Here is a 72089-nt window from a genome sequence, read left to right as displayed (position 1 = left end):
AAAAAATGATGCAGGGAACGTTCGATCCGGCCGCGGCATCGGCTAAATCTGCCGCATGCGGCAAAAACCGGACCGAACGCAAGCCCCTGCAGCACAATACGGCACTAATGTAAGTCTATGCAAAAAAAAACGCAACCGGCGTTACAAAAGCCGGTTGCGGTTTTTCTGCAGAACGCCGTATTGTGCCGCAGAGCAAAAATCCGGATGTGTGAAAGTAGCCTAAGCTGATGCAAGAGAGAGAATATGTGTTAGGGAACAATGTGCCTGATAAGTACACTTTCATTTGTAAGAAAACATTACTTATTTCTATGATATAACCACAAACTTTGCACCATCTGTGAGGCAAATCCCGGGATATGAAGATGAATTATGACTTCCAGTCATAATCGCTCATCACTCCCTGGCAGTGCCCCCCTCCCTTCTTGTCCTCAATGTCCAGCATCTGTGAAGGTGTCACATCCCATGGCCATCTCCTATGATATGGAAATTAGGTGATGTGGGAACAATGGACACAGGATGACTCCCTGCCGTGACCCTGTGGTAGGAGCTGCTATCTAATTAGCAAGCTTGGAAGTATCCAGACAGAACGACTCCAGTAAAAAATGGTTCATATCTCGCAAGCCATATTTCCGATAAATATGGCAACCATAAAAATGGTGTCTCCGCATGCGGACGATGCTGGCACACCCTTTTTATGGGAGCGGGAGCTTGGGAAATACCCCAGGCGTGATATCAGCCAATGTGGAACTAGTAGACAAGTCATGAAACCTCTCGTTCTGTAGCTAAATTCATAGCTGTCACAATGAGAGCGTCGGCGTCCGCCTACGACGCTCCCAGGCAAAGTTATGGCCATATCCATGTTGTGGATTTTGTCCATAACTCCAGCCAGGGGTGGAGCAGTGCTCCCTCTGAGGTCACGAAGGTAGGAGGGGACCTGGATTTGCCCAGGTTGATAACCCTACTTCGGCCATTTTCCAGTGTTCTTTCGCTGGGGGTCACGTGTAGGAAACATCTGTGGGAGTTCCTGGAAACCTGGTCTACAGCGCCCCCCTGTGGCCAGACGCACAAGGTAACTGATTGAATTGCATACCTGTTTGTAAACCATGCTTTGTCTGTAACTGTACTCTGACATATGTATATTCTGTAGATTCCCTATTGTATATATTGTAGTTCCTAGTGTGGCTTTAGGCTGATTAAATTATATAATTAATCTTGGGCTGTTCTGTTATCTCGATCTTGAATCCCACGTCTGTGTGTTCGGCTAATAGTTACCGTGAAGCGGTTGGTGGCAGCGAGTTGTGCCAAGGATTATTGTGGGGAGGCCAGTGAGATTCGGGGAGGTTTTATATATTCCGCCCGCGGAGGTCGGGGGAATATATACCCTACTCTCACCGGGGACCCTTCAATAATCGGCATAAGTAGTATAGCGGCCTCCTTGCTTATTGTTGGGCAATTCCATAATTGGCCTGACTATAAGAGGGGCGCTAGAGAGCGCGTCACGTGCTCTGTCTGTCGGTCGGGAGGTATAAAGGAGGGGTGACCCCCACTTGTTACCCCCCGATTGTGACGTACTGGTAGCCAGCGCGGGGGATTTCTGAGTGACCCCCCCGGTGGTTTGTGACATATTGGTGGCATAGCGGTGGGATCGAGATAATAGTGTGTGTGAGTGTGAGACCCATACTCCCAGACACTAAAGACTGCCTGCAGCAGCTGTGGCTGCTGGGGTCTTCAGACTAGCTCAACACTAGAGTGTCAGAGTGCAGATACTGTAAGGTGTGTGGAGGCATCAGGTGTCAGTTCTGTGTCAGTGACCAAAAGTCTGCAAGAATGGCTGAGAGCACCAGGAGCAAAGCCAAAGGAATGGCCGATGCTCAGGCCAGAGACGATGAGGAGGTTGTCCACGAGCCCTCCAAGAGCCCGACGCCAGAGAACAGCTCTGCAGAGGACATCGCACAACCTGGCAATTATGGACAAGATGAGGAGCAGCTCACCCAAGGGTCCTCAACGAGCCAGATGCCAGCCCTCCGCTCTGCAATGGACAGTGAATCACCAGGCTCCGCAGCGGGCCGCAGATCACCACGTGCCATTCCACCGAGCCTGGGAGGCTCGGATAGCCTTCTTCAAATGGCTATGGCCCTACTCCAGGCTGGAGACCGGGAGGGCTACCAGGAACTCATGGCAGAGCGCAGGGCAGTGTGTGAGGCTGAGGCTGCGGAGCGGCAGGCAGAGCGTGAGGCTGCGGAGCGAGAGCGGCAGGCAGAGCGGCAGGCAGCGCGTGAAGAGCGCCAGGCAGAGCGTGAGGCTGCGGAGCGACGGCAACAGGCAGACCGTGACCACCAGCTGCAGCTAGCTCAGCTCCGGCCCTCATCAGCCACACGTGACCTTCAAGACACCAAACTTCCAAAGGTCCGTGTTGAGGACTTCCCAGTGCTGGAGAAGGATGGAGACTTGGACTCTTTCTTGACTGCTTTTGAACGGACTTGCTTGCAGCACCATCTGGACAAGGACCAGTGGGCCAAATACCTGACCCCCCGTTTAAGGGGTAAGGCCCTGGAAATCCTTGGGGACTTGCCTGCTGAGGCAGATCAGGGCTAGGACACCATCAAGCGGGCCCTGATCCAACAGTACAACCTCACTCCAGAGTCCTACCGCAAGAAGTTCCGGACCCTGCAGAAGGGACCAAAGGACTCCTGGGCTGACCACCGGCGGGCACTTGCCCGAGCTGCCGACCACTGGACCCAAGGCCTGCAGCTTTCCACCGGACCAGAGATCCTGGACTTGGTCATCACGGAGCAACTCTTGTGGAACTGCCCTGAGGATCTCCGCCAGTTCATCCGAGACCAGAAGCCAAAGGGGTCCACGGCTACAGCTGCCCTGGCCGATGACTACACCAACAATCGGGCTCCTGAGGCCAGGAGAGCAGCCACCAGCAGCACCTGGAGAGGGGGTAAGATGAACTCTGCGACTGCCCCACCTGCCCCTAGACTGCAGGGGGTGTCCCCCTCAACTCCCCTCTCCAGGCCCGTGGCAGAACCAAGACGGTGCCACCAGTGCAACTTACCTGGACACTTCAAGGCCATGTGCCCTCAGCGTCCCAAGGCCCCGGCTCCGTCCCCGTCCCAAGGGCCGCCCAAGGTGTATTGTGTGGGTGGGGGTGGTGGTAGGTCCCTGGACAGCTTCCAACCTGTCACCGTCGGCCGGTCTGTGACCATAGGACTGCGAGACAGCGCCTCGGAGGTGACTCTGGTGCGGCCTGACATGGTGTCCCCCCAAGACTTGATCCCGGGAAAAACCCTCGCTGTCTCCGGGATTGGAGGCATTGACCCGGCGCTGCCTGTTGCTGACATTTATGTGGACTGGGGCGCAGGGCGAGGGGTGAGGGAGGTGGGGGTAACTGATCGGATCCCCGCAAACGTGCTACTTGGGACAGATTTGGGGCAGATAACCTCCCAGTTTGGGCCCCAACCAAGGGCTGAACCTTCAGCCAGTACTGACATGCCTCCGGACAATGTTAATGTGTTATCTATGAATGATGTAAGGGAGGGAGGAGTGAACTCTGATATTTCTGCTTGCACAGACACCATAGACACACACACAGCTGCAGCTGTGACAGGGGAGGGGGTCAGAGAAAGGTGTGACAATGCCTCTACAAGTAATCAGCCTGTGAGCTGGGATCTGTTGCCCTCTGCAGGGATAAGCAGAGAGCAGGGTGCTGCAGGGGGAGGACCAGTGTGTGGGGTGGGGGCTACCACAGCAAATGTGGGGTCCCCAGAGATTTCACAGCGGGGTTCTGTTGCTGCAGGAGGGGAACAGGCAGGTGAGATTGGGGCCGGTCCAGGAGCGGAAGTGCTCCCAGGTAAGATCTCGGTGCATGGTTCCCCCACAACCGGGGTGTCAGGAAGCCAGGTCGGTCTGCCTGAACCGGCGACTTGGTCAGGAACGGAGGAGGAGCAGGCACGACCCACGGTCGCAGCGGCTGTGGCCGCTGTCACCCGCAGTGGGAGTGCTGGAAGCCAAGGGGCCTCCCGGAGGTCCGATAGCTCTTCCCCTTCTGACCAAGTGGCAGCCGAGTCAGGTGGAGGCCAGGACACAGGTCCCGGGGTACTGACTGAAGATGTGACAGTCTCGTCGATTCTGGCCACATCTAGTCAGGGGTTTCAGGCAGCGTTAGAAGCTGACGACAGCCTGAAAGCTCTTAAGGAGCAGGCGGCACAGCCTCCCTCGGACTCGGACCCGGAGCGAGTGGTCTGGGACCAAGGACGGCTGTACCGGGCCACGGTCCAGCAGGGTTCACCGGAGGCGTGGCCCAGGGACCGACAGTTGGTGGTACCCTATTCGTTCCGGACGGAGTTGTTGCGGATCGCACATGAGATTCCGATGGCCGGACACCTAGGGATCGCTAAGACCAAGGCCAGGTTAAACCAGCATTTCTACTGGCCAAAAATGGGGGCCGATGTGGCTGCCTACTGCCGTTCGTGTGAAACCTGTCAGAGAGTGGGGAAGGCGGGGCCACACCCCAAAGCCCCACTGGTATCTCTGCCAATCATCGATGAGCCTTTCAGGAGGGTGGCTGTGGATCTGGTCGGCCCGCTGGCCATCCCCAGCAGCTCCGGGAAACGCTTCATACTGACGGTAGTGGACTATGCCACCCGGTACCCGGAAGCAGTGGCCTTGTCGTCCATTCGGGCTGACAAGGTGGCCACCGCATTGCTGGAGATTTTCTCCCGAGTGGGTTTTCCCCAGGAAATGCTCACTGACCGGGGGACCCAATTCATGTCCCAGCTGATGGAGGCCCTCTGTAAGCAAGTCCAGGTGCGACATCTGGTGGCCAGCCCGTACCATCCACAGACTAATGGCCTGTGCGAGCGGTTCAATGGCACCTTAAAGCAGATGCTTAAGATGTTGGTCGACTCCCATGGGCGTGACTGGGAGCGGTATCTCCCACACCTGTTATTTGCTTACCGGGAGGTTCCACAGGCCTCAACAGGATTCTCACCGTTTGAGCTCCTGTACGGGCGACGTGTGCGGGGCCCCCTGGCTCTGGTGAAAGAGGCTTGGGAAGGGGATTTGGCCACCCCTGGAGTGTCGGTTATCGAGTATGTCATGCGCTTCCGGGACAAAATGCAGGCCTTGACGCAACTGGTACACGACAATATGGCTCAAGCCCAGGCCGATCAGAAGCGTTGGTACGACCAGAACGCTTGTGAGAGGACCTACCAAGTGGGTCAAAAGGTGTGGGTACTGGTCCCCGTACCACAGGACAAGCTTCAGGCAGCCTGGGAAGGCCCATACCTCGTGTACCAGCAGCTCAACCCTGTGACGTACCTGGTCACCCTGGACCCTGCCCGTGGAAGGCGGAAGCCCTTCCATGTGAACATGATGAAGGCACATCATGAGCGGGAGGCATGTGCGCTCCCCGTGTGCAACCTGCCCGAGGAGGGAGAAGCGGAAACCCTCTTGGATATGCTAGCCCAGGTTAGGGCAGGCGGATCCATTGAGGATGTGGAGGTTGGCCACCAGCTCTTGGAGGACCAACGGTCCCAGCTGTGGGCCACCCTCCTCCCCTTCCGGGGGTTGTTTACCAACCAGCCCGGAAGGACTGACTTGGCTGTCCATCACGTGGACACTGGGGATCATCCCCCGATCCGGCGTTCAGCATATCGGGTCTCCCTGGAGGTGCAGCAACACATGCGCCAGGAGATTGACGAGATGCTGAAGCTGGGGGTGATCCAGGCATCCAACAGCGCTTGGGCCTCGCCTGTAGTCCTCGTCCCTAAGAAGGACCGAACCACTCGGTTCTGCGTGGACTACAGGGGGCTCAATGCTGTCACGGTCGCCGATGCGTACCCAATGCCACGCATCGATGACCTGCTCGATCAGTTGGCCGGGGCTCAGTACCTGACCATCATGGACCTGAGCCGGGGATATTGGCAGATCCCCCTGACTCGCAAGGCCAGGGAACGCTCTGCCTTTATTACCCCATTTGGACTGTACGAGTCCACGGTGATGCCATTCGGGATGAGGAATGCCCCTGCCACCTTCCAGCGGATGGTCAACACCCTGCTCAAGGGACTTGAAGGGTACGCGGCCGCGTACCTGGATGACATTGCCGTCTTCAGTCCCACCTGGGAGGACCACCTAGAGCATCTAGCACAGGTGCTCAGGCGGATCCACCGGGCAGGTTTGACCATCAAGCCGGGAAAGTGTCAGCTGGCCATGAGCGAGGTCCAGTACCTCGGTCACCGGGTAGGTGGGAGAACACTGAAGCCAGAGCCTGAGAAAGTGGAGGCCATCGCATCCTGGCCCACCCCCAGGACCAAGAAGCAGGTGATGTCCTTCTTGGGGACCGCTGGGTACTATAGGAGGTTTGTTCCATGCTATAGTAGCCTGGCAAAGCCCTTGACGGACCTCACCAAGGAGAAGCTGCCCTCTGCAGTCGATTGGACAGTGGACTGCGAGACAGCCTTCCGGGCCCTAAAGGACGCCCTGTCCAGCCCGCCCGTGCTACAGGCAGCCGACTTCACGCGGCCGTTTGTAGTACAGACCGACGCCAGTGACTTCGGCCTCGGTGCGGTGCTCAGCCAGGTGGACTCTGCGAGCCAAGAGCACCCAGTCTTGTACCTGAGCAGGAAGCTGTTACCAAGGGAAGTGGCCTATTCCACGATGGAGAAGGAGTGCCTGGCCATAGTGTGGGCCCTGCAGCGTCTGCAACCCTATCTATACGGGCGCCACTTCATCGTGGAGACGGACCACAATCCCCTCAGCTGGTTGCACACCGTCTCTGGGACGAATGGGCGATTGTTGCGATGGAGCCTTGCGCTCCAGCAATACAACTTCACCATTCGCCACAAAAGGGGCCGTGACCACGGTAACGCAGACGGGCTGTCCCGACAAGGAGAGGTCGCGGACGGGCGCACGGGGGAACACCGGAGTGTGCTGCCCCCTAGCGCCCTCAAAAGGGGGGAGGTGTGAGGCAAATCCCGGGATATGAAGATGAATTATGACTTCCAGTCATAATCGCTCATCACTCCCTGGCAGTGCCCCCCTCCCTTCTTGTCCTCAATGTCCAGCATCTGTGAAGGTGTCACATCCCATGGCCATCTCCTATGATATGGAAATTAGGTGATGTGGGAACAATGGACACAGGATGACTCCCTGCCGTGACCCTGTGGTAGGAGCTGCTATCTAATTAGCAAGCTTGGAAGTATCCAGACAGAACGACTCCAGTAAAAAATGGTTCATATCTCGCAAGCCATATTTCCGATAAATATGGCAACCATAAAAATGGTGTCTCCGCATGCGGACGATGCTGGCACACCCTTTTTATGGGAGCGGGAGCTTGGGAAATACCCCAGGCGTGATATCAGCCAATGTGGAACTAGTAGACAAGTCATGAAACCTCTCGTTCTGTAGCTAAATTCATAGCTGTCACAATGAGAGCGTCGGCGTCCGCCTACGACGCTCCCAGGCAAAGTTATGGCCATATCCATGTTGTGGATTTTGTCCATAACTCCAGCCAGGGGTGGAGCAGTGCTCCCTCTGAGGTCACGAAGGTAGGAGGGGACCTGGATTTGCCCAGGTTGATAACCCTACTTCGGCCATTTTCCAGTGTTCTTTCGCTGGGGGTCACGTGTAGGAAACATCTGTGGGAGTTCCTGGAAACCTGGTCTACAGCGCCCCCCTGTGGCCAGACGCACAAGGTAACTGATTGAATTGCATACCTGTTTGTAAACCATGCTTTGTCTGTAACTGTACTCTGACATATGTATATTCTGTAGATTCCCTATTGTATATATTGTAGTTCCTAGTGTGGCTTTAGGCTGATTAAATTATATAATTAATCTTGGGCTGTTCTGTTATCTCGATCTTGAATCCCACGTCTGTGTGTTCGGCTAATAGTTACCGTGAAGCGGTTGGTGGCAGCGAGTTGTGCCAAGGATTATTGTGGGGAGGCCAGTGAGATTCGGGGAGGTTTTATATATTCCGCCCGCGGAGGTCGGGGGAATATATACCCTACTCTCACCGGGGACCCTTCAATAATCGGTATAAGTAGTATAGCGGCCTCCTTGCTTATTGTTGGGCAATTCCATAATTGGCCTGACTATAAGAGGGGCGCTAGAGAGCGCGTCACGTGCTCTGTCTGTCGGTCGGGAGGTATAAAGGAGGGGTGACCCCCACTTGTTACCCCCCGATTGTGACGTACTGGTAGCCAGCGCGGGGGATTTCTGAGTGACCCCCCCGGTGGTTTGTGACACCATCCATTTATAAAACAAGCTAAATTAACAATTGTGATGACTAAAAACATAAAATTCCAAGTTTATATTGTGTGACTTGTTCGGGAATAATGTGCCTTAGAAGCCAGCACAGGTATATCTACTCTCCTGAGTTTCTGCAGAACAACTGTGATATCAGGTTTCACAAAGCATCAAGACAGGAAGGTATTGGGCGGTGGATGATTTCTTGACAATCTGATGAGGAGGGAGAAATGAAACTAGCATTGCTCTGATCAGCAGAAATGCAGCGTTCATGTGAGTGTCGGTGCTCTATCGGCTCCCACAGGTAGCTACCATGACAAACCATCAGTGCCCCGTGATCACGTCACGGGGCTGCTGATGGCGGCAGAGAACAGCACATTCCCGCCACGGCCATTTAAATCATGTGGTCAGTATTTGACAGCACAATCTAAAGGGTTAACAGGTGTGGGTGGATATCTGATCCACTTGTTAGCTACACAAGCCTGTTGATCAGATCAGCAGAGATATGCAGGGATTACTGTGAGCTCGCTGCCGGAGCCCACAGTAAAGGCCCTGTCACACACAACGAGATCGCTAACGAGATCGTTGCGGCGTCACCGTTTCTTTGATGCAGCAACAATCTCGTTCTGTGTGACACCTACCAGCGATCAGGCCCCTGCTGAAAGAACGCTAGTCATTGCTGCATGGTTGGGACCATTTTCTTCAAAGGCGATGTCCTGTTGGGCAGGACACATCACTGTGTTTGACGCCTACCAACGACCTCCTAACACAGTCCCAACGCCCGACGAGGTCGTTATACAGGTCGCTGATCGTTACTGCGTCGTTGGTAAGATCTGACTGTGTGACATCTCACCAGCGACCTCCCAGCGACTTACCAGCGATCCTGATCAGGTCACATCGTTTTTGGGATTGCTGGTAAGTCGCTAAATGTGACGGGGGCTTAACCTGGAGGAAGCGACCAAGGACGTACAGGTATGTCCTTAGTTGTAAAGGGGTTAAAGTGGGATTTTGTTTAGGTACTTTCTGATATGGTCACTCAAAGGCTCTTGAAAAGTGAAGTGGTCTCTAAAAATACAGTTTTCGTAAATGTGTAATAAATAACAAATTGCTGCTAATCTTTTAAGCTTTCTAATATCCTAAAAAAAAAGAAAAACATGACAATTCAATGATTATGTTAATGTAAAGTAGACAGCATAAAAAAATATTTGTTAACATTAACTATTTTGGGTGGTATGATTTGTTTTAGGCTACATTCCCATGATGAGGTTTTGGAGAGTTTTTGATGTTATAGATGTTTTGGAGCATTTGTGCACCTATTATGTAATATATATACTTGTGTTTTTTAAAACTTTTTTTTCTCAAACTGACTGTGTTTTTGACTTTTGTTGGTATGTCAGATTTGAAACAAAGCTGCTTTGTTTTTTATACTTACTGGTATTTAGCTTGGACAAAACTTTATTGATATACTTATGTAAGGATTACATGTGTTTTTGATGTATTTATGCAATGGAAATGCAAGTGTGTTTTTTAAATGCATTTTTTCTACATCTAATATACGGTAAGTCTATAGGGAAAATCTGCAAGTTAAACTCAGCCCAGCAACAAGAGAAATTATTATGTTGAGGATTTTATACACACTGCAGACCCTGATGAAGATACACAGAAGCGATACGTGTAGGGTGAGTATTAGGCTGGAATCACACTTGCGAGTGTAAAATCGGACCGAGTCTCATGCTAGAAAGTAGCATGAGCTCTGTCCGAGTGTTCATCAGTGTGCAATGCAACAGCAATGCGATTCTGTGATTTTTCTCATGACTGTAGTCCATGTGCAATCCATGTGTGATCCGTATGGGATCCGTTTTTATTCTCAGCAGCTATGTCATCTGCCATTCAGCCCTGCTACATGGCCGCTGACAGCAGACACAGACAGAGCTGCGGGATCAGAATGAAGTCGGATAAACTTCACCCGACTTCATTGTCATCCCGCGGCTCTGTCTGTGTGTCATGGCCTGATTTTTGTTCACCGGTGAAGGTCTTACCGGTGACCGCAAATCCCCTGAGTGACTTAAGTGATCTGCGCTATCAGCGCTGCCGTCACTCAGGTTACCCACACAGCAGAAGTTCTCCCGCTGAGATCTGTGGCCGCGGGTAACCTGAGTGACGTCATCGTTGATCACGCGGCTCACTTCAGTCGCTGCGGGGAGATCACAGAGAGCGGTCGTGGTCTGTGACCACTCTCTGTCAGCTTCTGATGTAGCAGAGCTGAAAGCGTCATGGGACCTCTGTGGATTACGTCTGACCTGGAGGGGTATTTGGGGGTTTAATAAAGTGGTGAAAGAGGGTTTTTTTTGTCATTTATTTCAAATAAAGGATTTTTTTGATGTATGCCTTTATTTTTTTTATCTTACAGGTTAATCATGGAAGGTATCTCGGGGAGATGCCTGCCATGATTAACCTAGGACTTAGTGGCAGCTATGGGCTACTGCCATTAACTCCTTATTACCTCGATTGCCACCGCACCAGGGCAATTCGGGTAGAGCCGGGTAGAGACTGTCGCATCTTATGGATGCGGCAAATCCGGGTGGCTGCTGGCTGATATTGTTAGGGTGGGGGGCTCCCCATAATGTGGTGCTCCACATCCTGACAATACCAACAATACCAGCCTCCTGCCGTATGGCTTTACCCTGGCTGGTATGAAATTTGGGGAGAACTGCACGCCGTTTTTTTTTTATTATTTATTTATTTAATTTACTGCATGATATAGACCCGCCCACCGGCAGCTGTGATTGGTCACACACACACGGCTGGATCAGCAGACCTCCTGGAGCTATCGTCTACTCTGGGGTCCAGTACCCCGTCCTGCATAGTACCTGGGATCTGTCTACCCTCAGGCTACTATCTCCTAGTTGCCCTTTGGGGTCTCCTCACAATCCTTACACCCCTCTCACTCACTGACTCCTTTCAACTGTCACTCCTTCAACCATAATTTTTTCTCTCTCTAGTCTGCCTAGCAACCCCTGTCACTTCCCACTAGCCACGCCCCTTCCCCAAGCTAACAGCTAAGGGATTGGTTCTCACATCTGACCACTGCTAACCCTCTACATGCTGCGCCCAGTTCTCAGGGAATGTGCCCCTACCTGTGTGTGAGGTGTGGGTTGTCAGCAGAGGGTGTTCCAGAAAGCTTTAGGATCCTGCAGACCACTGGGGTAGCATATGCCAGTATGCTGCATCGTCTTACAGGAGGGGTCGGCAGTGGTGGTGGAGTAGAGTCACAAGAGGCAGGCGGTGCTGGTGGGGTCTGTTTTGGCAGCTGTGGAGTCTTTCCTGGCAGCAGTGGGGTCTGTCCTTGCAGCGGTGAGTCTGTACTGCCAACGGAAGTTGTGCTGGCAGCGGAAGCAGCAGTGGCTGTGTGGGGCAGGCCTGTGCAGCAGGTGTCCCAGAAATGGCACCCGGAGCAGTGCGTGCGCAGATGGAGCTTTCAGCAGAGAGCTCTATCTGCACATGTGGTGACTCCGGATGCCATCATTTGAACCCAGCATCTGGGACACCTGCCGCACCAGACTACTCCATACAGCCGCCTGCCTGCACAAAGAGGTAGCCAGCCGCCTGCCCGCACAAACAGCCATCCACACAGACAGCCGTCCGAACAGCCGCCCGCACAGACAGCCGCCCGCACAGACAGCCTCCTGCGCCAATTCTCCACCTCCTATGTAGGTGAAGAAAAAGTCAGCTGTTTTTTGTTCTTCGAAAACTACTGTAGAGTAATGAGAAAAAAATTACGAAAGCATACTTTTTTTATTCTAATACCTCCCTGGGAGTCTCAAACAGTTTAGCAAAAGCCCCCCGCTGTTGAGCCACAGAAGGATCAGGGAGTCGAAACTTGAGAATACCCCTATAACACATAGCACATCACTAAGTGTGAAAATCAAAGTACCCGATTAAGTTTATCATGTAAAGTCAATTAGCACATCTACCCAAATATTCTGTATTCCCTTCTTTAGCACTTGATCTGTGGCAAAAGAGTATCAGCTTAAGGCAGGGGTGGGGAACCTTTTTTCTGCCGGGGGCCATTTGGAAATTTCTACCAACCTTCGGGGGCCGCACAAAATTATCAACTTGAAAATTACCCTAATATATTTGGTCAAACAATTAACAATTAATTATTCACTGTGGCGGCTGAAGCTTCTACTTTTTGGTGCAGCTGTAATATGAGGCGATGTTGATCTTGTTGCTTTTCACAACTGCTTTTCCAGGTTTGAATTGTCTGGGACTGCTGTATATACATCAGAGGAGGGTATGGGGGCATATACACCACAGGGGAGGGTTGGGAGAAATATAGAACACTGGGGAGGCTGGGGGCATAGACATCACTGGGGGGTAAATACATCATTGATGGGGAGCACAGACATAGCTGGGGGGCATAAACATTGCTGAGGAGGGCTGGGAGGAATATACATCACTAGGGAAGCAGCAGGGCATAGACATCACTGGGGGTACATACATCACTGGGGGTATATACACATCACTGGGTTGCACAGACAAGACTGGGGGGCATAAATATTGCTGGGGTTATATACATAGCCGGGGGCAGACAGCCCTGGGGGATGCTGGAGGGACACAGACAGCCCTGGGGGCACAGAGAATGATGGGAGAGGCTGGAGGCACAGACAAATCTGGGGGACGCTGGGGGCACAGATGGCACAGAGACGGATGGGAGAGGCTGAAGGCACAGACAGACCTGGGAGAGGCTCGGGGCACAGAGATCACTGGGGAGACTGGGGGGGCACAGAGATCACTGGGGAGACTGGGGGGGCACAGATCACTGGGAAGACAAAGGGGGGCACAGATCACTGGGGAGACAAAGGGGGGCACAGATCACTGGGGAGACAAAGGGGGGCACAGATTACTGGGGAGACAAAGGGGGGCACAGATCACTGGGGAGACAAAGGGGGGCACAGAGATCACTGGGGAGACAAAGGGGGGCACAGAGATCACTGGAGAGACAGCACAGATCACTGGGGAGACTGGGGGGGCACAGATCACTGGGGAGACTGGGGGGCACAGAGATCACTGGGGAGACTAAGGGGGCACGGAGATCACTGGGGAGACAGCACAGATCACTGGGAAGACTGGGGAGACGGCACAGATCACTGGGGAGAAAGAAGGGGCACAGAGGGCTGGGGGCACAGGCAGACCCGGGGGAGCTGGGAGGCAGTTAGAGAACTGGGGGAGGCCTGGATCACTGAGTGCTGGAGGTGGCTGCGGGCACGGAGAGCACTGCCAGCGCGCACAGAGAGGAGCAGCTTCCGCCGGCCACAAGGAGCCACCACCGGGTACAGGGAGCTGCCAGTGACGCTGCCGGGTACAAGGAGCCGCCGCCGGGAACAGGGAGCCGCCACCGCCGCCGCCGGGAACAGGGAGCTGCCACGGCCGCCGCCGGGAACAGGGAGCCGCCACCGCCGGGAACAGGGAGCCGCCGCCGCCGGGTACAGGGAGCCGCCGCCGGGTACAGGCAGCAGCCACCGTCAGGTACAGGGAGCCGCCGCCGCCGGGTACAGGGAGCTGCCACCGCCGCTGGGTACAGGGAGCCGCTGCCACCGCCGCCGGGAACAGACCTGGGGGATGATTGGCAGTTAATCCTCTCCTGTTTGATTTTAGCGCTCTTCACGCTGACCCCACCTACAAAGTACGTCCTCACGTAGGTGGGGACGTAGTCTTTCAGTTATAGGAAATGCAGCGTTCAGCATTGAACGCGCTGTGTGGGGTTTTAAAGGGCCAGCAGCCAGCAAGATGCAGCTGCCGCTGTAGCACTGCAATCCCCGGGAATCAGCTTGGGGGCCGCAGGAAAAGTCGTCGCGGGCCGCATACGGCCCGCTGGCCGGAGGTTCCCCACCCCTGCCTTAAGGTAATTGCATTCTAGTCAGTTGTTTATAGGATTTGTCATTTTGATTTTAGATCTTTTAGGTTGAAGAATATCGTATTTGTTATTTGGATAAAAAATACAGTGCAAAATACAAATGTAAATTGAGCTAATGTGAAACTATATTTAAGTGTCTTACTCTTTATTTCTTTTATACAACCCTTGTTCTTTTTTTTTTCGCTAGGGTGCCAAAAATCCATAATTCATTTTTTTCGATCTGACATCTAGAATTGTTTAGGCAAAATAATTATTAACTACTTGCCCATAAAACATGTACTGTATGCTATTAACAGTTACTAACACATTAATTATCACTTCTTTTCTAGCCCTTGCATTGCATGGTACTCTGTACATTTTCAGCATCCTTCTCTTTGATTTAAATCACTTTGAAATAAACTTGCATTAGGGGACTTGTTAGCTAGAGGGAAATATGTAACATCTCCTTGACTGATGCTTACAGTGTGCTCTGATCTGCTGGGATAGCTGCAGACAGACAGTGATGACTCATAGTGCTGCAAGGTAAGCATATTATCTGACCGTGACAATCAGATGACTTTAACCTAAATTTATAATGTAGCAATCTTATTTCTATACTACATTACATCCTGCTGGGAACTTCCATCTGAGATGCAGATTGTGCATGTTTGCAGTTTGATTCATTCCATCTGCTAGAATAAGCAGCTTTTCCTTCTTGTAGCCGTCACAAATTAATATATTAACAGGAGTATAGAAAATGGAAAACTGTAAGTTTGAACATTACACCGGTAAAGGATTGAGCTGCTAGAGTTTAAAAACATGTAATTTAAGGCATCAAAAAATGTTATCAAGTGTTTTTGTAGATTATCATTCATAACCATTAGAGCTTCAGACAAAGCCAAAGAAATAAATTAGTATTTTAACGACATTTGGGTAAGGTTTTACATGCCGCTGGACCCGTTTTTTTGTCATCGACTTGTATTAGCGACGGACTGTGACAGATGGCCTCACGTTTCATCTGTCGTTCCACGGATCCGTGGGAAAATGTTTGTCCGTTGGACAGAGACAATGGTCACAGTAACGTTTTTTGTGTATGTCAAAAAAACGGAAAGCGACTGATCCGTCACTGTCCGTTTGGTTAAATGGAAGTCTATAGGCGCAGGATCCGTAATAATCCGTTAAATGACGGAATCCCGAGACGGATTCCGTTTTTTTTAACTGAGCATGCTCCAATTTATTATTTAGCCCCCAGCTAGTCGGATCTGTCAAAAAACAAATCCATCACATCAGTTTAGCCACAATCTGTGAGAAAACGGATTGTGAATGATGGCAAAAAACTGATGTGTGAAAGGGGCCTAAGACTGCCTCCTGTCTTTATTTTACAGGATTCCTCTTCGCTTGTCTTCCGAGTCCCTGTGACGTCAGGTGCACTGCTGGAAATCCCGCTCCTGTGCATTCTGCCTGCTGTCACTCCACTGCACAGTGGCTCCTCAATGCAGGCACACATCAAAATTGAAGACGACACGGAAAGGCACACTCTTCAACTTTGATGTACGTAGGTTTTGGGGAGTCAGTGCAGCTGCAGTGCAAGGAGGGACAGCAGGCAGAATATGCAGCCGAATGATTTACGGCCGCTCACCTGATATCACAGGGACACCAGGCAAGAGAAGGAGAGAAGGTATCCTGTATAATGAAGATGGAAGGCAGGCTTATCTTCTGAGCAGCACACACCAAATAGCCCGGAAAATAGAAGATATAAAAGATGATTTTTGCCACACAGGTATGGCTAATTTGATCTTTATCCCACCTGTATGTGTCGCGGGTGGAGGAGGGGACGCCGCACTCTCCCACTGCTCGGGTCCGGCTGCTGCTGGTGCTGCTGCTTGGTGGTGGCTCGAGCGGTGGGCCGGATCCCGGGGACTCGAGCGGCGTTCCTCGCCCGTGAGTGAAAGGGGGTTTGATTGGATGGTGGGGATTGGGTTATTGTCCGTGACGCCACCCACGGTTGTGGTGATATTGGTGACACCACCGCTGCTCTAGATGGGGATCCCGGGAGCGATGACAGGGAGCAGCTTGGATGTTGGTTCTCCCCTCCGTGGGTAGGGGGTTGGTTGTCCCGGGGCCCGGTGATGGGGTAGGTAGGAATGGATGACAGGCGGGTTACGGGGCCTGGTGAGGTGCAGGGTCGCGGGGGCAGCGCTGTGCCGCATGGCACGGTGGTACTCACTCAGCCAATGATGAGGACACAGTTCTCGGTAAAACACACGGCTGGATGGGCAGGTCCCACAGACGGCTGCGGTAGTTTTTCCCCTGACCCTGGTTGGTAGTGTAAGTCCTTTCTTTCGCCTCCGTTCACACTCCTCCTGCGCTCCAGTTTCCAGCTGGCTCACCGGTTCGGTACCGGTGGGCCACCGCCCAGCCCCGGCTACCTACGGTTCCACCAACTGTCTTCCCGGCTCCCACAGACGGCCACTACCGTCTGCCTCACTCTCTACCCGAGGGTCCTAGGCTCCAACCTAGGCCCCTGTCTGCTTCTGTCTCCCTGCAGACCTCCTCTCTCTTCCTCTGCCTGGACTTGTCTGGACCTGCTTCCTGCCTCAGGCCAGCTAAACTCCTCATTGGGCATGCCGATCTCCTTAACTCTGCCCACCTGGTGTGTCTGTCTGAACCCGAGGTAAGAAATCAGGTTTCAATGGGGATGTCTGCTGTGAACTGCTGGAGGTGCGTAGGTGTTGTTCTCTGTGGCCCCTGGCTTGTCCAGTGCACCACATTCCCCCTTAGTTAAATGCAGACCGTCCGCGGGCTGCCCGTCCATCACCGGTTTTATTTTCCTCTTTTTTTAACTGCAAAAGAATAAAACATTTAACAGGCATTATCAATCTTCCCACAACGGGATGCACATTACTTTAACGTTGCAACAACAATCAAACACTTTTAATAATAACAGTGGAACGGGTCCTTCAGTCACCCACCCAAACAACCTGGCCCTGATGCTGCCCCTAAGAAGTGGGCAGCACATCTTGACCCCAGTCCAGAACCAGGCTGCCCAGATAGTTAACGGGATGCTCGGGTCCAGCTGCTGCTGGTGCTGCTACTCAGTGGTGGCTCGAGCGGTGGGCCGGATCCCGGGGACTCGAGCGGCGTTCCTCGCCCGTGAGTGAAAGGGGGTTTGATTGGATGGTGGAGATTGGGTTATTGTCCGTGACGCCGCCCACGGTTGTGGTGATATTGGTGACACCACCGCTGCTCTAGACGGGGATCCCGGGAGCGATGACAGGGAGCAGCTTGGATGTTGGTTCTCCCCTCCGTGGGTAGGGGGTTGGTTGACCCTGGTTGGTAGTGTAAGTCCTTTCTTTCGCCTCCGTGCACGCTCCTCCTGCGCTCCGGTTTCCAGCTGGCTCCCCGGTTCGGTACCGATGGGCCACCGCCCAGCCCCGGCTGCCTACGGTTCCACCAACTGTCTTCCCGGCTCCTACAGACGGCCACTACCGTCTGCCTCACTCTCTACCCGAGGGTTCTAGGCTCCAACCTAGGCCCCTGTCTGCCCACCTGGTGTGTCTGTCTGAACTCGAGGTAAGAAATCAGGTCTCAATGGGGATGTCTGCTGTGAACTGCTGGGGGTGTGTAGGTGTTGTTCTCTGTGGCCCCTGGCTTGTCCAGGGCGCCACATATGCCCATATTAATGACTAAAAAAATGCAAAAGGGTGACAGATTCCCTTTAACCTCTTCACGACATTGGCTGTATATATCCTAGGTCTTGTCCCCCTAGTAACCTTGGGCTCCTGCGTTGAGCCCGCAGTAATCTCTGCACATGTCTGCTTATCCTGTCAGCAGATATGTGCAGCTAACAGGCGCGGGTGGATCAGAGATCCACCCACACCTGCTAATCACTTAGATTGCGTTATCAGAATTTGACACTGCAATTTAAAAGATGATGGGAATAGAGCTATTCCCACCATCTTTTAAATTGCAGTGTCAAATTCTGATAACGCAACCACTGGCGGCCCATGAATCGATCACGGGGTGCCAACGTGTTGCCATGGTAGCGCAGGGTCAGCTGATGAACGCTGATGCTAAAAGATCACTGGCTCTCACAGGAATGGTGCATTTCTGCTGATCACAGTGATGCTGCACAAGCAATCAGACAGTACAATCATAAGTCCCCTAGGGGGACTAGTAAAATCAATTAAAAAGAGTTTAAAAAAAGTTTCAAAAAATATGAAAAATTAAAAAAAACAAAGTTCAAATCACCCACCTTTCACCCAATTAAAATTAAAACAGTAAAAAAAATACACATATTTGGTATCGCCAGTTAATCTCATAGGTACACAGCGTGGCAATAAAAAAATTCCAAAGTACAAGATTAAGTTGTTTGGTCACTGCAACATAGCATTAAAATGCAATAACATGCGATCAAAATGTTGCATCTACACAAAAATGGTATAGTTAAAAATGCCAGCTCAAGACACAAAAAAAGGTCATAACTGAGCCCCAGATTCCGAAAAATTAGAACACTACAGGTCTTGGAAAATGACGACAAAACCCCTATTTTTTGGGGGACAAATTCAGAATTTTTTTCACCCCTTAAATAAAAGTAAGAGTATACATGTTTGGTATCCACAAACTCGTACTGACATGATGCATCAAAATAACATGTCAGGTTTACCATATAGTGGACAGAGTGAATAAAAGTCCAAAAAAACAATCATGCAATTGTTGCAGTCAGTGACTAGAAGCAGGTGTGAGGAGCAGCAAATCAATACTTGTTTAATGTAAACAGCGGATACACGTGGGTGCTCCAGCCACCGGCTTCCTGCAGAGGCTGGGGAGACTGTAAGTCCGCTGTTTAGGAGGCAGGAGCAGGGTGCCGCTGCAGTCATGTCTGGCCTGGAGGAAGTGCACATCACTGCAGTGCCCGGGCCAGAGGACGGCATTCCTTCACAGCCCAGCCGCAGTCTCTGTGCTGAGTGCTCACATTGATTTCACTTTGCTCCTGCCTCTGCACTAGAAACAAAGTCTCCCGTAACAGCAGGACCTGCAGTGATGTAATGAAGAGGGGAGGTCCAGAACAGCGCAGAACAGCACAGTGCCCCGCCTCTTCATTACATCACTGCAGGTCCTCTTCAGATATGGGAGACTTTGCTTCTAGTACCAGGACCAAACTGAAGCATGGTGAGCATCACATCTGTAAAAGTAAGGCAATAAATAATATAGTATATAAAGGCCTTACTGTACACCTGGAAGGGGTTGGATCATATATATATTTATTTGTACACACACACACACACACACAGTATATAACTCTATATATACACACACACACACAACATATAACTCTATATACACACACACACACACACACACACACTATATAACTCTATATATACACACACACACAATATATCACTCTATAAACACACACACACAGTATATAACTCTAGATATACACACACACACACACACACACAAATAAACAGTCTATATCTCTATATACACACACACACAATATATAACTCTAGATACACACACACACAGTATATAACTCTATATACACACACACACACACAATATATAACTATATATACACACAATCAGTATATAACTGTATATATATATACACACACACACACACACACAGTATATAAATCTATATATATACACACACACACACACACACACACACACACAGTATATAACTCTATATATACACACACACACACACACACCAGATTGGAGGATCACACTTATAATGATGGGGAACATACATATTCCACGATGGGGGCCATATATACCTGAAAGGTACCCAGAATGGGGGATATGAGTACAGAATTTGGGAATATTATTACTTCCATAACACTGTCAGCAGTAAAATAACAATGTGTCATGACCACATTTTTTTACTTTAATTTTTTTTCTATTTTTTCCTCCTCTAAAACAAGGGTGCGTCTTATAGTCCGGTGCGTTTTATAGTCCGAAAAATACAGTACTGCGCAAATTGGTGACATGATCAATACTTATATTAGCTTTTATATATATATATATATATACATATATACACACACACACACTATATATAAATATATATATATATATATATACAGTTAGGTCCAGAAATATTTGGACAGTGACACAATTTTCGCGAGTTGGGCTCTGCATGCCACCACATTGGATTTGAAATGAAACCTCTACAACAGAATTCAAGTGCAGATTGTAACGTTTAATTTGAAGGTTTGAACAAAAATATCTGATAGAAATTGTAGGAATTGTACACATTTCTTTACAAACACTCCACATTTTAGGAGGTCAAAAGTAATTGGACAAATAAACCAAACCCAAACAAAATATTTTTATTTTCAATATTTTGTTGCGAATCCTTTGGAGGCAATCACTGCCTTAAGTCTGGAACCCATGGACATCACCAAACGCTGGGTTTCCTCCTTCTTAATGCTTTGCCAGGCCTTTACAGCCGCAGCCTTCAGGTCTTGCTTGTTTGTGGGTCTTTCTGTCTTAAGTCTGGATTTGAGCAAGTGAAATGCATGCTCAATTGGGTTAAGATCTGGTGATTGACTTGGCCATTGCAGAATGTTCCACTTTTTTGCACTCATGAACTCCTGGGTAGCTTTGGCTGTATGCTTGGGGTCATTGTCCATCTGTACTATGAAGCGCCGTCCGATCAACTTTGCGGCATTTGGCTGAATCTGGGCTGAAATTATATCCCGGTACACTTCAGAATTCATCCGGCTACTCTTGTCTGCTGTTATGTCATCAATAAACACAAGTGACCCAGTGCCATTGAAAGCCATGCATGCCCATGCCATCACGTTGCCTCCACCATGTTTTACAGAGGATGTGGTGTGCCTTGGATCATGTGCCATTCCCTTTCTTCTCCAAACTTTTTTCTTCCCATCATTCTGGTACAGGTTGATCTTTGTCTCATCTGTCCATAGAATACTTTTCCAGAACTGAGCTGGCTTCATGAGGTGTTTTTCAGCAAATGTAACTCTGGCCTGTCTATTTTTGGAATTGATGAATGGTTTGCATCTAGATGTGAACCCTTTGTATTTACTTTCATGGAGTCTTCTCTTTACTGTTGACTTAGAGACAGATACACCTACTTCACTGAGAGTGTTCTGGACTTCAGTTGATGTTGTGAACGGGTTCTTCTTCACCAAAGAAAGTATGCGGCGATCATCCACCACTGTTGTCATCCGTGGACGCCCAGGCCTTTTTGAGTTCCCAAGCTCACCAGTCAATTCCTTTTTTCTCAGAATGTACCCGACTGTTGATTTTGCTACTCCAAGCATGTCTGCTATCTCTCTGATGGATTTTTTCTTTTTTTTCAGCCTCAGGATGTTCTGCTTCACCTCAATTGAGAGTTCCTTAGACCGCATGTTGTCTGGTCACAGCAACAGTTTCCAAATGCAAAACCACACACCTGTAATCAACCTCAGACCTTTTAACTACTTCATTGATTACAGGTTAACGAGGGAGACGCCTTCAGAGTTAATTGCAGCCCTTAGAGTCCCTTGTCCAATTACTTTTGGTCCCTTGAAAAAGAGGAGGCTATGCATTACAGAGCTATGATTCCTAAACCCTTTCTCCGATTTGGATGTGAAAACTCTCATATTGCAGCTGGGAGTGTGCACTTTCAGCCCATATTATATATATAATTGTATTTCTGAACATGTTTTTGTAAACAGCTAAAATAACAAAACTTGTGTCACTGTCCAAATATTTCTGGACCTAACTGTATATATATATACACATATATATATATATATATATATATATATATATATAAAATGGGTATATATATGTAAATATAACACTGAATATTATATATATATATATATATATATATATATATATAAACAGTATTTGTCACGTAGAATTATTTTTAGCAATAACATTATTCTTGATGTATTTATAAAATAATTATTAGTACTAAGTTATTACAAATGTGACCATTGAAATAATTGCTAAAGCAAGGAAAGAATGCATTAAAAGGAGAATGAATATATGACATTTAGGTGAATAATGAGGCTAGAAGTAGAACAACCTCTTCTAGGCTTCCCTTTTGTAGCCTTATTTTAGGTCATCTGTCATGTGCTGTTATGTGCTAGAGAAATCCACGAACCATTTTCCAGCTTCTTTACTAGTTCATCACATACAATGAATCATGAAATATAATGACTCGTCCATATTAAATGATTTGTAATTATAAATTAAACACTTCTATGCCAAAAGCAGAAGCTAATTTAATTGTAGTTTTTAAATAATTTATATTTGATAAATTATTAAGCAATTATCCTAATATTACCAGGGTCATAAGGCCTAGGCTACTCTGAATATCTGTGGAACACATGTTTCTGTGGTGTCTAGATTTCAATTACATTGCACATGATTTGATGAGTGAAAAAAGGATAAAAGCCGTGTTTCAGAGATCCTTTTATCAAAATCAAGAAGAAAAAATTGTTTCCAATACTGCAGCCATTCCTCCAAGAGAGAAAAGGGTAGGATAATCTGGGGGCTCGCGGGGTCTGGCTTATAAAACACATTTTTAAATATCAGTGATTTCTGAATTAATGGGGGGTGGGGGGCAGTCTGTTAAGTAATCTCACAATCTGGATGGTGAGTAATTTCCATGAATTACAAGGATCCTACTAAAAAAAAAATGAGACTGTATGATGTTTATTCTCCCAATGGTGGAGTTGCAAGATAAATTATTGCCATATTCACACTTATGGACATCTGAATGAAACCTGAATATTTAGCTCCCTAAAAGTTTCCATATGATCTCTGGGGGCAAAGAAGCAGACCATGTAAACCGGTTACTTTTCTTAGTTTAGTAATTCCCTAAAGTGGACAACACCTCAACACCTTGAACTATTTTTTGGTCACATTCCATGAAGAACTTAGCCCTGAAGGGTATATCTTGTACTTTACAAAAAAAATGTCCCTAAGCAGTAATAGGCAGGTAGTTGGCCCCTAATTTGCGTGTTTTTCCAGAAATAAGACACTGTCTTACACTTTTTTTGCCCCCCAAAAAAGCACTAAGGCTTATTTTTGGAATAGGACTTAGGGGTACTCTACACGCTGCGACATCACTAGCAATCGCTAGATAACACCCGCCCCCGTCGTACATGCGATATCTTGTGCTTGCTGCCGTAGCGAACATTATCGCTACGGCAGCTTCACACGCACATACCTGGTCCGCAACGTCGCTGTGACCGCCGAACAATCCCTCCTTTAAGGGGGAGGTGCGTTTGGCGTCAACGCAACGTCACCGCGATGTCACTAAGCGGCCAGCCAATAGAAGCGGAGGGGCGGAGATGAGCGGGACATAACATCCCGCCCACCTCCTTCCTTCCTCATTGCCGCTGGACGCAGGTAAGGAGATGTTTGTTGTTCCTGCGGCTTCACACACAGTGATGTGTGGTGCTGCAGGAATGACAAACAACATCATATCAGCAGCAGGAGCGACATTATGGAAATGAATGACGTGACACAGATCAGCGATTTTTGTCACTTTTGCGCTCGTTCATCGTCGCAGATAGGATTTACACGATGCGATGTCGCTACCGGCGCCGGATGTGCATAACTAACAAGGTAACAACGTGACCCCGACGATATACCAGCCGCGATGTCGCAACATGTAAAGCTCGCCTTATTCTTGGAGAAACATGGTTGGGGGTACTTTTACCCCCCTTCAAAAAAAAAAACAGAAACCCCCACCTCCTTCCCAGGAGACTCATGCTTACCAGACCCCTAACGTTTGCGTGGCTCCCAGGTCCCCCTGTGATTTCCATCAGGTCGTCCCAGCAGGCATTCTGCATGCTGTCCTCCCCTGCTTCTGGCAGATAACAGAGAGCAAGAGAGAGGGGTGTTTGATACTGCGCCAAAAGATCACTGGAACAGATGTTTAGATTAATGTATCTTTATTTCATCCAGGTCTACGCGTTTCAGGAGCCACTGCCCCCTTCCTCAGGACCGTCAGGAAAGACAAACATCAAATCCCATTCTGCATGCTGTCCTCCCCTGCTTCTGGCAAACACACTCACATACAGTACATCAAATCGTGCACTCACATTCATACACACACACAATTACCGATCAGATCACACACACACACTCATTAGTCAGTTACCACATCCGGCGATACAGAATGCCTCTGGCCACAGGGAAATATCGGAGGAAGTGATGCATCGCAGGTCCTGTAAGCATTCCATCTGAAGTTGCAGGCACTTGCGTTCCACTGCACTGCATCTTAGGATTTTGCCAGCCAGAAGAATCGATATCGCTGGATGTGGTGAGTGTGTGTGTGTGTGTGTGTGTGATCTCATGGATGATTGCTTGTGTGATCTGATGTGTGCAAGTGTGAGATCTCATGTGTGTGTGTTTGCGATCTGATGTGTGTGGGTGTGTGATCCAATGCAAAGCCTCCTGCTCGGCATCTGGTGAGTATGATTACGGTATGACCGCTGTCTACAATGAAGTTTGCTGCAGTATTTTTAACTTTTTTAGCTGTATGGACACTTCATTATTAAACCGAAGCTAGGGCTTATTTTCAGGGAAAGGCTTATAGTTAAGCATTGCTATGAAAATATTGAAAATCCCTGGAGGAGGTCTTATTTTTGGAAAAACACAGTACCTGATGTGCCTGGCACCATTCTTTGTCAACATGGAGTGATGACAGACACTCTTGCCAGCCATTTTGCAGCTTCCACTGGCGTCATGACAACAGAATGTGACTTCTCATCTGGTCTACTCTGTTGATGGGGCAAGACAGCCGACATCACACTGATTGACAGCCGGCTCCCCAAGTTAGGCATCAGGGAGCCAGCTGCCAATAAGCCTAATGTGAGCTGTCCTACTTGGTCTACGAGCAGAGTGGAACAGAAGCCTCCACTCTGTTGACAAGAAGCCACTGTATTGCAGGCAGGAGTGGTCTGTGACCTATGTGCTGGTAGTGAATGACGCCAAGCAAAACAGGCAGGTAGGTAGCAACTACCTGCCTGTTAGTGCTTAGGCACTTTTTATGTACCAGATATACTTTTTAAAGGAAATCTTTCAGTAAGATGAGTAGGATATAAGAAAAACTTGTATATCTCTGGAATACACTGTGTGCAAAATTATTAGGCAAATGAGTATTTTGATCACATGATAATTTTTATACATGTTGTCCTACTCCAAGCTGTATGGGCTTGAGAGCCAACTACCATTAAAGTAAATCAGGTGATGTGCATCTCTGTAATGAGGAGGGGTATGGTGTAATGACATCAGCACCCTACATAAGGTGTGCTTAATTATTAGGCAACTTCCTTTCCTTTAGCAAAATGGGTCAGAAGATAGATTTGACGGGCTCTTAAAAGTCCAAAACTGTGATATTTTTTGCAGAGGGACGCAGCAGTCTCGAAATTGCCAACCTTTTGAAGCATGATCACCGAACAATCAGGCATTTCATGGCAAATTGCCAACAGGGTCGCAAGAAGCGTGTTGGGCAAAAAAGGCGCAAAATAACTGCCCATGAATAGAGGAAAATCAAGGGTGAAACTGACAATTTGCCACTTGCCACAAGTTTGGCCATATTTCAGAGCTACAACATTACTGAAGTATTAAAAAGCACAAGGTGTGCCATACTCAGGGACATGGCCAAGGTAAGGAAGGCTGAAAAACGACAACCTTTGAACAAGATAAAACATTAAGACTGCGCCAAGAAATATCTTAAGACTGATTTTTTAAAGGTTTTATGGACTGATGAAATGAGAGTGAACCTTGATTGGCCAGATGGATGGTCCAGAGGCAGAGAGCTCCACTCCGACTCAGACGCCAGCAAGGTGGAGGTGGTGTACTGGTATGGGCTGGTATTATCAAAGATGAACTTGTGGGACCTTTTCAGGTTGAGGATGGAGTGAAGCTCAACTCCCAGACCTGCTGCCAGTTTCTGGAAGACAACTTCTTCAAGCAGTGGTACAGGAAGAAGTCGGTATCGTTCAAGAAAAACATGATTTTCATGCAGGACAATGCTCCATCACATGCATCTAACTACTCCATAGTGTGGCTGGCCAGTAAAGGTCTAAAAGATAAAAAAATAGTGACATGGTCCCCCTGTTCACCTGATCTGAACCCCATAAAGAACCTGTGGTCCCTCATAAAATGTAAGATCTACAGGAAAGGAAAACAGTACATCTCTCAGAACAGTGTCTGGGAGGCTGTGGTAGCCGCTGCATGTAATGTTGATCATAAAAAGATCAAGCAACTGACAGAATCTATGGATGATAGGCTGCTGAGTGTCATCATAAAGAAAGGTGGCTATATTGGTCACTAATTTTTTTTAAATTTTGTGCAGTTATATTGGTTTACCTGGTGAAAATAAACAAGTGAGATGGAAATATAGTTCGATGATCAATAATAAAAAAAATCCTCTAAAATACAACTTGCCTAATAATTCTGCACGCGGTGTATAACATCTGATCGCAGATATCAAGGCATCATTTTAATCAACTTTGTATGACTTACATGCCCATAGGCATAGGAAGGTTCATCCTGACAGATTCCCTTTAATAAACGAAACTCCAACTTTAACGTAAGCCATCTTCACAGCTTATGTCTTATTTAGCAATTTTCCATACTGTCTTCATTACTATTTTTTTTATTTTGGTGAAATCAACCAAAATAGATTATCTGCTCTTGTTAAATGTTGTGATTTTTCTTATGTGTCTCAATCAAGTACTTTGAGGATATTCCTTAATTTGTTTTCTATTTTTAACCCATTCACGACATCCGCCGTACATGTGCAGAACTGCGATCCTGCAAACCACCATATGTGTAAAGCGCTATGATGCTTGTGAGCCGGCAAAATCATCAGAGACTGTCAGCTATGGTATGTGTCAAAGCTGACACACTGCACTAATGCCCACAATCAGTCCTAGCCCTGATTATGGTCTGTCATTAATTTTACCACATGGTGAATGGCATGACAAAAACAAAAAAAACAATTCCTGTATTGTTGTCTTTTGTTCATTCTGATTTCTAAAAGCTGGAACAGAAAGCGATTAAAAAATGTTACATTCCAGGAAATGGAACCAATAGAAATGTCAACTCCTGCAAAAATCAAACCATCATGTGACTGTCGGCAGAAATGATAGCTCTCACAATATGGCAATGCAAAAGCTTGTTTTGTTAAAAAAAACATAATAAAACATTTTTTAGTGTTTTATAGTAGCCCAAAAAAATTAGTTTGGTATCTCTGTAATTGCTGAATATAGCCATCTAATCAATTACTGTATTTTTCGGACCATAAGACACACTTTTTTCCCCCCAAATGTTGGGGGAAAGTAGGGGGTGCGTCTTATGGTCTGACTATAGGGCTGCGGCCGGGAATGAGGGTGCTGCGATGGAGCGGGCCATCAGGGGCACGAGCAGGCTGTGGCAGCGCCTTCCGTGACCACGTGAGCCCGCTCATTACATATGCACGCCCATCCTCCCGACTATCATCTCTCAGCACTGAAGCCAGCCACTGACAGGTGGGCGGGATGATGGGCGGGGGGGTGTGTGCATATTAAACAACCGGCCGTGATCACCCCTGGCAACTACAGCCTGGAGTGATCATGTGCGGCTGTATTCACTGCCCCCCGCGCATCATCATCAGCGCGGGTTGCAGTGAATCAGTATACATACTCACCGTTCCCCTGCAGCTTTGCAATGTCCTCCCATCTGCCGGTCAGCTGATCTGTGTACAGAGCGGTGAGCACAGCGATGATGTCATCGCTGTGCGTGCCGCTAGTCACGCAGGTTAGCTGACCGGCAGACGGGAGGACATTGCAATGCTGCAGGAAAGTGACCGGTGACGGCTCCACACTCCAGCGGTGCTGCTGCCGCCTCCACAGACAGGGGGAGGAGCAATGCTGCATGGAGCGAGAAAAGGTGAATATAAACAGTTTTGGGGGGTTTTTTGTGTGTGATACAGAATACATGCCATATACCAGGATGGGGTTATTTATCAGGATGGGTGTATATAGCAGGATGGGTGTTTATAGCAGGATGGGTGTAAATAGCTGGATGGGGCCATATAGCAGGATGGATGGGGTATATAGCAGGATGGAAGGATCGGGGTATATAGCAGGATGGATGGCGGTATATAGCAGGATGAGAATATATAGCAGGATGGGAATATATACCAGGATGGCAGTATATAGCAGGATGGCAGTGTATAGCAGGGATAAGGGCATATACCAGGATGGGGTACATATACAAGGCAAGAGGATCATTACCAGGATGGGGTACCTTAGCAGAGAATTTGGGGACATTACCCCCATAACAGTGTCAGCAGCAGATCCTTGCCCCATAACAGTGTGTCATGACCACATTTTTGCTTAAAATTTTATTTTCCTATTTTTCTCCTCTAAAACCAGGGTGCGTCTTATAGTCCGAAAAATACGGTATACCGCATGGTGAACGACATAAAAAAATAAATAAAACAAATTCTTGACCTTGTTGATTTGTTTATTCTTCTTCCCAAAGATCACAGTAGGGGTGCGTGCCCATGATCAGTGTTTGCAGCGTTTTGGATGCAGCATGCCTCAGCTGCGTCCAAAACGCAGCTTTGTCCAGTACAAGCATAGTGGATGAGATTTCTGGAAATCCTGTGCCCACTGTGCTTGTTTTTTACACAGTAAACATTGACCTGCGATGCGGCTTTCCAGACCGCAGCATGTCAATTGTTTGCTGCGGAATCACATGCATCCTTCTTAGGGAGAACACAAGCAAAAGACCACAGTGCACTGAACCCTGATCGTGGGTACGAGCAACTGTGATCTCCTGTGGAGGAGATTCCTGGCCCCGCAGGTCAGGAACGGCTGTGTCCAGGATGCAGTGAGACCTGATCGTGGGCACATACCCTAAGGCTTGCCTCACATTTAACCTGCGCTATGCTGAGCACTTACACCAGGGTTTAAGTGTATATAAGAATAATGAAGTATGGTTCCAGCTCCTGAATAAAATTTTTCATTATTAGTTGATAGTGATGAGCGAGTACCAAAAAGCTCGGGTGCTCGAGGCTCGGGCCGAGCATCCCAAGATACTCGTGCACTCAGCCCGAGCACCGAGCCCAATGTTATCCTATGGGAGACCCGAGAATTTTTCTGAAATGACCCCCGGCAGCATGTAGAAACCCTAAAAATGTCACAAAAGTCTCAGAAGAGTGCTCAAATGACATGGCAACAGCATGGGGAAGACCCCTTGAAGCATTTATCACTCAAAAGTAACAGCTGTGAAAAATTTTGTCCAAGTTTTACTCCATTTTTACGGACTCACCAGAAAACCTTCCAAAATGACACCAAAATGAATTTTCATGGCGGAAATGTTAAGGGCACATACCCAATAGTGAGATAGAGCTGGTGTATGTTACTTTTTGAGATTAATACATGAAAGATTTTACGTAAAAACATTGTGTGGCACTCCGATGTCCAAAACGCACGTTTTGTGCTTTTTACTAGCGATGTCGGTCATTTTTTTTTTCATTCTATCCCGTCTGTCGGTCTCGCTCTGTCTTGTCTGTCCCCCTCTCACAGTCTGTCGGTCAGTCTCCCCCCTCTCTCTTACTTACCGTTAGAGATGAGCGAACCGGTCGTGGTTCGGCTCGAGGGCGGCTCGCCGAACGGAGCTCCCGTTCGAGTTTGGTTCGTCGAACGTTAGCGGTGTATTCTGCAGCTCCTGTCACCTGCATGCAGCAGAGCTGGACGCGACGCTGGAGGTCCGTGGATTACGCCGGACATGGAGGGCTTTGTCGGGGTTAATAAATTGGTGATGAGGGACTTTGTTATTGTTTTTTATTTCTAATAAAGGATTTTTCGGGTGTGTGTGTGTTTTTTAACTGTAATTTACAGATTAATCATGGAAGGTATCTCGGGGAGACGCCTGACATGATTAATCTAGGATTTAGTGGCAGCTATGGGCTGCCATTAACTCCTTATTACCCCGATTTGCCAATGCACTAGGGTAAATCAGGAAGAGCCGGGTACAGTCCCAGAACTGTCGCATCTAATGTATGCGGCAATTCTGGGCGGCTGCTGACTGATATTGTTAAGCTGGGGGGCTCCCCATAACGTGGGGCTCCCCATCCTGAGAATACCAGCCTTCAGCTGTATGGCTTTATCTGGCTGGTATTAAAATTGGTGGGTCCGCACGCCGTTTTTTTTAATTATTTATTTAATAATTTTACTGCACAGTATAGACACGCCCACCGGCTGCTGTGATTGGGTGCAGTGAGACACCTGTCACTCAGCGTGGGGGCGTGTCTCACTGCAACCAATCATAGGCGCCTGTGGGCGGGGAAAGCAGGGAATATGAGATGGCTGTGTGCATAGCACAGCGCGCCCGCCGGTATAAAGGCTCGGTCACGCTGTGCGGGCCGGCCAATCACTGCAATTCCACAACTAACAGGGCTGTGGCATTGCAGTGGTCTGCCAGCCAATCCCTGCATGAGGGCTGGCTCTCAAAAGAGCGCCAACATGCAGGGATGAAGACCACGAGTACAGCACGAGTATCGCGAAATTACTCGGTACCCGCCGAGTAGCCCGAGTACAGTGATACTCGTGCGAGTACCGAGTAGTAACAAGCATACTCGCTCATCACTATTAGTTGAGATTAAAAATCATTCCAAATATGCATGGTGTAAAAATAGAACAATGCTACATGCTTCAACTTCTTTATCAAAGGATGATGGGAAGATTTCATAGAAGTCCTAAATACCTCAGCAGACCAATAATATCAAACATTCATGATGACACACTTAAATAATTAAAACACAAATGTGAAAATGAACAAATAAGGAATGAAAAATAGCAGAAACAAATCCATAAGCAAATATATTACAAATTCCTCAATAATGTCACCAAACTCGCGTGGCAAATGCGTTCTGACCAGCCGAGGTCTGACGCACAACGAAAAACACACCTAGAAACACTACAGACAAGGGGGGAACACCGGGGACACAATAATAATGGTGCTTCCTGAGACTAGTGAGAGGGTAGATGGACACCTCCTAACCTCACCTCGCCTGTCCCTACTCTCCTAGCCAGTCCTTATACAATTTCTGCAACTGTTGCCAAGCAGCACCCTTTGTCCCTGAGAAACCCTATTGAGGTCCTGACTAGTGAGAGGCAGGTGAGGTCCACTAGACCCACCGCTGCACTAAAGAGACAAGAGGGTAGGAGAGACAAATGTGGCACCCTGGACTAGCCAGGTCATCACAGGTACTACAACATACACCCCCACCCTGAGACAGGCACATCAGCCAGACAAAAAATCCTTGTTGCCTCCCTCGAGGGGCTGATGTCCACACTAGGTGGAGTGGAGCCAGGCGGTTGGCCCCACCCACTGAGGAGTTCACAGTCCTGGAGGCGGGAAAATGAAGTCAGATGAGTGAGGGAGAAGGAGAGATCAGTGAGGAGGGAAGGAGAAGTGAGGAGTAAACTGACTGTGTCCGGGTGTGTGGCCCGGGCACCAAGAGCAAGGTTGGCAGATGGTGGTGGCTGTCTACAGGAGAGGCAGATCAACGCAGAACCGTAGGACCGGGGATGGGCGGTGGCCCGCCGGTACCGAACCGGGGAGCGAAGTGAAGCTAGCACACACAGGCAGGGCCTGCGGACCCCGACCAGGCTTGGAGCCGCCATTAGAGGTCAAATCCGTCAGTGACCGGAACCCCAGGGGTTTCCTAACAGCCAAGACCCGATTGAAGGCAACCGTCCAACCAACAGAAGGAAATACAGCTACCGCCACAGCTAGAGTTCCAAGGGCCAGAGCCTGCAGGCAAAAGGGCTCCTCCGGCACATATATACACTGGGGAGCGAGTTACCGGTGGGAATCCATCGGGACCGAACATACACAAAGGTGCAGGGAAAGGCAGCCACCACTAACCGTCCGGGAGAAGCCACAGCAGCCGGCTGCGGGACCCGTCCATCCAGCCGTTTGGTTTACCAGAGACTTTGCGTACATTTGTGGCTGAGTGAGTACAACCGTGCCGTCCGGCACCGCTCTGCGCAGTCCAGGCGACCCTGCCCCTGCAACCCTGCACCCATCCAACCCTGCCTCCCCGTCATCTCACCGGGCCCCGGGACCACCAACCCCTACCCACGGAGGGGGTAAACAACATCCCAGCTGCTCCCCACCATCGCTCCCGGGATCCCCGTCACCAGCAGCGGTGGTACCCATCTTCACCACAACCCGTGGGTGGTGTCACGGACCAAATCCCCAAACCAAACTACCCCCTTTCACTCACGGGCGAGGAGCGCCGCTCGAGCCCCCGGATCCGGCCCACCGCTCGAGCCACCGAGCAGCCATCGCAGCAGCGCCGGACCCGAGCGTTAGCGAGCGCAGCGTAGCGGTGTCCTTCCCCGCCCGCGACACAAACAGGGGCTAAAAAAACAAAAATGATTAGGATACGACTTCTGGAAAATCTACAGCAGCTTCCTTCCACCAAGGCGGCTATAATACAAAAGGCTTTGTATAGTCAGCAAAGCTTGCTCAGAGATCTGGCTATTTAAGCAAAGGAGGTGTGTCTACAGAGCGGGTGCAGCTGACCTTAATTGCAGCAGAGCTGCTGGCAGGAAAACTGACATTTAACTACTTCAGGACCAAAGGAAATAAAACACCATTTAAATGCCCATATGGAGATAGGAGGCTCCAGACATCAAGCTGCCCCTAGTCTCTAAAACAAGGAGACGACCATGACAATTGATAAATAATCTCTCTGTTTAAATTAAGACCATCAGGATATCTATAGCCAAGATTAAAAATCCAAAATATATCTCTGATTAAAATCTTTTCAAATTCCCTCCTTGTATCAGCTTGTTAACCCTTCCAATGCCATAAACTTGAAACGAATATTCCTATCATTGGTAATTTAAAATGAAATGAATAGCATCAGACGAAATATTATGGTTTTGAGATCCGGTACTTATTGCGTGAAGTGCATCAAATACCTTAAACTACATTTTGCTAATTATAATTAATAAATTGTTTGCTGTTATAAGAATGGGAATTATCACCAGAAAACTGAGTACATTGTAAAGCATGATTACAAGTTTTGCATTTTATTGTTCCACATTTATAAAATCTTAAAACCTAAGACACATTTTATTTTTTTCACTCAGAAAAAAAGGTGGGGAATACAATGTTACTTAATGAGGGGGCTTTTTGGCAATTGACATCCATTAATGAAGTCAGAATTCCTTCATCAAATAACACATCAAATATTTATTAATACCTGTTTAATGGACTTGAATTGTGAACTATATTGTAAGGACAGAGCTGGTTTTGAAACTATTTTCCTTTCATTATTTAAAATATGTGATTTAAATAATATGGGAATGTTTTTTTATCTGTGCAATATGCTTTCCCCTATTCAAAATCCAATGAGGATAACCACAATGTGTAAACCTTTATAAGATGCTTCTACTTCGTGTGCTACAACAGAAGGGTTACTGCAATTTCTCACGATTCTGGTGAACTTCCCACAGGTATAGTCTGTGTAACATGTTTGTGATGACTGCTATTATAATGCATTATTGTAATCCCACCAAAGGTTTGCAATACATTGAAGTGGAATTAATTTCTAGAACCCCAAATAACCATAAATCTAAGGGGTACTTTGCACTCTGCGACATCGCTAGCCAACTGTAGCGATGCCGAGCGCGATAGTCCCCGCCCCCATCGCAGATGCGATCTCTTGTGATAGCTACCGTAGCGAACATTATCGCTACGGCAGCTTCACACGCACTTACCTGCCCTGCAACGTCGCTCTGGCCGGTGACCCGCCTCCTTCCTAAGGGAGCGGGTCGTGCGGCGTCACAGCGATGTCACACGACAGGCGGTCAATAGAAGCAGAGGGGCGGAGATGAGCGGGATGTAAATATCCCGCCCACCTCCTTCCTTCCTCATTGCAGGTGGGACGCAGGTAAGGAGATGTTCCTCGCTCTTGCGGCTTCATACACAGCGATGTGTGCTGCCACAGGAACGAGGAACAACATCGTACCTGTCGCTGCAGCAAAATTATGGAAATGACCGACACTACACAAATCACCGATTTTTGATGGTTTTGCGATCGTTTATCGGTGCTTCTAGGCTTTACACATTGAGATGCCGTTATCGGCGCCGGATGTGCGTCACTTTCGATTTGACCCCGACGATATCGCAGTAGCGATGTCACAACGTGCAACATACCCCTGAAAATTAAATGAAATGCGGATTGTAATGTTGACATCCTTACACTGCCCAGCTTCCTCTCCTGACAAGGATGCCAATGTGTTTTTTCTGTGCCGGCTCCTGACGCAGCTTACAGGTCCCAGGGCCTGTGCATGTCACTCAAATCTCCTGGCAATGTGCTTTCGACGTGCGCCCGCCTTGCTTCTTAAAGGGGCAGCATGCACTCTGTAAGTGTCCCCAGCCTACGGCTGGGAGGCACTGGCTACTTAACAGACTCTCCCCTGAAGGGAGGTGCCTGAGCAACTTTAGTTCCTAGTTAGTTTCTGTCCCTTATAATAACGTTGTCTGGCCCCTGTGTATCTGAACCTGTACTCCTGTGAATCCAAACCTGTACTGCTGTGTACCTGAATCCATAGTGCTGTGTAACTGAACCTGTACTCCTGAGATCCTGAACCTTAACATGTCCTGTGATCCGGAACCATTCTATGACCCAGAACCCATCCTATGACCACTACCTGTCCTGCCAACCTGTCTCTAGTACCTGTAACCTACCTGGCTGTCCGTGTTCTTGAATCCATCCTGCCTTTCTGTGTACCCAAACCCAACCTGCCTGTCTCCAGTACCTGCCCGTCAATCCTGTCTCCTGTACATATTCCATCCTGCTTGGGCTAGGCTATTAGACACCAGGTACCACTTCAGGGCAGTCACTGGTACTGCAGCAGTTGAGCCAAAGGTCAGGGCCAAAGAAACAAGATGACTTGTGTGATATATTATTGTACAGTGGTGAAATGCTTCAATGGCAATATATAAAGGTATAGATTTATAAAGGGAGGTGACATTGCAATTGATCCATGAATAATCTTTTATATTTTTATTTTTCTGAGACATTTTTTCCAATACAAACCTGAAATCCCTGATGTTACCAGGAGTTCTTTAAACTAAAGGCTGAAAGAGGGAGCCCAGCCACTCCCCTTGATATTCATCATTGGTCCCTATGCCTGTAATTATAGGACTCGTGTGGAATAATGCCTTTGTGTACTTTACAGTAAAATTGGAATGATAGGATTGGAAATAATCAACCTGTTGATTTTGTTGTTTTTTTTTTTTTTTTTAAATTGCCAAACTAAAACCTTCCTTTATGAATTCCTAGAAAAAGCATTACAGGGATTACATGTAAGAAGAATGTAAGTGGTGGAATCTTTCAGTAAATCCATAATGATTTATGCATATCAACATTCATGATTACCGCCATTAATCCTTTATCTGAAATTTTGACAATAATGTCAGACATTTGGCTCAGTTGTTGTAAAACATTTTTCATAGAAGGAGTTAAATTTGTACTGAAGGAAATTTCACCTTCACAATCATGTCGTTATTTAAAATTTCTCTCAACTAAATCTTGGAAAAGGTCTATACATTGAACCCGCAATTGTAAGGGGTAAAAAAATAGAATTTTTGGTTTTGAAATGTATAGCTTGATGAACTTCTTTGGGACCATGTTTAGTATCAAGTTCATCAATAGATAAAACAGAACACTGTTCAAAAAAATCCAAATTTCAATAAGTATTCTGGGAATGAGGTGTAAATTAAATAGTTTCCTTATCAGTTTCAGTCCTAAAATGTTTCTTTATTGTCAGATTGCATATAAAAATCCGCAATCTTAAAAAAAAGAGTTGAAGTTTTTTTCAGCTTTAAAATTGAGACCGCAACCATGAGAAAGTTGCCTAATTTGGTCAGTAGTAAAGGTTTGAGATGATAGTTAAGCATGTTATTTTTCTCCTTTAAGATTGTGTTTTCTTACTCCAAGATGTCATGCTTAAGGTTTTTACTGTGCTTTCTTAAACCACGTATATTGCATTTTTTGGTCAACTTGAAACTTTGAAACCATTTATTTGATTCAAATGAATGAAAACCATTAACATCAGAATCTGAATCATTTGTAGGAATGTCTAATAAGTCCATGATAATGACACTTTGCTAAATCACATATTTTAAAGAATGAAAGAAACAGCGTTTCAAAAACTAGTTTTGTCCTTGGAATATCATTCACAATTGAAATTCTTTAAACCGATAATTAATAAATATTTGCCAGTGAACAATTCCCATTCCTATAACATCAAGTAATTTATGAATTGTAATTCACAAAATAAAGGTTCCACTATCAGATTTATGTGATAAATTCTATATTTGTTGTACTATTTGTAAAGTGAAATTTTGCATTAATGAACAACTCAATGATATATTCAGTACAGGATCTTCAAACCATAATATTTCTGCTGTTAAACATTTCATTTTAACTCACCAATGAAAGATATCTTCATTTCAAGTTTACGGTATCGAAAAAGTTAAGAAGCCAATAAAAGGAGATGATTTGAGAAGACGTCTGTTAACCAGAAACGCCGTTTGAATTTTTAAACTTGACCCTAGATTTCCTCATAGTCTTAATTTGCAGAGAGATAATTTATCATTATTGATGCCTTTTCATATAGTTTTTCTTGTGGAGTTCCCTCTATTATCTTTATTTCTTATTTGTTCATATTCATATGTGTGTTTAAATTAAGTAATTAGTCGTGTCATCGTAAATGTTTGGTTTTATTGGTCTGCTGAGGTATTTAGAACTTCTAAGAAATCTTCCCATCATGCGTTGATAAAGAATGCTGGATAGCAGGAGTTTTAGGAACTCACCACGCCGTGGACTTGATATGAAAGCCGGGAGATCTCTGAAGCTGGCCCAACGTTGGTGCAGCGCAGCATACACTAGCAGGAAAAGGGAGGAGGAGTGCACCACTATGGATAAGGGCATTATGTCGCCAGAAACACTTAACATTTAACTCACTGTGGATATGATCACTTTGAAATAAACTTGGATTTTATACTTACCGGATGGCTGTGCTGCACTACTCCCTTTTTCCTGCTAATGCTGAATGGCGTTCAAAACATGTAATTTTTGTTCTATTTTTCCACCATGCATATTTGGAATGAATTTCAATTTCAACTTATAAAGAAGAATTTTAACCAGGAGTTGGAGCCACCCTTTATTATTCATATTGAACTCATGTCTTGACTGACTGCGGTTACATTCACATTGTACTCTGACATTCTGATATCCTAGGCTATGAGCTAGCAATTTGCATTTTTTGTCTCATTTTCACAATGTGACTCTGCCGGGCTCTTTCCCCTGTTATTTTAAGGACTTTAATTTGATTATTGGAAATCTATGAACAAGTTAAAAAGTAGAAAAGAAAGAGCTGCATGTGTGTTTGACGAAATAAAATAATCCTCTGTTATTTATGCTTCAATATTGGAAAATGCGCAGGGATTAGTAAAACTTATGATTAACAAAACCATGCTTTTGGTGGGATTTTACAACTGTGCAAAAATATATCAAGTATATGATCTCTTATGGTTTTAAATTAAAAAAGATTCCAGCTAAAAGTTTATAATGGAACTTTCATGGGGGAATGGAATTAAATTTGGAGCAATTATTCTCTCAATTTAATGAGACTTATTATCAAATATGGAGAAACTAATCTTCAGGATATACAGACTGAACTAGATCTGACTTCAAAAGTCCTTAATTGTATGTCATGGTACTGAATTTGAAAAATCATTTTGCAAGATACAAAAATCCATTTCCAAATTGGATGAGAATATTCTGAATGTTAAAAAGCCTAAGTTTCATTGGGATTTGTTGGATTATTCCTTACATCATATATATGATTGGAGTAGAGATAATAAAATTATGCATACTATAAGATCTATTATCAAAAGAACAGATTACAATAGTTTATCACGTATCATACATGTCAGTTTTAGTTCATCTGTTTTAAATGTTTTGGATATTTCTACAAATGATTCCGGTTCTGATGTGAATGGTTTTCATTCATTTGAATCAAATAAACGGTTTGATAGTTCCAAGTTGACAAAAAAACCCCACAAACGTTGTGGTGGTAGAAAACAAAGAACGTAACCCCAAACATGACAACTCAGCGCAAGAAAAAACTTAGAGGAGTAAAATAATGTACTCAGTTTCTCATATCAAACCTTTATTACTGTCCAAATCAGACAACTTTCTCATGACTTGAGATGAGCAAACCTTCCAAGGTCCAAGGTTCAATTCGGTTCGAATTCACCTATGTTCACCAAACAGTTCAACAGACAGTTCAGCAAACATATCCGAAACTCATTGAATTCAAAGGGAGGCAAAAACAAAGGCATAGACAACAACATTAGGGGGGTTGAAAAGCTGCCAAAACAGCACAAATCATTTTACAGCACACTGTTATGGCACTGCCATTAGCTTCCTAGACTATTAACATAAGGAATATTTAGGTGGATGAGTGACTGATGTAGGCCTAGTGCTCTGAGATCCCTACCACTACAGACAACACACAACCTGGAGACCCACCTTGGAGTCTCCACATTTCCACAAATTAGGGGCAGGCACTGGGAAACGTAGCATCAATTTCCTCAGAGTGCAAATAGTATATTGGTGCAGCATGGATGCCTGGGACTGGCCTAGCATTTCTAGCTTAAACATTGCTCAGTAACAGGTGGATGAGTGACAGGAGTAGGCCTGGTGCTCTGAGACCCCTGCCACTACAGGCAACACACAACTTGGAAAACAAACTTGGAGTTTCCACATTTCCAAAAATGTGGGGCAGAAACCAGGACAGTGGCATCATTGTCCCAGAGTACTCATAGGGTCTTTGCGCAGCTGTCAGGCATGGACCATGCACAAGGCAGGGTCTGACCAAGAGTTTACAGCCTTCATATTAAAGTAAAATGAAGAGGTAGGTGGGTGAGTGACTGGTGTAGGCCTGCTGTACTGGGAGTCCTAATGCCTCATGCAACAGCTAAAACTGCTTTTCTGCTCAGCCACAGTTAGGTAGCAGTAATATTAGATTCATAGACTGTTATTGCTAGACACATTTAAGGATAGTACGAGAAGTAGATGAGTGAAAGGTAGCTTCATGCCTGGCAGTCTGGGAACCATACTGCTACATGCAACACACAACAAGGAGACCCAATCAGCATTAGTCTGTGAATCTTACTGTGCTAAAATGAAGGAGGAGCCGGAGCTCTGCAGCAGAAGACACTACACAGAACAACAAGAACCAGGAAGTAGATACACAGTGTGTGCTCGTACACTGCATCACAGCACAGCTGGGGAGCAGAGCTGCGGGGCGTGTGAGGAATGGTCAAGCAGGCTAAGTCAAACACAGTACGAGCAGAAGGAGGACCGGAGGAAAGAGCAGAAGCGGAGTCGAGGTCAGGCCGAGGTCAGTACCAGAGGAAGCAACCGAGTGGGGAGGTAGGAGAGGGGACAGAGGAATGGAGGAATGACTAGGGGACAGAACACTGACAGGGCACGGGGGCACAGGCACATATGGATCAGGATAACACTTACAGGACCAGCAATCACAGGCAAAGCAGCGCTAAGCATATAGCCGGCGCTGGTTCACTGGAGATGTCAGTTTTTAAAGCATCCAAGCTCCGGAAGTGAGGCTCGGGAGAAGGCTCCACCCCCTAGCCATGTGGACAGGGAGGCGGAACCGTGACAGTATATCTAACATGAGTGGTAAATTCAGAGGTCATGATAGAAGGGGGAATAGGCATGGTGTTGTAATGTTATATTGATGTTGCAGACATTCCTGTGGATTAAACAGATGGGTTATCAGAACTAGTGGTGACATTCAAGGGTGGTTATCATGGAATAAAATTTCTGGAATATTTCTGCTGAACACTTAAGGAGTCACACTTCTGGAGACAAGCACGGACCTCAGAAAATCAATCATGAGTGGAAAATACTGAAGTCTTGGTGCAAGGGGGAATAGGTGTGGTGTTCAAGTTGTAAGTGGGGTAGGTGCTAATGTTAAGGTGGTGTCACACATAGCGACGCAGCAGCGATCACGACCATCAATCTGACCTTATCAGGATCGCTGCTGCGTCGTTACATGGTCGCCGGTGAGCTGTCAAACAGGCAGATCTCACCAGCGACCAGACCCCAGCCAGCAGCGACGCGTGGAAGCGTAACTAAGGTAAATATCGGGTAACCAAGGAAAGCACTTCTCTTGGTTACCCGATATTTACCTTAGTTACTAGCATCCGCCGCTCTCACGCTGCCAGTGCCGACTCCCTGTTCCTTGCACTCCTAGCCAGAGTACACATCGGGTTAATTACCTGATGTGTACTCCAGCTATGTGTGCAGGGAGCAGGGAGCCGGCACTGGCAGCGTGAGAGCACACCACTTAGCGCTGGCTCCCTGCACTCCTAGCCAGAGTACACATCGGGTCAATTACCCGATGTGTACTCCAGCTAAGTGTGCAGGGAGCAGGGAGCCGGCACTGGCAGCGTGAGAGCGGCGGATGCTAGTAACTAAGGTAAATATCGGGTAACCAAGGAAAGGGCTTCTTGGTTACCCGATGTTTACCGTGGTTACAGCTTACCGCAGGTTGCCAGATGCCGGCTCCCTGCTCCCTGCTCGCTTCAGTTCGTCACTCTCTCGCTGTCACACACAGCGATGTGTGCTTCACAGCGGGAGAGCAATGTCCAAAAAATGAAGCAGAACATTCAGCAACGACCGGCGACCTCACAGCAAGGGCCAGATCGTTGCTGGATGTCACACACAGCGACGGGACGTCGCTGCTACGTCACAGAAAATGGTGACTTAGCAGCGACGTCGTTGTCATCGTCGCTATGTGTGACACCACCTTTACTGAAAGCTCTACTGAACAAATACTGGCTCATTCTATTCAAAAACAACTAATAACTTCTGTTACTGGACAGCCTACTCCACTCTATTTCTTTGGCAGCTGCACATCACTTCAACTTGTAGATGAAGCCCAGATAGTGCATGTGCTACAGTGGATTGCAAGCACTGTATCAAGTGGCCTTTCCTCCTCTTTCCCCTCTACATCAAACACAGTACAAATCCTCAGAGGTGGCACCCCAATTATTCTTGTATATCCCCTCGCCACAACTGTCCAACCGCCCAATTGACTGTGGAGAACCATAGATGGGTGAGTCTTCAGAGCTGTTCACACATTCTATTGAATTGGCATCTCTAAGGATTCACAGACTCAAGAGGAGAAAAGCATCTGCACAAATGGTACAAATCTTTGTCAGTTGGATCCAGGGCCAGATGAAGTAGGGTCTGAGCAGAATCCAGAACCTTGTCACCAGACGTTAACCCACAGAGGTAGAGGTGATCATGATGAGACTCAGATACCTGAAGTGCACGCGTACTGTACTGTGCTGTCAGGTCAAAAAAAGTAGAAGGGTGACTCTCAGAGGAAGAAGAAAATTCTTTCAGCCAGATGAAGTCAGCCCTAACAGGTGAAGAAATTCTGGCATACCCGACTACAACCTCCCTTTCATTCTGTATACTGATGCAAGCAACACGGGACTAGGAGCTGTTTTATCCCAAGTGCAAAATGGCAAGGAAAAGGTGATTGCATATGCCAGTAGGAAGCTACGCCTCACAAAAAGAAACCCTGAGAACTACAGTTCCTTCAAACTGGAGTTCTTGGCACTCGTCTGGGCCGTAACCAAGAGATTCAAGCACTACTTGGCCTCTGCAAAATTTACCGTGTACACGGACAACAATTCCTTGACCCACCTGGACACGGTAAAGCTGGGAGTGCTGGAACAACGTTGGGTTGCACGACTGGCAAATTATGATTTCACCATAAAGTACAGGGCTGGCCACAAGAACACCAATGCGGATGCACTATCCAGAATTCCCCACTTACCCGATGATGGAAAGGATTAAGATGACCTGGAGGAGATTGAATTGCCTGCCTTCCATTGCCCTGCTAGCATGGAACCGTCCCGGTCCTACAGCAGTCAACAGGAGACGACCTTCAATCCTTTACCCCATCACGGTTGGCAAGAAGCACAGAATGGTGATCCTGCAATCAGACTAATCAAGGCATTGATATCTCAAGCTGGCTCCCACCTTGACCCAGGCGCTCCAGAGGAAGCTAAGAAGTTGTGTAAGGACAGGAGTCGACTGTATCTCCACCGGGGCAAGTTGTGCAGAAGTCTCACCAATCCCAAGACGCATGAGAGAATATGCCAGAAAGGGATACCCAAAACGTACTTTCCGGTGGTCTTGGAAGTGTACTATGATCGAGCTTGGCACTTTGGATGGAAAAAGTTGGAGATGTTGCTGAGAAGTCGCTTCTATTGGATTGGAATGAGAGACACCATAGAAGCATGGTGCAGAAACTGCGGTCCTTAAACCAGAGTAGGGAGAAGCAAGAAAGGAACTTCAACAAGCAGGCAAGAGCTACTCCTTTCTCATCAGGCGAGATGGTACTAAAAAGAAAGCGAAAATTACACAAATTCGATGACCAATGGGAGAAGGAACCCTACGTGGTGCAGCCCTCTAATTTTGACAATCAGAAGACTTGCCTTATCAGTAAGGATCAAGGAAGAATCACGTCTGCCATCTCCAAAGACAACCTGAAGAAGTGCCCAGAACCCTTAAGAGTTCCAGATGAAGGAAGGAAAAAGAAAACCATCCATACCATCCTAGGTGATTTCCCAGAAGATTGGCCTATGCAAATGGAGCAGTGATAGTTCCTGTGTTAACATTCCCACAACCCGTGGAGGAACCAGAACAGGAAAGGCCTACTGACAATGCACTCCCATCAGCACCTAGAGTAGTACCCGTACCCTTACCACGAACACGTAGAGTCCTACCAGCCACACCTGTCACTGATAGTGAGGAACCCTCAGTAGGCATTGCTATATCATAAGGGGAAGCAGAGGGTCCAGAGTTGAGAAGGTCGACCCGTGTTAACTTTCGCCAGCCCCCACTGAGATATAGAGTGTAGTGGTAGCGGTACCTGGCTATCTAGTTCTAATGTTATGTTTTTATTATTCTGAGTTTGTTATTTTCTTAAAAATGATAAGAATAATGTTGCAAAAATGCTGATTTATATGTTTTCTAATTGACCTGAATACCTCACCTGATTCTAGAAGTTTATACTGTTTGCACCAGGTGTATGGGCCTTGTTTTATTCTAGTGCTAATTAAAAAAACGGACCATGGCTGCGGGACTTTCAGCATCCAGCATGAACGTCTGCTATTGTAAATAGTTGCGCCTTGTGCGCCCACCAGAGTCGTCTTTTATACCTCCAGGACTTCAACCCCATCACGGATCCCAAGTAGGAAGCGGCGGGTTACAGGTTGTTTGGGTGGCGGGTTGAATGGAGAGGGACAATGGGAATTGACTGTTGCAGGAAGGGGCTGCATCAGAGTAGGCTGAAACACCGGTTACCACCATAACCGGTAGCGTTCTCATGGTTCTTTTAGTAAAAATGACCTCTAAAAGCTTTCAGTTATGCAACATTTAAGTAATGTGCCTCCCCTGTTCGGGAAGAGAAATTGTTAATAAAAATTGTTATTCTTTTTTCTTTTTCAGTTAAACAAAAATAAACCTCTGGATGTCCTGTAGCCAAGGGACGAGCTACGTTTAACTAAGGGGGAATGTGATGCCCCTGGACTAGTCAGGTCATCACAGGGTACTGCATGCTCTTTACATCTTAGTGCAGGACTCAACCCCCCCATGGTTCTGGGTTCCCAACCTATAGTACTGCCTCCATCAGCATCCAAAATCCCAATCACACCTTTCACCACACCCTTCCAGTCACACCAGTGGGCTGCTGAGCTCGAATAGGGCCAACCACCTAAGGGTCAGGCAGACTGGTGGAAGGGAAGTAAGTCAGTTGAGTGTTAGCCCTCGATGAGTGAGAAGCTAGGGGGAGTGTGTGGCTCCCGGGGAGTAAAAGGTTGGGTTGCAGATGGTGGTCTGGATCCAGAGGAGTTGGAGACCCGGTCGCGGGATATTAAGACTGGGTGCCTGGACCTAGTCTCGGAGGATGGTCAGCAGTTCGAGTCCAATAGCCGGTCCGGGACCGAAAGCAAAGCGGGGTATTGGACCCCAAGTTGGGGAGTAGCTTCAGGCAACCTGGCAATTAACCTGCGGAGGATAGTGACTTTATGGACTGTCCCCAAGAATCTCATAGATCAGGGGCACTAGCACAACAAGGGGGATAGGGAATTCCAACATAAGCAGCCCATAGAAATCCCAAGCGTGAGCCCTTAAGAGCAAAGCTCCACTACAAACAGTAGGGAGCGGGTCCCGGACATCTTTATGCCAACGGGCCAACAGAACACTTCAAATTTGTGCATGGAGGTAGGCTCCAGACCATCAGGCAGTACTGTAAGGGACATATACCTGAACGGGCTCCCCTAAGAGGGCAGCGGCACCCAGAGACTTGGTTTACCTTGTTGTCAGAGTCTAGTTTTCATCATCGACTTTCATCATGCACTTCCCTGCACCCCTTAATCCAGAGTACCGGGGCCTCCCCCACCCATGGAGGGAACGTCATCTGGCTGCCCCACTCCATCTCCCCCGGGTACTCCCATCGGCAGCGGCGGTACTACCCTTATCGCAAACCACGGGTGGCGTCACGAACTATTATCCCTTGTAAATACCTCCCTTTTCATTTGAAGTGGCCGTAAGCACCCGGGTCCGTAGACCCTCGAGCCACAGTAATCCCGGATCCTAACGTTTTTTTTTTAACACAGCGTTTTCAAAGTCAAAAATTTGACAATTACTGCGTTGAAAAATGCAGCATGTCACTTCTTTCGTGCGCTTTGGATGCAGCTCCCACTCTGTCTATGGGAGAGGCAGCATCCCGAGCGCATGAATTCAGCGTCTATTCTGCAAACACACTGCCTCCATTATGTAGTGTTTCTGCAGCAATTTGAAGCGCACATGCACTGCCAAATCGCTGCAGCATTTGCAGCATGGACACGACACAACATGCACACATAGCCTTACTCTGTATTATTTTGTATATATTGCAAAAGAGGTATGAATTTATCAATGGGTGTGGATTGTGGATTTATCAAGGGAGCGGCCTTATTAAGAGGTGTGGCATATGTAGGTTAAAAATTTGGACCGTTTGTGAATTTTGGTCCACTTGTCCAGGAAAAATTGAATAGTAGGTTACTAACCCTAATAACAGGTATATCTTATCTGTAATTTGTTTTAAAATCTTTTTTTTTAATTTTGGCTAACATTGCTAAATTGTTAGTTTTGAAGACAGTAAACATACGGTATGTTCGTAAAGTATTTAAAAAGAAAAAAAAAACACCTGAAAAAGCGTTGCAAATCTGTTGAAATAAATATAGTTGATAGCAATGTAAAAATGGAATTGCTGTGCATAATTCATCTTTTACTATTTCTTTTAACTACCTCAAGTTTCAGAACACACAAAGTGGTGAATAGAAGAAGCCATTAAACATTGTAGAGTATAGAGAAAGATATTGATGGTAGAGTCAACATCGAAGAAACTGTAAAGCCACCAGTAAAGTCACTTCAGGAAAATAACCACCAATGTTTTCCTTTAAGACTTGCTTTAACCCCTTCAGCCCCCGGGCACTTTCCGTTTTTGCGTTTTTGTTTTTTGCTCCCCTTCTTCCGAGAGTCGTAACTTTTTTATTTTTCCATCAATCTTGCCATATGAGGGATTGTTTTTTGCGGGACGAGTTGTACTTTTAAATGAAACCATAAGTTTTACCATATAGTGTACTGGAAAACAGCAAAAAAATTCCAAGTGCGGAAAAATTTCAAAAAAAGTGTGATCGTACAATAGTTTTTGGGATATTTTATTCACTGTGTTCACTATATTGTAAAACTGAGGTATCTATGTGATGCCTCAGGTCAGTGCGAGTTTGTAGACACCAAACATGTATAGGTTTACTTGTATATAAGGGGTTAAAAAAATTCACAAGCTTGTCCAAAAAAAGTGGCGCACGTTTTGCGCCATATTCCAAAACCCGTAGCGTTCTCATTTTTCGGGATCTGAGGCTCAGTGATAGCTTATTTTTTGCGTCTTGACCTGACGTTTTTAACGGTACCATTTTTGCGCAGATGCTACGTTTTGATCGCGTGTTATTGCATTTTGCGCAAAATTTGCGGCGACCAAAAAACGTAATTTTGGTGTTTGGAATTTTTTTGCTGCTACACCGTTTACTGATCAGATTCATTGATTTTATATTTTGATAGATCGGGCATTTCTGAACGTGGCGATACCAAATGTGTGTGTATTTTTTATTTTTTTAACCCTTTAATTTTCAATGCTACAGAGCTGAGAACTGTAGATTTGCTGCTTTACTTTCAATGCCAGCTGTATTCCGGCATTGAGAGGAAGTGAGTCATGTTAGCTACAGGCGTCATCACATGACCCTGTGCTACCATGGCAACCACCGAAAGTCACATGGTCATGTCACGTGACTTCCGGTGGGGGCGGGGTAAGTGACTGTCATGGCGGCGCCCATATACATATCGCTGCCAGATTTTGGCAGCGAAATGTAAGGGGTTAATGGCCGCGGGTGGAAGCGATTCCACCCGCGGCTAGCAGGCACACATGTCAGCTGTTGATAACAGCTGATATGTGCGCGGATCGCCGCCGCCTGCTGGCGGCAGGGGGCAGGGCTTACCGGCACACGATCCATGATGTACCCAGTGCGTCATGGGTCGTTACGGGGTTAAAAAACACTATAGCTGTGTGCACATGCCTTAACACTGTTTTCAATAGGAAATATTTCCACTGCATATTTGAAAACTTAATTAAAGCGAAATCTGTCAGCAGATTTTGCTACCTCATCTGAGAGCAGCATAACATTGGCAAAGAGACCCTGAATCCAATGATGTATCACTTAATTTACTGGGTGCAGTGGTTCTGAGTTTTTAGATTTAGATGTAGCAGAGCTCAGAAAGCTAACCCCACCCATGCCAGGTTCTTTATGTACAATATCTATTTACATTGGTTTATCAAAGGAGGGGGGTGTTAGACTACAAGGCAAACATTATTGTAGTCCAAGCAATAAGAATCCTATGGTGCTAAAACAAATATTACAAGCAAACAACAGAAGCCAGTCTGATAGACCCATCACTGAAACCTGTGTTTTAACCCCTATATCATGCTATCTTCCAATTACGCAGCAAAAACCTGCTGACTGATTCCCTTTAAGTGTATTTACATGCATTTTGCCCAGAGACCTTAATGGGTAGCCACATGCAGATTAATCCGTTGAAAGGATCCTTTCCTTCATATGAAAAATCCAAAGGTGATTCTATCATTATAGTCTCAGATGACAAGTTACTATATTTTTTAGTATGGTGCCACAAGAGTAACTAAACTATTTTTTATTTTAATTTTTTTAAATAATCCTTGATCAGCAATTGCAATGTTAGGAATTTTTGTAGTAAACTTCCCTAACTTATTTTGTCTTCTTGTAGCCCAGTGTTCCCCAACTCCAGTCCTCAGAAGCCACAAACGGTGCATGTTTTTAGGATTTCCTTAGTATTGCACAGGTGATGATTCCAACACCTATACATTGTTTAGAAAATCCTGAAAACATGCACTGTTGGTTATGCTTGAGGAATGGAGTTAGGGAACATTGTTGTAGCCCATACCCAATGCTGCAGTGCTGTTTCATCTGCACAGTTCAAGCCCCTTTAGAAGCTTCTTTCACCTGTTGCTCAGCAATATCTGTATACTACATTTAAAATAGCTGAGTATGGGACTTTCCTTAGTCTATCTGCTCCCCTTCTACATACTGTAAAAGAAAGTCCCATAAAAAAAAAGATAGTCTGAATGCACATATATTGATTGGCAGCAGTTAAAAAGAACTTCTCAATGAGCTGTAGGAAAGAATTTCTGAGGGAAGGAGGAAAAATAATATAATGAATGTTGCTATTCTTGAAATTTTAAAATTTTATTTAATTACAAAATGTAATACTTTTTATTTGGAGTATTTTTTTAAATATGTATCTGTGTTTAGATATTGCTGATACATAAAAAAAATCATTATTTTACGTGTAAGTCAAATTTTGTAGAAAAAGCAATTATAGTGTGGGTGTGCTCATAATAATCATTTTTCTAAATCACTTGCATTGCTAAATCTGCTTTTACATAGCAGCTTTGAAAAATGAGGATATGGTTCTGCTTTTAACCTTATCTAGGAGGCCGCATGGCACATGAAATACGTAATATAGGCTAGGACCCCCCTATTGAGATTTGCCGTGACGTTGGCAGGGGTGGCTCAAAGAATTGATCAATTATTTGCTAAAAATCTCATTTTTTTTTTTTATTATAGTACAGTTGGAATAAATCTGTGAATTTGCACTTTTTATATGATGCATGCCAATTTCAGATCCTGCTGGCTCCTTTTTCTCTGTTATGACTGTAGTTATGCTACAAATTCTGGTGGCCGGTCACCACCATGCCATGCACGCCTGATTTTGGTTTGCAATGTATTCCTCTTGTTGGCAGCTGTTCAGATTCAGTTGCCTCACCCCTTTCCACAGGCAATGCAATTAAGCACCATTCTTGAATCTGGTCCGCCTTTATCAATGGTTGCTGTCTGGCACCGGGAGGGTCAGTTCTGAAATAGTACTGGTATGTGTAGAGCTTGCTCGACATGCTGGGACCTGGGCTGGTCTCTATCCACAATTTGCCTTTTTTGCAACATGGAAGCGGCTATATACAGGTTACAGGTATGTGTGCTCCATTATGGTTCTGCTTTTAACTTTATCTAGGAGGCCGCATGGCACATGAAATACGTAATATAGGTTAGGACCCCCCTATTGAGATTTGCCGTGATGTTGGCAGGGGTTGCTCAAAGAATTGATCAATTATTTGCTAAAAATATCATTTTTTTTTTTTATTATAGTACAGTTGGAATAAATCTGTGAATTTTCACTTTTTATATGATGCATGCCAATTTCAGATCGTGCTGGCTCCTTTTTCTTCATTATAGTCTCAGATGACAAGTTACTATATTTTTTAGTATGGTGCCACAAGAGTAACTAAACTATTTTTTATTTTATTTTTTTTAAAATAATCCTCGATCAGCAATTGCAAAGTTAGGAATTTTTGTAGTAAACTTCCTTAACTTATTTTGTCTTCTTAGCCCAGTGTTCCCCAACTCCAGTCCTCAGAAGCCACAAACGGTGCATGTTTTTAGGATTTCCTTAGTATTGCACAGGTGATGATTCCAACACCTATACATTGTTTAGAAAATCCTGAAAACATGCACTGTTGGTTATGCTTGAGGAATGGAGTTAGGGAACATTGTTGTAGCCCATACCCAATGCTGCAGTGCTGTTTCATCTGCACAGTTCAAGCCCCTTTAGAAGCTTCTTTCACCTGTTGCTCAGCAATATCTGTATACTACATTTAAAATAGCTGAGCATGGGACTTTCCTTAGTCTATCTGCTCCCCTTCCACATACTGTAAAAGAAAGTCCCATAAAAAGATAGTCTGAATGCACATATATTGATTGGCACTTGGCAGCAGTTAAAAAGAACTTCTCAATGAGCTGTAGGAAAGAATTTCTGAGGGAAGGAGGAAAAATAATATAATGAATTCTTGAAATTTTAAAATTTTATTTAATTACAAAATGTAATACTTTTTATTTGGAGTATTTTTTTAAATATGTATCTGTGTTTAGATATTGCTGATACATAAAAAAAAAATCATTATTTTACGTGTAAGTCAAATTTTGTAGAAAAAGCAATTATAGTGTGGGTGTGCTCATAATAATCATTTTTCTAAATCACTTGCATTGCTAAATCTGCTTTTACATAGCAGCTTTGAAAAATGAGGAACCGGTGTACTGGTAATAGGAAGAACAAATTATATAAAAGATATTTAATAAAAAATAATTATTTAGATATCGTGAACTGTGCATAGCTTTATGTAAGAAATAGAACATAAACAGTGTAGTTAAATACATAAATAAATAATAAAAATAAACAATTTTAAATCTATAGCAAATCAGGAGGATAATGAAGTAACACTAAAAAGCTAAAAATAAAAATGAAATAGTAGTTCACTAGATGCATGCACAGAATAATTGGGGCTGAGGTATTCGATATAGTGCTTCATCATTTGGCTATTAGTGCTGAGAGTGAAATACACTCATTCTATGCAAGTTGAACTCCAAATTATTAAGATTTGGTTTACAAGCGCTCAGAAAATCATAACAGCACACAAGCATTGTGGTGTATTGAAGACTTCTGCTTTATTTTTACCAATTTTAGCAGTAGGGGTGTGTATAGAAATGTGAAATTTCCTCGCCCATGAGTGCCACCCAATCACCATTACATTATACAGTTTTAAGACAAGATGGATACTATAAGAACTTAGGTACAGACTGTCTGAGGTTGGAGCTACTGTTGAAGTGTTGAGAACAAAGAACGATGAAAGAATGTGAAGAAATTACATATTGTATAGATGTTTTAACAATGGACTATTATAATGGGCATGTGCAGTATGTATTGTACAGAATCTATGATGGAAATTATTGTTTAGAATGTGGAGTGTTCAAACCTAAGCTCAGTTTACAAAATGCTCTATGTTTCTTCTAACACAAGTCTAGCTGGAGCAGGCACCACTGTATCCACATCTGTACACTTGTAAGGTGGGGACTGGGCAGCTCCACAAGACGGGAAAAAATACTTAAAAATGACTGAGTGTTAAATGAACAAGTAATTATGCTGGGTTTACAATGTTGAAGCAGGTTTTTTTTGCTACTCCCAAGATATCTGGGCTTCTTTCAGCTTGGTTAGACTAAAGGCCCCGTCACACACAACAACTTACCAGCGATCCCGACAACGATTCCACCTGATAAGAATCGCTGGTAAGTCACTGGGAGGTCACTGGTGACATGTCAAACAGTCAGACCTTACCAATGATGCAGTAATGATACAGGTCGCAGTAGCGACCTGTATAACGATCTCGGCAGTCATTCGGAACCTGTCACACAGTGTCAAACACAGCGATGCGTCCTGCCCAGCAGGACATCGCCTTTGAAGAATATGGTCCGGACTATTCGGCAACGACTAGCGATCTCACAGCAGGGGCCTAATCGCTGGTAGGTGTCACACATAACGAGAATGCTAACTGGATCGTTACTGCGTCACCGAAACTGTGACTCAGCAACGATCTCGTTAGCGATCTCGTTGTGTGTGACGGGGCCTTAAAGGAAGTCAATAAATTTAAAATCTCTCTGTAATCTCAAATGCCTGAAAGATGAACCTTTTTGTTGTATGCTGCATGTGAATCATGCTTACATGTAGATGCTTCTAAAATATTATATAACTGCAAATTAAATACAACTACTCCAAGCACCCACCCATCCATCGGCCAAAAAAGCATGGTTTACAGCAGAGACTTGTGGCTTATCATTCAGCTAAACTGTACCCCATCACTTGGAGTGAATCTCTTGTATCAGAGTCACTTCTGTGACTCAAGCTAGGGTTGAAAAGGTCACAAAAATAGTTCCTGATTACAAAGATACAATTAACATGAAATTTATAGTTTTCTCCATTAGGTACAATATAGATAATGTGCCTTTCTTCTGCCATAAATGTGGAACTCAAGTAACACACAATTTTGAATTCAGCTATGCTATGGATAATGGATTCAAAAAGGTGGAGAAAGATATCACCTATTATATTCTCCAACAGCAAAGGATGTAGCAGACATACTAAAACTAGCCCTTCCCCCACAACTGTAATATGTCCTGGATCAGTAACAAATATGTCTGGTCTGCTACGTAAATGATAAAGTAAAAAATAGAAAAATCTTGTCCTATATGTTATTTACTTTGTTCCTTCAACCATGTCAAGTACAGACAACCACTTACTGTATTATACTCAGAGCTAAAGTCATAGATTGATCTAAAACAGATTGTTAGTTTTTTTCATAGATTGAACAAGATGCTAAGATGTTGATCAATTCTACACTGGATATGCTACAGTTTACATAACCTGAGGTAATGAAGAGCTGAACCACGTTCTCCTCTCCTGTCAGCAGAGGAGGCAGAGATGAAGATACTTGATCACTGTTGCATGTAGAGTGGCAAAAAGGTAAGATGGTCAAATGTGTATGTAAGCAACAGATCTTTCCTAATGTCACATGAAATACTTGCACAGATGCAGCTAACAAGAAAGCAGCAAACAGGCCTAGAGTTGAGAGTCTTTTACCAGTGCAGACCAAGACCTTAGTGGCACCTACCACATCAGTGGCACCCGTCACCCCTATTGTTCTTAAATCGCTACAAGAACAAGTGGTTCAACAGGGAATGGAGTATGAGATGCTGGGAGTACAGCTGACTGAGTAAGGTCTGTGGCTAAAGGGTGACAAATTTCTCTGTCACAAGCTCTCTACTCAATGCTGGCTCAGGTAACCCATGGACTAACACACCAGAGATTTCAGATTGATTATATACATCTACCACGAGTAGGTTTATATGCATTTGGGCTTGTTGTGTAAATTCTTTACTACGTTAGCTAAAAGTTAAAGTTAGCTAAAACTACGTTACTCCTGAAAAACTCATGATAGAGGTGGTACGTAAAAATGAGGTTCCTGAAGTGGTAAAGGTACATATTTTATAGGAGAGGTCATTAGGGAGATCTTATAGTAACTGGAAATTAGCATGCTTTCCACACTACTTACTATTCACAGAGCATTGGGAAGGTGGAATGGCTAAATGGAACAGTCAAGTTAAAAATCCAGAAGGTAAAGGTGTTATGGTCAGGAGACTGCAAAAAATCTTGCAAAAATCCCATAAAAAAGGTTGATGATAATACACAAGAGTAGTTGGAAAGTTAGCTGGCTGTAATCCACTCACTACACAAACACAACTAAAAGTAACGGTGGAGCGTTCCTAAAAAACCTAGACGTTTCGTCACCGCCGGAGAACTAACCTACCTCAAAGATGGAATGAGGAATCTTGACTTGCCTCAGAGCAGCCCCAAAGGTAAGTCAAAGCCCCCAACATATAATAACGGTGATGTAAGAAAAAACAACACACAGATGGAAGATATAGAATTAAGGTAAGTGAGGCCCTGCTAGCTAGATACAAAAGTATAGGATAGATTGCTGGTTGCATCCAGTTAAAACCCTGAATAATACCAACAGCCGATAATCAAAAATTCCCTTAAAGATTACACGATCTTTCCTCCCACTATATCAGGAACTCTTGTGCAAATACACTTAAATGGAAAATGCAAATATAATAGAAAAGATATTAACTACAGAAACACATGAGAGGAAAAAATACAAAACTCCTGATCAAACAGGGAGTAAAAACTCCCTTTCTTGCTGGGAACAAATCGTCCTCCAAAAATAATGCAGGAAGAGCACTTTTTCACTTGCAAGAAACAAAAAGGGAATATTTTCAAACACTGATTTAGAAAAAGACATAGATTAAGCAGAAGTGCCCTTCGGTGCAAATTCAGCCTTTAACCACGCCCATACTCAGAAAACAAAATATCTGGCATAGCTGCAGACTCAGGATGGCATGGAGAAAAAAAACAGATGCAAAGTAGCAAAAAAACGCTGTAGAAATCATTCCTGGAGAATCCAAAAAGGCGCAAGAAGGCAAAACAAAAACCTAAAGGGAAAGGCAGAAGCCTAAAGGCTGGAGGACAAAATTCAGGACATCTTCACACGGAGCATAAACAATTAACACCAGCAAACGTTAGACAGAGACTGCCTTCCTATATTCCCCCCAGGCTGGACTCCATAGGCTTCCTGAAACAGCAATCATCTCCAACACCTGTCTGAGTGACAAATGCAGTATCAGACTCACTACCAGCACTAGCCACCAGAGGGAGTTCAGAAACACTCCCGGGAACAGCACCATCTCTGATGATATTCACAACAGTGGAGACTGGCAAATCATAGACCTAGTGCTTCCTTTTCTTTTCTTAATAAATAGGTCTCCATATAGGATATTTTTTAGCTTAGCACCTGTGACATAATTGGTCACCAAAGGGGTATGATATACAGTTATTAGACAAGATGGATACTATAATAACAAAATGAATTATTTTCTCTCACAATGGTTTTTCTATACCTAAACTCATTTGAAATACCCAATAGGGCTTGTGCCCATGACCACTAATTGATCATTCTGATAGACTTTGATCAAAGTTTGATCAGAATGACTTCAGTTTTTCACGGACATGGAGATATGAAAAATGTATTTCCATCTTCTGCAATCTGTCAGTCCGTGAATATAGGGCCACTCTTGCATGTCACCTCAATGCGATCTGAATTTTTTCACTGGCTCATAGACTTGCATTGCCAATTTTGATCCAATACACAAAATTGGACATGTACACAGTCCCAATTTATTATCAAATGTCTGAATTGTTTCCTTGAAAACCATAGACAGCAGTCAGGTGAGCTCTTTAGATGTTGTATGCAGATAGAGGAAACTGAAAAATTGTTGATGGAGGGAACATTGAGGGAAAAAAGTATTTCTCAAGCACGAACACATATATTTGTTTTTGGGTTTTTTTATTCACTCAGAATAATATAAAAAAATATGAAACATTAAAATTCAACCCTTCCCCTTCCCTAAACTGCAGTTATTCTTCTTTTCTAATGTAGCAGTTGTCCAAGTAAAATAAAGAATGAGGTGATGCTGTATTTTATGGCAAATACATCAAATAAATGATCATTTATAAATACAGGAAGAAGAACTGTGTGCAAAATGTCCTATGATAGCATTCATATTGTGTAAATGGAATAATGCATTTTCTTTTGATTGATGTCTGATACAATGTCTTTTGTGTGGTACACAAAAGAATTTGTACTAGCTCAGTTAAAATACAGCCATCGCTAATGTCTATGACAAATGAGTGGCATGAAAATTACATAGATTTTTTTGTTATTATTCTTTTTCTTTGAGTGGAAAAAGTTCACAATTTCTGTCCATGCTGTGAAGGTCTTTTCCAATATGTAAAATTACAGACTAGCAGTTAAAAAGATGTCCTGTGAAGTGTAAAGTCATATTTTCTTATGCATGGAATTTATGGATATGCTGGGTATAAATCTGGCACGCTCTTGAGGGTCAGAAAGTGACTAACAAGCAGCCAGGGCCAGATTAAGGTTCGTGGGGGCCCCTGGGCAGAAAATCTGGTGGGGGCCCCATAACATTAACATTTTTAGCCATAACAGTAGAGCACGAACTGTAGCATTTAGATATAAATCCAATGAACAGTTATCTTATCCTGTTCTGCCACATTCAGATTTACAGCACTACAATACAGACACAGTCCAGGAGAACTCACAGCCGTCACCTATACACAGAAAGTAGAGTTAAGGCTGCTTTACACGTTTCAATTACATATGCGATCTCGTATGCGATCGCACACGCCCCCATCGTATGTGTGGGACAAGCAATTTGTTGCCCGTGTCGCACAAATGATTTACCCCCGTCACACGTACTTACCTTCCAAACGACCTTGCTGTGGGCAGCGAACATCCACTTCCTGAAGTGGGAGGGACGTTTGGTGTCACAGCGACGTCACACAGCGGCCGGCCAATAGGAGTGAAGGGGTGGAGATGAGCGGGACGTAAACATCCCGCCCACCTCCTTCCTTCCGCATTGCCGACGGGACACAGGTAAGCTGTGTTCATCGTTCCCGGGGTGTCACATGGTGCGACGTGTGCTGCCTCAAGAACGATGAACAACCAGACGTTCAATTTTTAGAAAATGAACGACGTGTATGCGATCAACGTTTTAACGCACAATAAGGGTCACTCGTAGCAGTCACACACTACAATATCAATAACGATGCCGGATGTGCGTCACTTACGACGTGACCCCGCCGACACTTCGTTAGATATATTGTAGCGTGTAAAGCCCGCTTTAGTCACATATTTTTTATTGATCCCAATGTTAAGGCAGCCAGGGCCGGTTCCAGGTTTTTGTGGCCTCTGGGTGAAAGAGTCTCAGTGGACCCCATCCACACACAGACACGCACATACACATACAGGCATACGTACATATACATATTTGAAGACAAATTCAGAAAAATACATATAAACAGACAAATATATGCACGGTCATATACACTGACATACATGCAGACACAGACGCTGGGCAGGGCTCGTGCGCACGTTGCGTAATTCCATGCATTTACGCAGCGTGTAAGACTGCAGTGTAAATGCATGCGTCCTGTGTCCCCTGTACAATCTATGTAGATTGTGCATGATACGTGCACACGTTGCTTTTATGAATGCAGCGATGTGGGTGCTAAAATGTTGACCCAAATCCGTGCGTTCATAAAATGAGCATGTCAATTATTCCGTGCGCTATGGATGCAGCTCCCGCTCTGTCTATGGTGGGGGAAGCAGCCATAGCGCATGAAAACGGCTTTTTTTGTACAGAAAAACTGCATCCATTACGCAGTGTTTCTGCAGCGATTTGACGCGCACATGTGCTGTCAAATCGCTGCAGAATATTCAGCAGTTACGTGCGCATGAGCCCTTACAGGTATTAATATGGGGAAGTAGCCAGCAGCCTCACTCACCTCTCCCGCTTGTTTCCGTCCAGCTCCTTCAGGACATGTGGCTGTGTTTCACGATGGCTGTCACTAACAGATGTGACTGCACACTAACAGCACTGCTGTATATACATCACAGGAGGGGCTGGGGGCTACAATATATACATTACAGGAGGGGCAGGGGGCATAGACGTTACTGGAGTGGCAAACAGCTCTGGTGGTGTACTCATTACTGGGATGGGTGATATAGCGCTCTGGGGAACCCATATAGTTCTGGGGGGGCGCACAGACTGCTCTAATTCATATATACACACACAGTACTGCTTCTTACACACACAGCTCTGACACACACACAATGCACCCCCCATCACCCCCTACACACACACACAATGCACCCCACATCACCTCCTACACACACACACACACAATGCACCCCACATCACCTCCTACACACACACACAATACGATGCACCCCCATTACCCCTCCTACACACACACACACACAATACAATGCACCCACCATTACCCCTCCCCTCACACACAATAGAATGCACTCCCCATTACCCCTCCCCCCACACACAATGCAATGCACCCCCCCATTACCCCTCCCCCACACACAATACAACCCTCATAACCCCCTACACACACAAATTACACTGCCCCATCCCTACACACTCCTGCCTCCCTCGGAATACAGTGCTCCTCCTCTGCCTGTCACAGAGCTGTGTACCTTCACAAATGTTCCCCGTTATGTGTCCTCAGCCCCTCCTCACTCATCCCCATTAATTAAACCTGTCTCTTTAACTCCTTCATGGAGCGCCCCCTTCCTCATGTCCCCTGTGTGGTGCCCGCAGCACTGTGATGACGTCAGCATCAGCAAGGTGCTGATCTCATCACGTTGCTGCATGTCGGGTGCGGGGCCCAGTCCCGGCGCGCTGTTCAAATGTATTTACGTCTGAAAGACGCAAATACATTTGAATAGGAATGGAAAGAGGAAGCTGCGGTCATCGGCTCTGCTGCGCTTCTCTGCACTGGGTGCATGCCGAGCACAGCACACAGCAGAGCCGTCACAGCGCGCTGCCTCCTGCAAGTGTGCCTGGCATGTACACAGTGTAGAGGAGAGCAGCGGGGACAGCAGATACAGCGGCCCACCACACCGTGCCCCCGGCCGCAGCACATAGCGGGGAGCATTTGCACACCTCTGACCCCGGAAGTGCAAGCGGCCGCTGGTACTTCCGGGGTCAATCAGCGTCCTGTGCCCTGCAGTTTGTTTTTGCGTCTTAAAGACGCAGATGCAAATAAATAGCGGTGCTCCAACACCCCGCCCCCCCCTTCCCGCTGGAAACACAGCTGATTTATTAGACTGTCTTTACGGAGGGGGAGAGGGTGTGAAGAAAGAAAAAAAATTCTGACAGGTGCCTAGTGCCAAGTATGGCGGGGGCCCCCTTAGAAGCTCTTTTGGTGAGGGCCCCTGGGCTGGAGCCCCACCTGCCCCGCCTATAATCCGGCCCTGCAAGCAGCCCAGGTACAGAAACCTCACAGCCCACAAATAATATTGTTATCTCCAACACCAACCCTTCCATACATACTGGAAAAATTGCAGCATGAAGTGCTCGCTTGAACAAATTTTGCTTTCCATGGCCATGATCCTTTCCATCCAGGACCAAGAAAGTAAAATAAAAGCAGGAAATGGAAACATCTAACTAGATATTCAGGTAAAAAACACTTACATTGTTGGTCAGGAGCCAAATGTACTCCCTACTTCCTAACTTTGCAAGTACAAAAAGAGGGACAAATTATGTGGCACATGTAGTGCTCCATAGCAAATTTTGACAACAAACCTAGCTTTCCCCCAAGACTCACCGATTTAACATTTCTTTCTACCCTGGCAGGAGGAGATGTCAGAGGAGCGGTGGCAGTGAGGGAAATTCAGCAAACACCAAAGACTGCAGGGTGTAGATCCAAATCCAAATCCAAATCCAGTATAACTATGCATTATATCCAGGATGGTTGGGGCTAGAAAAGAGCAGATCAATTTACGGGACTAGTGCAGGGGTGGGCAATTAATTTTCCCATGGGGCCGCATGAGAAATTGGGATGGTTTTAGAGGGCCGGACTAATGTAATTAGCTCAGTTCTACCCAATATTGTATATAGTATATATACAATCCCTTCATAAACAAACAGTAAAGCGGGCTTTACATGCTGCGATCTCATTAGCGAGATCGCAAGCGATCGTACCCGCCCCCGTCGGTTGTGCGACACGGGCAAATCGCTGCCCATGCCGCACAACCTCGCTTAACCCCGTCTCATGCACTTACCTGCCCTGCGACGTCGCTCTGGCCGGCAAACCGCCTCCTTTCTAAGGGAGCCGTCCAATAGAAGCGGAGGGGCGGAGATGAGCGGGACGTGACATCCCGCCCACCTCCTTCCTTCCACATTGCCGGTGGATGCAGGTAAGGTGAGGTTACTCGTTCTTGTGGTGTCACACATAGCGATGTGTGCTGCCGCAGGAACGACGAACAACATCGCTAATAAGCAGAGAACGATTTTTTGTTTCAGGACGACCTCTCCGCGGCAAACGATTTTGACCGCTTTTGCGATCGTTTAAGGTCGCTCATAAGTGTCACACACTGCGATATCGCTAATGACACCGGATGTGCGTCACGAACACCGTGACCCCGACGATAATTCATTAAGGATATTGTAGCGTGTAACGCCCACTTAAGTTAAACAATAAAAAGATTCAATGAAAATGTGGGGGGCATACACATTACTGGGATCAGTGGAGGGCATAGACATTACTTGGTCAGTGGGGGGCATAGATATTACTGGGGTCAGTGGGGGGCCATACACATTACTGGGATCAGTGAGAGGGCATACACATTACTGGGATCAGTGGGGGGCATACACATTACTGGGATTGGTGGAAGGCATAGACATTACTGGGATCGGTGGGGGGGGAATAGACATTACTGGGGTCAGTAAGGGGGCATACACATTACTGGGGTCAGTAAGTGGCAGACATTACTGTGGTCAGTGGGGGACATACACATTACTGGGGTCAGTAAGTGGCATAGACATTACTTGGGTCAGTAGGGGGCATACACATTATTGGGGCCTGTGAAGCATACATACTGGCCCTGGTGGTCAGTGGAGCATACATACTGGCCCTGGTGGCCAGTGGAGTATACATACTGGCCCTGGTGGCCAGTGGAGCATACATACTGGCCCTGGTGGCAGGTGGAGCAGACATACTGACCGTGGTGGCCAGTGGAGCATACATACTGACAGTGGTGGCCAGTGGAGCATAGATACTGACAGTGGTGGCCAGTGGAGCATACATACTGACAGTTGTGGCTAGTGGGGCATGCATGCTGACATTGGTGGCCAGTGGGGCATAAATACTGGCAGTAGTGGCCAGTGGGGCATGCATACGGACAGTGGTGGCCAGTGGGGCATGCATACTGACAGTGGTGGCCAGTGGGGCATGCATACTGACAGTGGTGGCCAGTGGGGCATGCATACTGACAGTGGTGGTCAGTGGGGCATGCATACTGACAGTGGTGGCCAGTGGGGCATGCATACTGACAGTGGTGGCCAGTGGGGCATGCATACTGATATTGGTGGCCAGTGGGACATGCATACTGACAGTGGTGGCCAGTGGGACATGCATACTGACAGTGGTGGCCAGTGAGGCATGCATACTAACAGTGGTGGCCAGTGGGGCATGCATACTGACAGTGGTGGCTAGTGGGGCATGCATACTGACAGTGGTGGCTAGTAGGGCATGCATACTGACAGTGGTGGCTAGTGAGGCATGCATACTGACAGTGGTCGCCAGTGGGGGGCATGCATATTGGCAGTGGTGGCCAGTGGGGCATTCATAATGGCCCTGGGGGCCCTGAGGTCTCCTCTGGCTGCCTTCTCTGAGTCCCCTGTGTGTCTGCATCCTCTATTGTAGGCACAGGGGAGACCTGAGAAGACACAAGTGCTGGACTCTCTCCTGCTCCCCCCTCCTGCAGCCACTTTGCACTCTCCCTGCTGCTACTGGTGCACTTACCTCAGTTGCAGAACAGACGTTTTTGAAGCAGCCGCTGTGGAGATGAGCCGGTCATGTGAGGATCCCAGGGTATAAGGGGCATGCAAAGGGGGCGTGGCCAGCATCGACAGAGCAGGAGAAGGGGACAAGGGAGGCATCCAAGGAGTGTGTCTGTCAAGCATTGAGGGGGTGTGGACGACAGCAAAAGGGGGCGTGGCTAGCAGCATAGGTGCCATAGAAGGCATCCAGAGAGTGTGATCAGCATCCGGAGGGGGCATGACTGGCAGAGTGGGGGCATGGCAGCTGCTTATCACTGCTGTGCGGGATACATAGCTCCCGTCAGTAAGAGCCAGGCTGAGGCATAGATCAGGCTATGCCTCCAACTCTCAGCAAGACGGTCTGGACTAGTGTAAAGGTACCTGGTGGCTGGGTGGGAGGCCTACAAATCTTTTACCTTCTGTCATCCCAGGCTTTTGATTATCCAGGACTGGCGCAACGTCATCTGTGTGTCCTGCTCATTTCTGGTTGGGACTTATGGGTTTATTCTTTGTTCATTCATTCAAAGTAGAAGCAGAACTTTTTCATCTTTATGTAGCTTTACTGTATGATAGCTGCCTTTTTTGTGTCTGTATGGTCGTGCTCACATGTTGCATAAGTACGGTGATATTTGTCTCTGCAAGTTTCTACACCAAACTACATATTAACATAATTATTGCATTTGTGACACATTTTTATGCCTTTTCCTCCTTATTTGATGCCTTTTTTTGAGCAGATATGAAGCCTCATATTTAAGTGTTTTTTATAGTACAAAAAAGATTTGATTTTGCACTTAAAAAAGTAACTGCAGTCTTTTACTTGCATTTTTTAGGCTCCAAATAGCAACCTCGAGAGAAAAAAAGCACCAAAACTGCAGAGTTCAGCCACATCTTTATACGAACATTAGGTGAAGATTTCATATCACATCCACTTTACTTGGATACCTAAATACAGCAGAATTTCTGGGCAGAAAAGCAGCCGAAAAAACACAGCATTTGCACTATATGTGAATACGGCCTAAATGTCCATGCAAAATGGATGTGCTGTCAGAAGATACTGCTGAACTGTGTCATTTTAGTGCTTTTTTTCATTATAAGCTTTTATGTAAAGCCTGAAGGAAACGCAGTTAAAAAAATGCCACTTTTATGCACAGAATCAAAGTTTTTCTGTACTATTAAAGGCATTAAAAAGCAGATTCGCATCTACAGCAAAAAACACATCAAATATGGGTGAAAACGGATAAAAGAAATGCAGCAAACATTTGAGATGGACGACAACGAACTAGAAGATTAAAAGATCTTCAACCTACTCGGATCAATGATCACTCAAGATGCAGCGTTGACACTGGAATTCAATACGAGAATAGCTGTGGGCAAATTAACAGTGGGCACTGGACAAAGTCCTTAAATCAAGGAACATTTCACTGATGACGAAGACATGACTCTTACATAGTCTGGTCTTTTCTGTTGTAACATATGGATGAGAAACCTGGATGATAAAGAAACAAGACAGAAGAAGAATCAACGCCTTTGAAATGTGGTGCTGGAGAAGGATGTTATCAATATCATGGATGGCAAGAAGAACAACTAAATTAGTCTTGGAACAAATCAAGCCAGACGTCACTCAAAGCATGGATCACCAAGCCGTGACTTTCCTACTTTGGACACATCATGAAAAGTGAGCAATTGCTGGACAAGGACATATTGTTAGAAGGAATTCAAGGAACAAGACAAAGAGGAAGACCAGCAACCTGATGGCTTTATACTAATAAGATAACCGCAGAGAAGACTCTGGTGTACCTATTTAGGCTTGAAGAAGATCAATCTTCGTATAGCTCATTAATCCATCAAGTCACCATGGCCCAAGATTAAGTCAAATAATAAATACCTGTATGCTCATATAGATAGCTTAGGAGGGTTAATCCGACTGACTGATTCTCTTTAAACCCATTTTCTTTGCAAAATTTTCATATTTTAGATTATTTGGTTGTGTAAATTTGTCTGATAGAACACTGCAAAGGATTGGGTCCCTTTCCAGGACTGGAAATATAAAAGGCTCTAGTAGCTTTTCTTTATTTATGCTCCCTGTATTCACAATGAAACAAATAACAGGTAGTTAATGAGACTAATGGATCCGGCAACATCATAATTCTCCAAAACAGGTCTTTGTTAGCACTAAGTTACATAGATAGGGTGTTCACTTTGAGGAATAAAACCCTGATTCTCTATTTCCAGTGGCCTGGACATCATGTTACACACAGAAACATCATTAGACACAGAGATACAGTGCCGCTAGAATAAATAAGCAAATGTGGCAAAATCTGAATGCTCCAGTGGGGGCAGAGTTTCCCAAAAAATTCAATTTGCAACAAACTTATTTTCCGTAAATTGAAATTCCTTAATTATGATCTGGGGTCTTTCCCTACCCAACACCATAATTAATGTAATATATAAAAAATAAGAAAAAATACTAAACTTACCTCTCTTCTCTGGCCCCTCTGTTCCTCACTGTCCCCATCCAGCCCACATCACATCTTCTCATCATCACCACAAAAGCTGAAATAAAGTTTGGTGTAGACTACATGCAAGGCTGTTAAATTTTGAGTTGGCCCCTCTAGCAACGCAGAAACTGCTCTTAGATCTTTGATTTTTTTAAAAGAAGGCTAAGGATTTAACAATAAACGTCAAACAACTTGGTTACAGAGAAGTATGAAGAGACCTCAGATCATAAAAAGGCACATTTGATTTTCAGCAAATATATTTGATGTGAATCAATTTATGTAGCCAAATCACCATATCTGATGAATTGAACTTCAAGGCTTTTTATATGCTGTCAATTTCACGTTTCGGTAACACCTTATTAAAGTCACATTGCTTATCGAAAGAGATCAGAGTACTGATGTCATCACATCCCCTAAGCATTGCCTGACAGACCATGAGGGCTGAGAATGGACTGCGTATGATGCTGATCATAAATGATATTTGCTCTCCGCACGCTCCTGTACTAACATGAAAGGTCTGCCAAGGTGATTTAGACAAAACACTGTTCTTGAATTCAGCATGTAAAGATTAAGCACTGTCAGCAGCTTAAAGACGTAATTGGCTGACTATTGTCACGCTCCCCGGGTCCTTGGCTCCCCTCCCCGGGTCCTCCGCTCCGCTCCCCGGGTCCTCAGCCCCGCTCCCCGGCTCACCTGCCACGCTCCCCGGGTCCTTGGCTCCGGTGCCCGTCCTTCCCAGGCCCCCTGGTCTCCGATCGCGGCGCCCGACGGCCTCCCAGGCCCTGGCCGGCTCCCCTGCGTCCTCTTCTCAGCCTCCTTCCCTGGCTTCTGGCACCCGGGCTGCGCGCATGCGCATTAGGGCGCGCGCGCGGTCACTGACCCTTTCTTAAAGGGCCAGCGTCCATTAACAGGAAATGAGACTGAACAGGTACAGGGTATATAGGGGTGTATTGTCCAAGAGGGCGGGGCCTGATCTTCGTGTTTTCCAAGCTAGGAGTCAGGTCTCCTTGTGTCGTCTTGCCATACTCACGTATCTCTCTTCTAGAGCTGATCCTGCCTCGCCATCCGGTCCTGCTGAATCCCGAACCCCGCACGCTGTCCGTCTGCCATCTGACAGTCCGTACCATCTCGGATCCCTGCGGTGACCCGTCATCTCGCTCCAAAGGTTCCGGACCCCGCCTGACATCACCTCGGCTTCCGAACCTGAGCTACGTCACCCGGACTACCATCTGTGACTCCGCGGTCCCAGGGACTCCTTCGTTACACTCACTGGCACGGACTGTTCTACTGCCCATAGTGCTTCAGCTACCGGACTCCTTACCACCATCTTAGAGTTCGGCCCAGTGGATCCACCTCCTGGGTCTGCCCGACCGCCTGGCCCTGACAGTAAGATCAGGCCATGGATCCCGCTGCAGCACTAGCGGCCTTGCAAGAGGAACTCCAACGCCAGCGTGAAGTCCAGACCCGCATGCTGAACTTTATGACGTCCGTGGACACCCGCCTGACCACGCTACAAGCGGCAGTCACGTCTTCAACATCCAAAGCCGCCACTAGTCAAGCCACGTCCCCCGCTCCCGTGGCTGCCTCTTCGGATGCTTCCCGACTGCGTTTGGCCTCACCACCCCGGTACGCCGGAGATCCCAAGACCTGCAGGGGGTTTATAAACCAATGCTCCCTCCATTTCACGCAGCTGCCACATCTGTTTGCCTCCGACCAAGCCAAGGTCGCCTTCATCATGTCTCACCTGGAGGGCGAGGCACTGGCGTGGATGAACCCGTTGTGGGAGAAGGAGGATCCTATGACCAAGGATCTTCAAGAGTTCCTGCAGGCCTTTCGCAGCACCTTTGACGAGCCGGGACGCGCCTCTGCGTCTGCTTCATCTCTTCTCCGATTACGTCAAGGAACACTGACGGTGGGCCAATACGCCATCCGTTTCCGCACTTTGGCTTCAGAACTCGGGTGGAATAATGAGGCCCTAACAGCCGCCTTCTGGGAAGGACTCTCGAGTCGCATCAAAGATGAGTTGGCGGGTCGTGACGTGCCCTCCACCCTAGATGCCCTGATTGCCCTAGCAACTCGAGTGGACATTCGTTTTCAGGAGCGCTCCAAAGAGCTGTCTCGTGAGAGACGTCCGGTACGGCATTCTTCTCCTCCACAGAAGCCCTCCGTACCTCAGTCATCAACAGCTGGGATTCCCGTCCACGAGCCCATGCAGATCGACCGAGTACGACAGTCTGAACAACGTCGAGCAGAGCGGCTCGCCAAGGGTCTCTGCTTTTACTGCGGAGAGGGAACACACCTCCTACGCTCCTGTCCAGAAAGGCCGGGAAACTCCAAAGCCTAGGGTTGGTAGGAGAGGCCACCCTAGGTGCTGGGACTCTCTCAGATCCGGTTATGTGGACTGTGCAAGTGTCTACGGGAGAGACGCGCTTCACGGCTGAGGCATACCTCGATTCTGGAGCAGCAGGCAATTTCATCCAGCAGGCCACTGTGGACAAGTACCAGCTGCCTGTTACTCTACTCGAGAAGCCCCTAGTGATTGCCTCTGTGGATGGGAGACCCCTCTCTGATACCATCTCCTGGGTCACCAGACCGGTCGAACTGCGTATCGGTGCCCTGCACACCGAGAACATCGCTCTCTACGTCCTACCACACATGTCCCATCAAATCCTGCTGGGACTTCCCTGGTTGCGGACACACGAACCATCAGTCAGCTGGGGTACTGGCGAAATCACCCGATGGGGCCCTGCTTGTCATGAGAAGTGTCTGAAGTCCATACAACCCATCCGACGACCTCCGGTTCCAGAGAACCTACCGGAACTGCCCTCGGCCTATTGGTCCTTCGCAGACGTTTTTGACAAGAAGGAGTCTGAGGTACTTCCGCCACACCGTCCCTACGATTGTGCCATCGACCTGCTCCCAGGAACAACACCACCTCGAGGACGGATATATCCGTTGTCTCCCGCCGAAACCAGGGCCATGTCTACCTACATCACAGAGAGCCTGGCAAAGGGATTCATCCGGAGATCCTCCTCTCCTGCGGGAGCAGGCTTCTTCTTCGTTAAGAAGAAAGAGGGTGACCTACGCCCATGCATCGACTACCGGGGTCTGAATCAGATCACCGTCAAAAACAAGTACCCTCTGCCGCTCATCCCCGAATTGTTCGACCGGCTCAGAGGAGCCCGTGTGTTCACCAAGCTGGATCTGCGGGGTGCATACAACCTAGTTCGTATCCGCTCCGGGGACGAATGGAAGACCGCGTTTAATACTCGCGATGGGCACTATGAATACTGCGTGATGCCCTTCGGCTTGTGTAACGCACCAGCAGTCTTCCAAGAATTGGTGAACGACATATTCCGGGACCTTCTCTACATCTGTGTAGTAGTTTATCTGGATGACATCCTTATCTACTCTCCGGACCTCCAGACCCACAGAGAGAACGTACAGCTGGTTCTACAAAGACTGAGAGAGAATCGTCTCTACGCCAAATATGAGAAGTGTGTCTTTGAGCAGTCTTCTCTCCCTTTCCTGGGATACATCATCTCGGGCACTGGACTGCAGATGGATCCAAAGAAGGTCTCCTCCATACTCAACTGGCCTCCCCCTTCTGGATTGAAGGCAATCCAACGGTTCCTGGGATTCGCCAACTACTACCGCCAGTTTATCCCTCACTTCTCTGCCCTGACTGCTCCTCTCTCCGCTTTGACCAAAAAGGAGGCTAATCCAAAGGACTGGTCACCTGCGGCCGACGCCGCGTTTTGCTCACTGAAGCGAGCATTTGCCTCCGCGCCTGTACTCCACCGTCCGGAGTTAAACCGCCAGTTCACCTTGGAGGTGGATGCCTCCTCCTCGGGAGCCGGAGCAGTGCTCATGCAGAAGTCCTCCTCCGGCAAGATGGTGACGTGCGGTTTCTTCTCCAAGAGCTTCTCAGCACCTGAACGCAATTACACCATCGGTGACCGAGAACTATTGGCGGTCAAACTGGCTCTGGAGGAGTGGCGCTACCTCCTGGAAGGAGCAGTGTACCCCGTGATTATCTACACGGACCACAAGAACCTGGAATACCTGCGGTCCGCTCAGCGACTGAACCCACGGCAAGCCAGGTGGTCCCTATTCTTTGCCAGGTTTGACTTCCAGCTCCATTTCCGACCCGCGGACAAGAACGTACGCGCTGATGCTTTGTCTAGGTCTTTCATGCCCATGGAACAGGAGGAAGAGACTACCCAACCCATCATCTCTCCTAGCAAGATCATTTCGGTGGCCCCTGTCACCCTGGCCCAGATACCGCCCGGAAAGACCTATGTCTCTGAGACTGACAGGCAAAAAGTGTTACACTGGGGTCATGCCTCAAAAACAGCCGGTCATGCAGGCCAGAAGAGAACATGGGGTGCGATTGTACGCCATTACTGGTGGCCATCCCTTCGCAAGGACGTCGCTGCTTTTGTCTCTGCCTGCTCCTCTTGTGCCAGAAACAAGACGCCCAAACACCTGCCCTATGGCCGTCTTCTGCCTCTGCCTATACCCTCAGTTCCCTGGCAACACATTGCGATGGACTTTATTACGGACTTGCCATTATCCTCTGGACACACAGTCATATGGGTCGTGGTGGACCGGTTCTCCAAAATGGCCCACTTCATCCCCATGGCTGGACTGCCCTCTGCTCAGGAACTCGCGGAAGCCTATATCCATCACATCTTCCGCTTGCATGGCTTTCCATCCCACATCGTGTCCGACAGAGGAACTCAGTTCACCTCCCGCTTCTGGAGGGCGCTCTGCAAACACCTGGGAGTAACTCTGGACTTTTCTTCCGCATACCATCCTCAGTCTAATGGCCAAGTGGAGAGGGTCAATCAAATCTTGACATCCTTCTTACGTCACTATGTCAACACCCATCACGACGACTGGTCCACGCTTCTGCCTTGGGCTGAATTCTCACATAACCACCACATCAGTGAGTCGTCCTCCAAATCTCCCTTCCATGTCGTTTACGGACTTCAGCCCTCCGTTCCATTGCCTATATCCCCTTCTTCGGATGTCCCTGCGGCTGATACTGTAGCCCGTGACTTCGCTACCATTTGGGACTCTGTCAAGGCGTCCCTTGGACGCGCTTCCCAGCGGATGAAGAAACACGCTGACAAGAGGCGTCTGGACCCTCCGTGTTTCTCTCCTGGTGACCTGGTCTGGCTTGCTTCCCAGTACATCCGATTGAAGATACCTTCCTACAAGCTGGGTCCTCGCTACATCGGGCCGTTTAAGGTCCTCGCCAAGATCAATGAGGTCTCCTACAAGCTACAGCTCCCGGCCACGATGAGGATACCCAACTCATTCCACGTCTCCCTGCTCAAGCCGGTTGTCCTTGGTCCCTTCTCCGCTGCTGCCAGTCCGGCTCCTCCACCTATTGCCAATGACGACATCTATGCGGTAAGGGATATCGTGGCCATGAAGACCGTACGAGGTCGACAGTTCTTCCTGGTGGACTGGGAGGGGTATGGTCCTGAGGATAGGTCCTGGGAGCCCAGGGAGAACGTGGGCACTCCTCTGATCCGTGCCTTCATGTCCCGGTTGCGGGGAGGGGGGCGTGGGGGGGGGTACTGTCACGCTCCCCGGGTCCTTGGCTCCCCTCCCCGGGTCCTCCGCTCCGGTGCCCGTCCTTCCCAGGCCCCCTGGTCTCCGATCGCGGCGCCCGACGGCCTCCCAGGCCCTGGCCGGCTCCCCTGCGTCCTCTTCTCAGCCTCCTTCCCTGGCTTCTGGCACCCGGGCTGCGCGCATGCGCATTAGGGCGCGCGCGCGGTCACTGACCCTTTCTTAAAGGGCCAGCGTCCATTAACAGGAAATGAGGCTGAACAGGTACAGGGTATATAGGGGTGTATTGTCCAAGAGGGCGGGGCCTGATCTTCGTGTTTTCCAAGCTAGGAGTCAGGTCTCCTTGTGTCGTCTTGCCATACTCACGTATCTCTCTTCTAGAGCTGATCCTGCCTCGCCATCCGGTCCTGCTGAATCCCGAACCCCGCACGCTGTCCGTCTGCCATCTGACAGTCCGTACCATCTCGGATCCCTGCGGTGACCCGTCATCTCGCTCCAAAGGTTCCGGACCCCACCTGACATCACCTCGGCTTCCGAACCTGAGCTACGTCACCCGGACTACCATCTGTGACTCCGCGGTCCCAGGGACTCCTTCGTTACACTCACTGGCACGGACTGTTCTACTGCCCATAGTGCTTCAGCTACCGGACTCCTTACCACCATCTTAGAGTTCGGCCCAGTGGATCCACCTCCTGGGTCTGCCCGACCGCCTGGCCCTGACAACTATTACCAAGCGTTATCACTATATATATATATATATATATATATATACAGGCTAGAATTCTCCAATGGGTATTACAGTGGCTCATTGGTTATCACTGTCTCTTTGCAGCGCTGGGGGTCTTGGGTTCAAATCCAACCAAGGACAACATCTGCAGGGAGTATATGTTCTAATGATTTATGGTGGCTTTTCTACTACACACCAAAGACATACTGATAAGCAATTTAGTATTACCAAACGTTATCACTACTATCTATTTATATATATGTGGGCAGGCTAGAATGCTCCAGTGGGTAGTATGGTGGCTCAATGGTTAGCACTAGAGTTGAGCGAGTACCTAACTATTCATACTCGCTATACTCATAACAAGTACTGTCTAATAATCACGTATTCATCCTGAATAGTATGTGCAATGCAAGTCGATGGGGAAAAACTCGCAATGTAACGAGTAACCCAAATTCTGCACTATTCGCTACTCCCACGAAAAGTACGGCAGTTGGGTTACTCGTTACATTCCGAATTTTCTCCACTGACTTGTGTTGCACATACTATTCGGAACGAATATGAAAGTATTAGACAGTATTCTTTATGAGTATAGCAAGTACAACTAGTTAGGTACTTGCTCAACTCTAGTTAGCACTGTTTCTTTGCAGAGCTGGGGTCTTAGGTTCAAATCCAACCAAGAACAGCATCTGCAAGATGTTTCTATGCTCTAATCATGTATGGGGAGTTTTCTCCAACACTCCAAAGACATACTGATAAGTAATTTAGTTTGTGCACCTCAATGGGTCAGTGATGAAAATTAGTGCAAAGTACTGTGGAATATGATTATACTATAAAAGCAAAGCATAATTAATAATAACTAATGGACAGGTTGGATTCTGTACACCAAAACACTGTCCGCAAGTTAAAATTCTGGTTTGGCTTATATCCTAAGTCACATGGTAAGATTAGTTAAACGGTTGATATTGACTTAGGATTTCTACATCCAATAGGTGGCACTAGAGCTAAAGTCGTCTTCCTCTCTGAATTTGCATAAATTAACAGAAAATGAACTGTATATTTGTCAATTAAATGTAAATACAAAACAAAGCAACAGACTGCACCAAATGCAACTGTGCTGAATAAGATACACTATGTCACTACATATTTACTATGTCAAAGACAGTGGATGATAAGTAATAAAGTAGCAGCATAGCTGCACTTGCAAAACATCAAATATCTTTGCAATGTAAGTAATTCAATATGACAATTACTTCACCCCAAAGAAGAAATGGAAAACACAGAAAAATATATTAACACAAAGAAATAATTCATTGTCAACCACTATCTGCCATTCTCTCTTCATGTTAGGATGCTGTAATACTTTTCTAGTAGAAAAGGTCACTGTCATAAATTGCCTGTCTGATAACAACATTAGAAAAATGGGAGACCCAGAAATCAATAGTAAAACAGAGAGAGAGAAGAAAACAAACAAATAGCATAGCTTAGATACGGCATTCAAATCCAATCTAAGCAAATAAAGAGTGACAGACAATAAAAGGGACACAGCAACATACCGGTGCGGTATACAAATAAACATAATATGTGATCAAATTATAATTCAGGGGGAAAATTAAATTCAAAGGGAATCAAAGGGAAGGGCACAAATGGCTATTTTGAATGTTATATGCGTTAAAAATTGAATTGTCTTGGATTTTAACCCCTTAATGGCCTGACACCATTTGCCTATTTTATACATGTTAGCTCATTGGCCATCGTTTTATTCGATACACTATTAAAATTAATTTTAAATATTTCATTACTACATATTTCCTTCATTAAGTGATATCATTTCTGTTAAAAGCTATTGAGCAAGCCTAAGTTTAAGCTGGAGGCTGATCGTTCTCCATGTTTTGTTTTATCTGAACAGTGAACAAGCTCTGTAAATTTTACATTTTATATTGCGAATATAATTAATAAATTTCCTTCCTATTATTTATTGCTGGTGTCTCAACCATTTAATTATATATAGAGTGTACAGTTGTTGCGAATAGCTTCATAGTGTTTGGTCCATTAGCCAAATCTGAAGTTTTTGGCAGCTGGACAGTAGTCCTGAAAACTGCTTTTTACCTGGCGGTATCTTTGGATTTTTTCCACTAGGCACATGGGCAGCATTGACGATGTCACATCAGGCTGGCATTTCAAAAGAAGAGCCATGGACGCAGTCAAGTAAGAGGTTCTTGTCAGGGCTCCCATTCAGCAGACACAGATTACTGTCATATCCAATGAACAAGGTTGTGTGAATTGATTCAAACTAACTCGAAGAGTTTCATATCACGTGCAAAAAATGCATTTGGGCCTGATTCATTATTGCATTTTCACATATATTTTGCTTAGTTTTTCTTTTCTTAGCTTATTTTTGTTTTGCACCATATTCTTTTTTTTTACAATGCCCCTATTTTGAAGTTGATTTT

The sequence above is a fragment of the Anomaloglossus baeobatrachus genome, chromosome 1 (genome assembly GCF_048569485.1).
Source record: "Anomaloglossus baeobatrachus isolate aAnoBae1 chromosome 1, aAnoBae1.hap1, whole genome shotgun sequence".
Lineage (NCBI taxonomy): Eukaryota > Metazoa > Chordata > Amphibia > Anura > Aromobatidae > Anomaloglossus > Anomaloglossus baeobatrachus.
The sequence above is the reverse complement of the archived record's forward strand: the minus strand, read 5'-3'. Positions refer to the sequence as shown.